The sequence below is a fragment of the Thalia democratica genome, chromosome 1, assembly GCF_965202585.1.
Source record: "Thalia democratica chromosome 1, ktThaDemo2.hap1.1, whole genome shotgun sequence".
Lineage (NCBI taxonomy): Eukaryota > Metazoa > Chordata > Thaliacea > Salpida > Salpidae > Thalia > Thalia democratica.
This window is the reverse complement of record NC_139165.1, coordinates 70,388,256-70,460,344: the sequence shown is the minus strand read 5'-3', so window position 1 is coordinate 70,460,344 and position 72,089 is coordinate 70,388,256. Positions and strand designations below refer to the sequence as shown.

The 72,089-nt window shown below is 26.1% G+C and overlaps 3 protein-coding genes across 4 annotated transcripts in view; 2 read left to right on the top strand and 1 right to left on the bottom strand.

The window, feature by feature from the left end:
- Window positions 1–25,739: 25,739 nt before the first annotated feature.
- Window positions 25,740–46,287, bottom strand: LOC145833488 (polypeptide N-acetylgalactosaminyltransferase 4-like). The gene is made up of 12 exons (XM_082940664.1): window positions 46,269–46,287; window positions 42,996–43,218; window positions 41,692–41,839; window positions 39,194–39,369; window positions 37,088–37,207; window positions 35,332–35,467; window positions 31,814–32,051; window positions 29,844–30,020; window positions 29,513–29,644; window positions 28,147–28,260; window positions 27,093–27,242; window positions 25,740–26,706 (listed from the first exon to the last, which is right to left on the bottom strand). Exons 2-12 carry the CDS (start codon window positions 43,216–43,218, stop codon window positions 26,581–26,583), a joined length of 1,740 nt encoding a protein of 579 aa, XP_082796790.1. The 5' UTR covers window positions 46,269–46,287; the 3' UTR covers window positions 25,740–26,580.
- A 3,109-nt stretch (window positions 46,288–49,396) lies between these two features.
- LOC145838598 (polypeptide N-acetylgalactosaminyltransferase 4-like) lies at window positions 49,397–64,650 on the top strand. The gene is made up of 12 exons (XM_082946220.1): window positions 49,397–49,414; window positions 49,633–49,855; window positions 50,676–50,823; window positions 51,639–51,814; window positions 53,805–53,924; window positions 54,774–54,909; window positions 56,370–56,589; window positions 58,189–58,365; window positions 58,569–58,697; window positions 63,105–63,212; window positions 64,063–64,212; window positions 64,525–64,650. Exons 1-12 carry the CDS (start codon window positions 49,397–49,399, stop codon window positions 64,648–64,650), a joined length of 1,731 nt encoding a protein of 576 aa, XP_082802346.1.
- Window positions 64,651–71,895: 7,245 nt separating this feature from the next.
- LOC145847467 (uncharacterized) overlaps window positions 71,896–72,089 on the top strand; it is a 3,787-nt gene continuing 3,593 nt past the window's right edge. For both annotated transcript variants that reach the window (XM_082953611.1, XM_082953619.1), the window contains exon 1: window positions 71,896–72,034. In XM_082953611.1, coding sequence (XP_082809737.1) covers window positions 71,921–72,034 — 114 coding nt within the window. In that variant the 5' untranslated portion in view covers window positions 71,896–71,920. The remainder of the gene's footprint in view (window positions 72,035–72,089) is intronic.

Genomic DNA, 72,089 nt, shown 5'->3' with positions numbered 1-72,089 from the left:
GCTCATCGCTTTTTTATGCTCTTTTGATTTAAAACTATTTCTAAACACTGTTTAAACATAAAATAATTTATTTTTATACATAAAAGTTAAACCTAATAAAATAACCACAAAGATTTTTTTTTTATCGTCTGAAAGCATAGAGCTTTATTAAAACAACTTGCTTAACTTTCTACTGCTTGGTCTTTTCTGAGATCAACACTTGACGATGATTTGTGCGGCTTCTGGAGCTTGCTTTTTGAAGACCTCTTCGAAATGGAAAGTCGTTTTTTGGCGTTTGAAACCTGCAGATGATGAGGGGACTGGACCGGCGCGAGAGAAGAGGAAGCCAGCCGGTACGTCCGAGGTTGCTCCAAGTTCAACTTCCCCGCCGCTTTCATTAACATCCGCCTGCCGATGACGTAACCACACGCAAACCCGAGCCCGTAGAGAAACGCGGCCAGGCAGAGCAAACCGACGATCAGAAACGTGTAAAGGCTTTCCGCCCTGCCGGGTTTTCCGATGCGCTTCATGACGTCATCGCGACCCCTTGTGATGACGCAGCACAGATCGCCGCCGCACGCGTCCTCGACAACAAAGTTCTTGTCGTCGTGGCACTTTTGCTCGCAGCGTTGGTAGCCGACGTTGTCTTGAAACTCGGAATACTCCTTCGCAAAGTCGCCGGTCATCCAGTAAGGAACGCAGCAGTGTTTTTCCCAGCAACAATTCAAGTTGGATTCTGTGGAATTCGAGCTTGTGCATTTTTCCCATTTGATTTCGTGCTTCTTGTTTCCTTGAAGTTTTTCGGAGCAGTTTGCAAGAGCAAAACATAAGTTAATTAACATTAAAATAGCAATCTTACGCATCAAACGCCAATCCATAATATTTACTTTTGGTACTTTTTAGTTGTCTTTCTTCAAATAGTTTTTTTACCAATTTATGAACTTTTGTTTTACTGGTATTTTTACTTTTGAAGAAAATAAGGATTTAATTTAATTGTTTTCCTACATTAAACTATTCAGAAATAAATTAAGTTTTTAGCAACATTAAAATAATATTTTCTATCCTGCTAAATATTTAACAAAAATCGCAAGCTTTACTGTTGCTAAGGAAAATATTTTGATATTAAATGATATGTGTTTTATATTGTATATAGATATCCAAATGTGTAACTAATATTATTGGTATTTCGAATGTGTTAAACTTGACGACATAAAAGAACGTTTTGGTTTTAAAGATATTACTTTGTAAACTTTGTTTTTCAGTTTTCTAGTTTAAAAAAAATAGCTTAAAATTAAATAAAATCTGCAGTTTTATATTTTATCAAATAAATTACTAAGGCGGTTTTCTTTAACCTTAAAAAAATAAAGAGTTAGATACAGAGTGAAACTTTTTTTAACTTAAAAATTTATAACTTTCACGATTTATAAATAAAACACCAATTTGTTTTCGTGCACTTCATCATAACAAACAGCTTTTACAATTCTTCGAAAACCTTTGTTTTAATCACCCACGTAATGTTTGTGCGAGCACGCACCCTTAGGCCCCGTCGTCATGTGTATGTGTGGTGCATTAATCACATTTGCGCCGCTAATCGTGTTTATACTCAGAAACACCAGCCTCCATATATTCTTTAATTTGTAACTTCTTGTTGCCAGTTGAAAAATACTTAATTTTCCGCTGCACAATATTGATATTGTTTGAGTCGGAAAGTTCAAGGCCGTAAAGTTAAAGTTGGACAATATTAAATGGTACAAGGCGATTATCAAGATGAAAGTGATTTGCCGACAAATTTAACTCGGTTGCTTAGCACCCAATTACTAGTTTCCTGCTGTTTGATCTGTAAAAGGCTTTTACACGACTTTTGTCATAATTAATCTGGAATTTGGGCCAGCTGGTATTTTTTTGTTTGAAAAACATAAGAAAAAAAGTAAACAAGGAAAATGTTAAAAATTGTTTTTGTAGTGTGAAACTTAGTTACGACATTACGTCATCTATTTATATAAAATTCAAGTAGAAATTCAAAAATAAGCAGAAGTTTGACAAGTAATAACACTAAACATGTTACTAAATAAACATAAGCAAATATTATATTTACTTAATGGTTTACAATTACACATCAAAGATAATCTATTTAAATATATTGGTCATGCACTTTACGTTTAAAAAAAAGCTATAAGGAAATTTTGAAAAGAGAAACAAAAGTCATACTAATTATCAACTAATATTTACTTGCAGTAGTATTTTATTAAAACTCTATTCGTCTCTTTAGACTAACATAAGAGTTTTAACGAAGTAAAAAATTGACTATATAAAAAAGAATTGTGACACCAGTGTCAAAGTAAAAAAGTAGTTTTTTAAGTAGCCAGTAAGGCGTCTAATCTTCGATATTTATTAATTTAAATAATGGAACGTTATAAAGAAACTCCTCACGCACACTTCCTCTTTTTTTATTGCAAAATCAAGTAAACTAGCTTTAAAGTATAAACTTTGTTTTATATATTTTTAGTTCTTTTTAACTTCTAAAGCTTTTATGCTTCACATTAAAATCAGTAGGCAAAAAGTATAGTTTGTTTGCTTTGTTTAAGCAATACTATACACTAATTTTAATAAGCAAACTAAGCTTTATAAAACTTATTAAAAGCTTTTTTTCAAGTGTTAACAGTTTAAAATCGTATTACAACTCATTAAAATAAACTAATAAATTAACTATATAAAGCACTTTTACTTATTTAACAATTATCTTGTTTTATTTCAAAACTATTTTCGTTTATGAACAAAACAATATAGTTAGTAAATAATTTTTTTATTTTATTCTTAAAGTACTAAATTTTAATATGTACTTGATAGTTAATGATAATTTTTAAGTGACACACAAGACATGATCTTTTTTGATAACTAAGTTGCTTTGATACTGTAGTAAAGTAGTTTTCAGTATTTTTGAATAAATATATACTGTAATAAATTTTTAAAGATTATCTACATGTGCAGTTTTTCATGCTCAAATCAGGACTCGGCAAGCTACGGCACTTTAAGCAAAAATATGGGACCCTTAATGATAATTTTAGCTTAAAAATACTTTTTTTAAACAAAATGTATTATTTTAGTTGCAAAAATTTGCAATTAGGCTTCTAACGTTATAGTATCTTTTTTCTAGTGCTTACTAGTGTTTAGTATACCACAGTTTTGTTTTAAAGTATTATTTTTTGAATTGATAACTAAAATTACTTTTAATAACTGCGGCCCGCGGAAGAAGCTTTTTCTTACGAAATTAGCTAAAATGATTAAAAAGGCTGCCGGTTCCTGTCTAAAACGAATAAAAACTATAAATCCAACAAAACCACAAAGCAAATATGCTTTCTTTAAAGAGTCTACTAAGTATTAATGGGTGAATATTTATAAAACAACAATTGGTTGTCACTTTTTATTTACTTAATAAAACTAATTAATTATTTTTACTATAATTAAATAATTCACATACCAAAAGTTTTCTCGAGTTTATATTTAAAAAAAGAAAATTTAATTAACATATTAATTTTCATTCTATGTTATAAGAAATAGCACGTAATTTTAATTTTTTTAGTAGTATCGGATAGTACCTTTATATACTACTTTTATTAGTAATTACTATATTAAAAATAATTACACCACACAAAACTTTGTCACTAATACTTATCTTTATATCTAGTTACGACTACATAAAGATATTCAAATATATTATAAGACTTTTCTTAAAAAAAATATAGCTAATTTAAGTCTCAATTAAAATATTTTCATATGTAGTGTTTTTGCATAACATTGATAAATATTTTTTACAAACTGATTAACAGTTTGATACTATTTTGTTGTTATAATTAGTATTTTAAGAACTAAATAATCTTAAATTTATATAAGATAAAAAACAAAACTTTTCTACTATCCAAACACTCATTCTAAATTATCAATAATATTTATTTTTTATACAATATGAATTTTTTTGTTCTTTAAGCAAGTATAGATCTTCATAAACTTTTCAAACAAAATAATGAACCCGCGCATAAAAAAACTCAACCAGTCGATATAAGTTTTGAATAATGTATTCCTTCTAAGAAAAAGTATTAATGAAGCAGTATTTTGGCGCTATCGCAAAAAGGCTGGCACTAAAAAGGCCTGTTGAACCACATAAAGTGCGCACCTTCGTTTTGTATGCATCTGCGTTAAGTACGGACTTTACGTGGATGCGTGCTTAACGCGGGTGCGTACTTAACGTGGGTGTGTACTTTGTATGGGTGCATACTTTACGCGATGCGAACCTCTTTAAGTGTGTATTTTGTGCACAAGTGACCCTAAGTTCGAAAAAAAATATTACAGTTGATAAGTCAGAATAACTCAATATTATCAGAGTGTGATAGGTCGTACACCCATAGACAGCACAACAAATTCATTTAATATCAAACACACTACATCTTAATATCAGAACAACTTGGACAAGAGAGACCAATAGACAGCTTCTGTACAAGGACAACAAAGAACATTACGAAATTAGCAAAGCTTGTGTACTACTGTTTATGGTTTACCTTTAACCTTGTTCAATTGAGCCTGTATATTATAGTTATAATAGTTTACTGAACGAAAAAAAAACATTCAAAATATTATATCTTAGGACCTGGTGCACGAAGAACCTTACGGTTATCGAAGCAACTAAACTAATAAGTAAATTTTCAACTTAAAAAAGTTGTACATCACTGTATATAGTTTTAGTTCCTACATTTATATAACTACTTTTTTACTAGCTCTAAAGCAAAAAAATTTTAGTTTTAATGAATACTTTTTTTTTTTAATTTTCTAACATTACAGTAAAACTTTCATAAAAAAAAAAATCATAAAAGATTTAGAACTTAAAACAATTGAAAGTTAAACTTATATTAATATTTGATTCTAACTACTCGAAAATATAAATTTAAGCGTTTGTTAACAAAGATCCGAGCAAAACAAGTTCATTGGAATATATAATAATAACAAATTAAGCAGTGTTTTTTCTTTATTACACTAACACATGTTTCTGTGTGTTAACGGGTTAACACACTTCAACGGAGCTATTAAAATCAAGAAATTTAACTTATATTTAATTTATTGATTTTAATAGCTCCGTTGAAGTGTGATTTTCTAGCTGTATAAATGGCATGGAAGGAAAGAGTTATATCTACGTAAATTTAAAAAGTACAAAATGAGTTTTTAGACCCTTGTTCTATACACCTTTGAGCTGTCTTGTATAATTAATTGTGTTAACTATAAAAAATTACTCAATCTACTAAGTAAAAATCTTATTTAAATTAGAACAGAATACAAGTGCGAATTAACTGTTCTATTTATTATCAGTTTTCATTTGCTGTTCTTAATTTGTACCATTAAATTATTTTAACTTAAGTGTAAGTACGTCTTTTCTAAACTCTTCTATAATTCTACAGCTGTAAAGTCTGAAATTTCAAGGTTCTTCCCAATGAACAGAAAACTGTAGGGACTCATTTGAGCACAGACATGCAAAAAATAGAACGCTACCTTAATGCTGGAACTAAGGCATGTTGTAATAATTCATTTGTTAAGATTTTTTAATTAGAAAAACTGAATATGAGTTGGTTATAGTTGATTATTTAAAACATTTTTCATCTTGATCTTAAAAAACTATTTTGTTTTTTCAAAGCCTTTTATAATAAACAGATGATTTATGTAATGAGAACTCTACTCTAGTATCGTTGCATAAGTTTGTGCTTACCATGAACTATAAACGAAAATATGGATAAGTGCACACCAGCTAGTTTTGATGACTTTGTCAGACTGGTGGCAAAAGGAATTTGTTTATGGTATTCTTTATATTTTTATGTATTTCTACTGTTTTTAAAAATATATTTTTATTTTATAAAATTAATTAAATTATAATCTTTATAATATTTTTATGCCTTATAAGGTTTTAATACTTTTTTTTTTAATCAGAGGTCTTTTTAAAAGCTAACAAAAGTAATACGCTTTAGTTTATGATTATTTTTCTTTTATTAAAAACTGAAATTAACTTGTTTTAACTAAAAAAACTTAGTTTAAAATTTAGTTATTGTATAAAAATTTTTGAGATAGAATAAAAGTAAGACAAATGTGTTATATATTTAAAATTTGTATAATAAATTTTGTCGTTTTGTGTATATTTGAGTTCATAAAATTAAAACTAAAACTTAAATTAAACTTCAAATTTTTAAGTTTTACTGTAATAAATTTTAAAATAATGATAAGAAAATTAGTTCATAGCAATTTTTTTGCTGGTTGTAAAATTGAAATGTTTTTTTAATTAAGAAGTAGAAGTTTTTTTCTATGAAAAATGACTTTTTAAATGATTAACTAAATTAAACTACTAAATATTGCAATCTTACTTTGAAAAATTTAACATTTACGTAATTTTTTTTTAATTAACTTTAAATATAGAACTACGGCAATAGTAATAATATAAAACTTCTTTAATATTTAATGTCAATTTTGTTTAAATTGATTAGTGTCAGTTTAAGTACATCTTTCAAATTCCTAGAAAGTTTAGCACTAAGACAACAAACTTTAAATGAACCTGATGAATAAATCACTAATGTATCACAAAATGATTAAACTTTCATACTAATAAACTTTATTGCTAAATTACCTTTAAAGTAAAATCGGTAAACAACTTAAAACTTTCTTATTGATTAAAATAAAAAATATTGCTTGTCAGTTGGACTTTTACTGTATAAATATAATTGTGTGAGAGCTTCAATCAATCACAAAGCGGTATTTGGTATCCTCAGCATATCAGAACGCATTAAAACATAAGGAAAAGAAAAAATTTCATTTAGTATTCTACTAAAATATAAAACAAGTAAGCTTGAAGACAATATCATCTTACTTCAAAAGTTATTTGGACAAAAGTCATCGTATAAACTAAAATAAAACAAACGTCTGTTTTATATTTTTGAATTAACAATTAATTTTAGGTATTTTTTAAGTGAGAAAAAAAAATCAAGCTCTTAGGTTTAAAACAGTTGTATCTATATATTTTCTTGTAGTTGTTATGCTTCATAAAATTTCATTCATATTAGTAATTACACTGATGATAAAAATACAAACTCATTCAAACTTTTATGCTAATAAACTTTATTACTGAATTATTCTTTCAATAAAATCTACAACTTTAAACTTTCTTATCAATTAAAATGTTTATTATATTTTTTTATTAAACAAGTTATGTGCTTTGTTTAGATATTTTTAGTAAATTAAACACAAAATTCAATTAGCTTAAATTTTAAAACGATCTTTCTTACATTTCTGGAAAGGATGGTAAATTGTATCTTACTTCAATATTTTTATAGCTATGTTTAATGTGCAACATTCAATTTGAACTTTGCACGTGTTACAAATTCAGAATTAACTTATTTAACAACTTATATAATGTTTTAATGGAAAAACTTTCAATTAACAAACATTTTAAGTACACAAAAAATAAATCGACGCTTAATGATATAAATTTAAGGACTATTTAAGTAATGGACTTATAATATTGTATTTAATTACACATAAGTTTTCCAACTCCACAATTAATATAAAATCATTAGAAGTAAAAATTACCTTATCTAAGAACATTACGGTTTTTTATTGTTTACAAGTTGTAACAGTTTTTCTAATAAAAGTTAACTATGAAAGTTATGTTTAGTCCCAATAAACTTTATATTTTAAAACGTAGATAATCATAATAATACTTATTTAAAACAACTCAACTTTGATTTTGTGGGTTTTTTTGTTACCCAGATAGAAAAACAACAAAATTAATTAGTCAGCAAAATCGTAACAAAAAATTTGTCAAAAAACAACACAAAATTTAGTTAACAACTTGGTTTATTTTGAACCAGGTTCTGGAGTATGACCTATTATTTTCTCACCATCTTCATATTTAGTTAAAAAAAGAACTGTAGTCGTTATGCTTCAAAGCATTTGAATTTCTTAAAATTTGATAATTTTCAGCACTCGATTTGGTTTTCTTCGATACTTCGGTAATAAGCATATTTGCTGGATCAGCATAAATTTTTTTAGGGTTGATGGTTTGATTGATTTTGCAAACGGTGTTTAGAAGGTAGCACTGTTCTGGAGGTATAACATTTTTATCTTCAGTAAAATTATTTGTATAGTTATCATCTAAGCACTCATTTGTACATTCCAGATTGTATGTTGAATAAATTTGAGGCTCTGTTGTAAATTTCATTCTAACAGATTTTTTGATCGGGTCACATCTTTGCTCACTCGGACTTGAGTTGTAGAATTTCAATCTGATTTTGCATTTGGCTAATTATTTCCACGATCAACAAGCAATTTATCACATTGTTACTGTTTAATAGTTTTTATAGCTGTTTCGCGTTCAAATTTTGAATCTCTTTTTGACGTTAAAGTTGCGCCAATTTTCTCAGCACTGTTAGTCTCAACATAGGGTTTCTTACTAATTTTGTTTGTTTTTGATTACCAATATCATACTAAGATTTTTTTTCTGCAGTTTTTATAACTCGTATTTCTTTTTTAACACCACTTGTATCAACATATGGTTTCAAAGATTCCTTCTTGGTTCATTATCTTTTTTAATCGTTTCGCTTTCTTCTTTGCTTGATTTCGCGAAAGTTTCAGGAAGTAAAACTTGTTTGTCTACTTTTTATTCAAAATTTTTGCAACTTTCTTGTCAAAGTTTTAAAGCTTAGCGCAACACGTATTTATTTTTACTAATTCTTCTCTTGTTTTAGTGCCAACTGCTTTGTCAGCAGTTTTGTCATACTGTTAAATTTTCGTGAACCAACTTCACCTCCATACTTTTTGATATACTATTTTTCAATACAATTATCATTAGAACACTAATCAACTTAACCCATCTTTTTGATCAATCTATTATTTTGTATCTTTTTTTTTCAATGATCTGAACACGATTAAGAATTTTGAACCAATCAGTTATGATATTAAGCAGTTATGATTTCGTTTTTAGAATTTAAATTCAATTTTTCATCATCTAAAAAAACAATATCTAGGAATTAGCAACTTTTCTTTAGTAAAAACAGTTTTCCCATGTCTAAGAACTTTTATTATTACCATATACGCACTCATTTTTACTTAAGATGTTATATTTTGAAATAAGAATTAAGGATCAGCAGCAAAATTCATTCTAACATATCTTTTGTTTAGAATCGAATCACACTTTTGCTCAATCTTGTTTTGTGTTTCAGGAGTTTTATCTAATTTTTTATTTGGCAAATCGTTTTCATGGTTAAAAACCGATAAATAATGATAATGACAGCTTAACAGATTTTCTACCTGTTTGACGTATAGAAGAGTTGTTTATTGCTGGAGGTTCAACTTTATCAACGGTGTCAATACTTATATTATCAACATAAGGATATTCATTAGTTTTTGGTTGTTTTTCGTTATTTAAATCATACTTGGATTTTGTTTTCAAGTTTTAAAAACTTGAAATTCTTTTTCAAAACCATGTGTAGCATGTTGTAATTAGATTCTTGTTGAGTCATTTTCATGAATAACAGTCAACAAGGAAACCTGTGCACTCACTAGGACTGATAATCTTACTTGATCATATATATAAACTAAAATCATAAGTAAGAGTTAAAAAAAGTTAGAACTACCATTGGTTAAACAAAAATTTAAAGTCGAAATTTAAATTAAGCAGTTTTGTGATAATTTATAACTATGTGCTTTAGTGGTTTTATGGTTTAAAAGAATATATTTAGCAAAAATTAGTTTGGTTTGGTTAATAAGTAATTAATTTGTATTTTGAAACTCAAGAAACTTAGTAAGTAAAAATTTGGAGACTTTGCTATATTAAATCCTTATAATTACTAGTAAACTGTTCTTTAAATAAAGATAAGATTACAATTTATTTGCTCTTGAGTTAAAAAAAACTAAATTCCTACACATATTGAACCATTGAAATATGTTTGTAGTATTGATACTTGTAATAAATACTTTTAAAATATAAGCTTTAGGGTTAAGTTTGATTAATTTTAATTTTGTAGATAATAGAAACTGATGTTTGTATTTTTTGTGGGATTTAATAAACTGCACAAAATTGTAACAAACTAACTTTGACTTTCTTGACTTTTAAATTGTTCAAGTTTTTTTCAAATAAATTTTCATCTTCCTTCTATGAAGCACCTTTCACCAGATTTCCTTCTTTTAAATAAAAGGCTTTAAAGTTTGTTGTCATACTTATATAAGGATTCTGTAAAAGGCTTTATTAAAAAATTATATTAAAATAAAATTATTGAAGTCAAAGCAAAACTGTAATCATAAGTTAAAACATAGTTCTTACCAAAAAATATCATTATGAGCACAACATAGCTAATAATAGTTTTATTAGAACTTTATGAGTAGCTGGTGTTGATGTAGACAGATTCAACTTAAGTTAGTAATCTAATTGTAAATAACTTTTTAAAAGTATTCAGTATTTATAAACTTCTCCTGACCAAGCAGGTCAATTTTTTTTAAAGCAACAGTAAAAGTACTGAAGCTTATGTAAAAAAACGGTACATAAGAACCCTAGTAGCTATTTACAACTGAAAGAACAAACTTGAAATCTAATGTGTTTTGTTAGGTAGATTTTTATTGTAATTTAAACACACATAAATATTAACTGAATATTTTCTTATAATCATAAATGTTGCTTTTTGAACTAAAATACGCTCTGGTTAAACAGTGTAGACAAAATCTTTTAAGACACTTCTGTTTTAAAAACAAACAACATAGTTTACTTACTTAATGAAACGTGTATTATAATATAAAAAAACGCTATTTTAAGACGAGAGAAATATAAAAACAAACATGTATGTAATTTGTTTTTTATTAATAATAGCTTCACCGCAAGTATTAATAACAATTAGTTATAGATATTTAATTAATTTTAATGATTTTTATAACCTTTTAGATAAACAAAGTATTTTATCATCTTAAAATAAAGGCTCAGCAGCCTTTTAATAGTTAAAAGAGGGATTTATTAAAAAAAAGACTTCTGTGGGTAGGAGTCAGCAAGAAAAGATACTTCGTGGCCCGCGTAATAGTTTTGAAATTCGTGATATTAGCTTTTGTAAGACGTATAAATGCAATGCTAAAAATAATTGATCATTAGTGCTATTAAGTCTAAATAATTTTGAAAGAACTTTGAAGCCAGTCTGTGGTTGTTTGCATTAGTAGGTTTTTAAATAAAAACTTCAGGGGTTATAAATTTATGCCTAATGAGCCAGATCTGGCTCGCAGGCCGTAGCTTACAGCCCCTTGCTTTAAATAATATTTTACTAAAAATATCATTTATAATGTTTTAATATAATGTTTAAATTTTTTATAATAAAAAGTTATTACAAACAAAAATCTATGCATAGAAGATTTAAGCTTGAAAGTTTTACTTCTTTCAAAATAGTCAACGCTTAAAGTATGATAAACCTTTTTTTTTTAAAGTTTAGGACATAAACTACTTTAACAGAAAATTTACATGCAGCTACCATAAAGAAAATTATGTTTGCCAAAGTTCTTCTTTTATCGTGCAATTTAATTTGTGAAAAATGCTACCAAACAAATTAGTTTTATGTAAAAAAGTTAAACAATTTCAAAAGGGTATAAAGTTTTAATTCATATATAATATTTATCAGCAAAATGTGCAATTAATTAATTTTTCTCTTTCATTAAATATTTTTTATATACACTTCTATTTTCTGTACTGTATAAACTGAAAGCTTTTACTTTTAAAAATATACATTGTACATACTTTTTTTAGAATTTAGTTATGCACAGTAAAAAAGTATATGAAAAACTTATTGTAAAAAATATGCTTTGTAACATTTTAAACTATGTGTGTTATATTTTAATTTTCAATTTTTTAATTGTGAAGGTACATTTTAAACACATACTTATTGACTCGATTGTGCGTAATTACAACAGAAAGTACGTTCATAAACGAGGAACTAAACGAGAAAGTTACAGCATTTATCGTTATTTTCAAATGAAGTTTACAATATAGATTTTAGAAGTTTTTATCTACTATACATTTTTTAAGTAAACTAATTCTATTTGTAAAATTTCATTGAAATAAAAAATATTTATTATACAACTGCTAAGTATTTCAATTTAATCAGTAGCTATTAAACCAGAGAATGGGTCAAAACAGCAGGAAGACAAAATTTCACGAAATTACTAAATTGCACGAGGACAAAAAATTGCACGGAGACACTTTTGCACGAATACAATTTTACACGAGGGGACAAAATTACACGAAGACAAATTTGCACGAGTTACAGTTTTGCACGAGAGTTAAAAAAAATATATATATAGAAACAGCAAAAACAACTAAAGTATAAATTAATAATAAAAACAAAAAAAAATTATTGACCGAGGGTAAGGGTTAGGGGTAACAAGTGATAGTAAAAGAAAATATATAACTAAAAAAAAAGAAAAAAAAAAGCTACCTACCGAAGGTAAAGGTTAGAGGTAACAGCGATAGTTAAAAAAAATATATAAATATCATTATAAAAAAAAGTTACCGACCGAGGGTATGGGTTAGGGGTAGTAGTGATAGTAAAAAAAGAAACTAAATATTAAAAAAAAAATTTAAGTTAATAAAAAAATAAAAATATATTCAACCCGGCAAAAAAGTTTCCATGCAAAAATGTTTCCTGCAAAATTGTCTGCTCGTGCAAAAGTGTCTTCGTGCAAAAGTGTCTTCGTGCAATTTCGTCCCCTCGTGCAAGTTTGACAGCTACCTATCAAAACATACACATACTTTAAATAAATAAAACCAAGAATCTTCTCGGAAGAATTGGAAGAGTGGTATTCATATTATTATTTTTTCCAGCTGAAAACACGTTTCGGACCTGACCGCACGTTGCTAGGCCCTTCCGCAGAAATTTGAAAAAAAAAGTTTTATGTTCACTGACCGTTAAATAAATAAAAACTTAAAGCTTTCAATTTCTACTATTATCCAAAATAGAGGTGTAATAGTCAAAACAGTAATAAAAAAGCTATTTAACGAGACTACTAGAACTAGGGTCTTAAAGATTTTATTTTCATAAATAAGACAGCTTAGTATAGCAGTAGATAATTTTTATAGTTGAGGGACCAAATCTATAACAAAAAGCCTTCGTGGCAGCGTATATCAAAATAATTACTTTATAAAAAAACCTTTAGTACAACAAATTAGAAGATTTTAGAATATTTTACATTTATATATAAACAAAAGATAAAAAACTTAAATGCTATGTTATAACACTGCATAGGAATTAATAACAAAATGAGTTATATTGCTTTCTTAACATTAACACCAAAGAGTATATGTATAAAGTAAAGCTGTTTGTAGTCTTATTGTTTATAGGAGTATATAGCACCTTGAAAACATCAGTTTAATACTTAAAGGTATTTTTTAAAATTTTGTCAAAAAATCTCTTTGGAACTTCATTTAAGCCCAATTACTATAAGTTTCAGTAATAACTATGAATTATTCATATTTGCAACTAACTGTTGCAAAAACTTTTGAACTCTTAATTAGAAAACACTTGGTAAATTACTACTTTGTAAATTTGTAAAACTAATACAGTCAACTTGCTTACTAGTTTATTAGTTTTTTCAATAAAACAACTCATGTTTCATGGTTTAATCTGTTGAATTAAAAAATCCAAATAAATAGTTATTGAGTTCTACTAAGTAGAGAAAGTTTGATACACTTTAAGAAATTTAAAACTGACAACTGCGTGAATTTTTTTGTGTGCAGAAATAACTTTTTAAGTTCTAAGCTATACTAGACAACTATTAAAAATAAAATTTTACAAATGAAAACATCGACAATGCTAAATAAACTACAACTCATGTCCACTTGAACATTTTTCAGGACAATAAAAAAACAAATTGTTTAAAGCTGTTGTGCAAACTTCAGGCTGTTTTAAGTTTTCTAAATATCATACTAGGTTTTATACCCCTTAAAGAATTAACACTTATCTTTTGGATATGAAATCTTTCTGTTTATATTTATACTTTTTCTTTTGTTTTCATACCATATTAACAATGTTATACAAAACTTTTAAAACTTACCTCACACTACAATATAACTTTAAACTTTTTTATGCTTCAATGAGTGGCAAATTTAATGAATTTTTTATTTTTTCTATAACTTTATCTAACAAAAAACTTATTTGAAGAACTTAACAAAACTTAAAATTTTGTATAATCTGTTTTAGTGTTTTAAATAGTTTTTAGTTGGAGAAAATTATGAGCCTTAGTTAGAAGTATATTTGGAAACAAAAATAATAATCTGAAAGCACTCAGTAAAATCAGTTGCAACTAAGAAAGCTAAGATTATCAGGTTAGAATTTAAAAAAAGTTTTACGCAAAGGAAGTATAGTTTCTAAATAAGTTGTTCTGACTAATATTAATAACTTAAAGTGCATGGAGGTAAGTTAAGAGAAGTGTAGTGTAGAACACTTCTGTAATTAATATTACAATATTGAGTTACTAATTTGATAAAATTTTATATCATTGTAAACCTGCTTTAAAACGAAATGTAAAGAATCTAAGGTAAAGATATAAAACGTTCATCGACATTACTAGTTATTCTTTATATTTTTACTAATTGAATTTCTTCCCTTGGTAGTAATAAACGCATGTGAGGGAAATAGTTTGTATCTGTGTATACTTTGAATAACTTAAAAAGTTTAAAAAATTAAGTAAACCTCAGGCCTCTTTGCTGTTTTTTTTTAAATTCATATAAGTGAGGGTTTTTACCAATTCTCAAGCTAGTTTTTACCTCTTAGAATATATTTTGTGTTCAATATTACGCGTTTTTCGCCACACTGATAAGTATTGCTTCAACCATTCTGTACAAAAATTTAAAAGAAACATGGTTGTATGTTTAGCTTTACAAGAAACGTTTTGTGTTAGGGTTTTATTTATATAAAATACTGTTTTGTATAAAATACAATTAATTGAAACATAAAAAGCTAGGATAGGAGTAACAGGTTAAGATTTAAAATTAATTTAGGATAAAAAAAACAGATTTTGCGTTTAATACAGATATAGCTGATGCTTTTGTTTTTTCGTGAGTACTTTCCGTTGTTTACTTTTTATTTCAATAAAGTAATTTAATAACTTTTAATGTTTAAAGTTTTTATTATAAAGTATCACGATATATAGAAAAAAAAATAAAACAGATTAATTTTTTACAATAAATAAAGCATAAAATTCACTTTTGTGAGTTATTTTAGTTTTCTGGATTTTAAAATTGAAAGTACAACTTTGTTACGTAAACATTTTGTATTAAACATCTAACCTCGTTAGATAAATTGAGCTTTGGATATTAATGTAATATTATAAAAAAGTCTTGAATTATTTAAATTAAGAAGATGTTATTTTAACCCTATAGTTTTTGCCTGATAAACTTTAATTAGTTTTTAGATATAAAACTAAATAAAAGCACTATTTTAATACTCTAATTTTATATTTATCATAACAGACTTCGCAACGTAATACATTATTTCAAACTTGTTTTGTTTATATGTTTTTGTCACTTAAACATTAATATAACTTTCTATAAAACTAATTATAACTTAACTTAGTATACTTTTAATACGATAAGTAATTATGAATATGTAGCAACCAGCAGACACAAATCATTCCTAATCTAAAAAATTGAAACTAAATTATTGATACTACTCATTAGCTTAGATGTTGTTACAGTTTGGTTTAGTCTATTTAAAATAAATATTCTTAAATAATCAGTATGTTTAAAAGCATGATAGCCTCATTTAATCTTGAGCTCATGTCTAGTTTAAACTTGAGATTTTTTTTTTTTCAAGATCAATTTAACTTTTTAAACTGTATAAATAGCCGCCTGAGTTAAATAAAAAACTGCCATACAATTACTCGAGCATAAAATTTTAAAACAAAACAAACAAACGTTTATTTAACATTCAGAATCCTTGTTTTATGAAGTTCTTGCAATTCTTCTGTATAGTTAAAAGTTAAAATTAAAACTTTATGAATTCACATCAACTTTAGATTTAATAAAAAACTTAAATATATATTTCTTTTAATGCAATTATCAATTTTTTCTAAATAAATTTATTTTCAAAGTAACTTATTTTAAGTACTGTTAAAATTTTTAATTTTAGTTTTACAATAAATTTACTCTTCATCTATACTTAAGCTTAGTGTCTGTAACTTGCTTGGGATAGTTTTATTTTTGCTTTAGATTTAGTTTATAGCACATTTAGATATATATTTAGATATTAGTTAGTTTCAGTGGATGAAAGGTGTTTAACTAACTTTATTTTTTATTTTTATTTATGTATTAAATACTACCAAATCTAAATGTAGATGAAATTTAAAATGAAATCTTTACACCTTAAACTTAAACACAAAGTGTTTATTATTTCATTATGCAAAAATTAATTCAAATAGCTATTAATATTTTTAATCTGTTCACTAAACATGAATGTATACTAAATGTACATAAAAAAAATTTAAACATATACTTCCTTTTAAGATAAAAAACTTAAAAGCTTAAATTTTACTTGTTTTTAATAGGTTAACTTTTTACTTAATAATTTTTTATATACAACTACAACCCGTGATTTACACCTTCTGTTAATAGTTATCCCTGGTGTTTTATTGTAAAATTTTAGTTTCAAGGATCAAAAAAAAACAACTTTATTACTACTTTTTTTATGTTAAGCTTAAAAGAAATAAAGAGAGCTGTTGTTTTTGATGGCTTCTTTTTTCTTCTTCTGATGTTTGCAGTAAGAAAGTTTTATATCTAAGTAAGTTTTGTATATTACCTATGTATTTTAAGTAGATGGTGATGATATAGTAATAGCATTTCATAAGCACTAAGTAAACTACCTAAAAAAGTTAACTCTTATCTGTAATAGTTTAATTGGACATAGATAATATTCAATTAAATTATGGTGCTAAATTACTTATATAATGTTTTCTATAAGACTATTTAAGTTTAATATATTATAAAGGTTGAATTATATGTATAGGTCAGTTTTAAGAATTTTTTAGTTTTATGAAGCTTGATAAAACTTGAATACACTTTTAAAACAGGTATACACAAGTTAAAAAGGGTTTGTTTTATTAAATGAATGGTAACTATTTTTTATCTCAATTCAAGTATATTCAGCTAAATTTGATTTTTTTTTTAAATTATGACTTATTTTCTAAACTTGTTGAAGTTGAAAATAACTAAGAAGAATTTTTAACTACTTTTCCAACATGTTTTGAATAAAATTAACAAATTTAGTTACAATTTTTTTTAGTTTAATGATTTAAGTTAAAAAACAAAAGTATGTATTATAGTTTAATTTACCCGTCAGTTACGTAGGGTCAAAAAAAAAACTTTATCAAGAAAAAGCTTCGGTTTAAAAAAGTAAAAGAAAAAGACCACTTACGCAAATAAAGTTGAAACTAAATTAAGACTAGTTCTTGTAACGGTTGTATCACTGTCTTTGAATCACAAAGAAATATATTTAAAAATATATATACAATACCTTCTCTAACCAAAGTTAAGATTTAATAGTGCTAACAGCTAAAATCCATAAAGGTCTATATCAGGGATTATCAAACTAAACAAGTTTTGCTATCGGTGGGCACTAACTAGTAACAGTGTTGCAACACACTCAGAATACTCAGGATAACTCAGGATGGTTTGAAGTTTTTAAAAATCTCTAGATGACTTAGAACAGCTCAGGTTAGCTCAGGATATTTTTATTTTATTTTTAAACTCAGGCTGACTCAGGATAGTTTTATTTATTTTTATGAAAATTAAGAATAGTTATAGTTTTTTTGATAATCTCAAGACATATTTTGTATATGTTTGTAACAAGATTTATTTGATTAAGGTTCAATATTTTGATATTTTACAACCAATTTTGTTGAAGAACTTGATTTTTATTAACTCAAAAAAAATTTAAGATTTGGAAAACCTCAGACACTCCGGAGTTCAGGACAGTTTTTGGTCACTCAGGACAGTATTTTTTGCTCAAAGAGTGGAAACCCTATAGTAAGGTGACCAAAAATCAAACAAGTAGTTAGCTAGTGAAGGGCAATACCTAATAAATTGAAACGGGTCAGAAAAACACCACGTCACTTTTGCACAGAGTGACACCTTAAGTTATTGTTTATTGAACGACAAAAAAATGTTTGGTCCTAGGACCTGGTTCACGAAAAACCTGTCCATTATCGAGCGTACAGTAACTTTTATTTTAGCATATAATTTAGCACAGAGTGTTTTAGTTATTTAACACCGTGTTACTTTTTAACACAGAGAGTCACTTTAGAATGGATGGTCACTTTAGCACAAAGCGACACTTAGGCACAAAGTGTCGTTTTAGTAGAGAAAATCCCTATAGTGCTACTTTACTTAAGTACAGTACAGAGCAAATTTTTACAGGGTTATATTTTATGCTTATACAACAATTATACTATAATGCATGGGCGTGTTTTGACTGGTTACTTGTTTCCTGTGTACCCCCTGAAAAAAAAAAAGCTTAAAAAATTTATTAAAAACGTTGTTTATATATTTGGTTTTGCTTATTTACTAAATTTTTAAATAATGAATGTTGAAATTATTACATAGATAGATAAAAACTAGAAAGTTTTATACTTAGCTGGCCATTTGTTGAAGCCAGCTGAAATAAAATTAAAATTTTAATGTGATATCACAAAAAAATAGTATACTTAAGTTTCACTTTTAATCCTGGATCACATCCAATTACTAATGTTCTTAAAACATTTATTATAAAATGCTATCAAGTGTAAATAAATAATTATTCTGCATTGTTTATAAACTAGTAAGTACATGTTTACTTAAAAAAATGATCAATGTGATTGCTATACTTAATTGCTCTTATTTTATTGTATAAAATAAATTTTTGTGGAGCAAATCATTTAATCTAAAACTACATAGCAATTGAAAATTTAGTTGAATATGCAAGGTCAACACATATAAAACTATTTTTTAAATTTTGATTCTTATGCTCACAAAAAACTGACATGGTCATTATAACAACTTGACCACGACATTAATTTAGTGAAACTTTGATATTTTTTAACTTAAAAACCACTGGGTTTAGATCTTGTAATGTTTAACTTAGAGAATTTACAAAACCAGCATTGGGCCCCTATACCATCAGGCGACATATACAATTGTAATTTGATGATGTTTAAATATTATTAAAGTTTTTTTTTGTATGTGTGTTGACCACAGGGCATAGATTTCAAAATATTTAATCAAGAAAGTTTAAAACCATCATTAGGACTTTTACACCACCAGGCTACACATTTAATATCATTTAAATATACTTTTAACATATTGTATAAATTGAACTAATATTTTCTTCAAGTGACATTTCAACTTATTTTAATTTAATTACAAAAAACAAGTAATTTTATAGAAAAAGATAATTAAATCAAAAGGAAATTTTGATTAAAACACCCAAGTATATCTTAAACTTTTAGATAATGATTTTTTTTAAAGGTTTATTACAGTTTTAATTATTTTGATTTGATATACAATCTGTAGCTTCATAACTTTTTTCATGGTTTTCTAGTTTTAGTTTTTTGTTTTAATAATTATTTAAAAATTAGTAATACTTTTGTACTATTAACATTTAGGTTTGAATTTTGACTTCCAAGTAGAAAAAAAAATGAACACATCGTTTTTCGGCTAAAAAGGTGCGTACCCAACCGGCAGTGCGTAGCTAAGAATTGAGTACCTAGGTGGCAGGTTACAATAACAAAAAATTGTGCAACCCTAGTAAAAAAAGAGTAGACACGCCCCTGCTATAGTGTTAAAAGTCTAAAATCTAACTATGCAAAGTGTTAAATTAAAAGTGGACAAGCTTTAAAACTGTTTAAGCATGAATTAAAACTTTGTGATCAAATTGTACTAAAAGTTATTAAAATGTAAACTTAATTTTTTTCTACAAAGATAAAAGTAGACTTATACAATTCAATAAATAATTTTCCTATAAAAATTTAAAAAAATATTTTGATTATTTAGTTTTTAAATAGAAAAGATAAAACTTACTGCCAATGTTCAATAAACAAAGTAAAATACAAACTATAAATTAAACCATTCTATATGTCCCTTAGTGCTAAAGTGTCACTCTGTCCTAAAGTGACGACACGTACAAAAGTGTCGCTGAGCGATTCTGAAACCTACCCCTAATAAATATTGCCAAACATTTTTAGATTTACGCAAAATGGGTCATTATGAAAATGTCTTTCGGAAACTGTAGTCTACATTAAACTATAAAATAAAGTTTATTTGCAATGATAATGTTTTTTTCAAACTGGTTTGTGTTAACAAACAAAAACATTACAACTTAAACCATTGAAAGTAATCAGTTTATATTATTGTGAAAGTTTATTTAAATGTTTGAGATCCATTCAATATAAATTATGTTAAAGTTACTTAGAGACTACACTTTGATTAAAATAACAACTTTTGTACTTAGTTGGTTAAATATATCTATTTCGATGCTTTTGTTTAAAAACTTTTTATGCTTTAAAACTGTAAACAAAATATTCAATGCTTAAACAAGTTTGCAGTTCTATAAATACGAACTACTAAGAAATATTAAATAACTACAAACTAGTTTCGTATTCTTTGCATGAACCTTCGATGATTTAAAGCAAACCATTAAATTTTTTCAGAGCCACGTGGTTCTACTTATTTTTTGTTTTAAGGAAAATGAAAAATAATAGTTTTCTTGTTAGTTATCTTTCACATAAACAAAATGTATAAAGTAATAAAGAAAACCGTAACTGCGGTAAATAAAGTCTTGCTCAGGAAAACTATACAAAGTGCTACTGGGTGGTTAGGAAAACAAAGAAATTATTCAGAGTAAGCTTTGTTGTACTTTTCAATTTACACTTTTTTACATAATAATTATTTAAAACTACAATTTTTGATCGTAACATAAGTTACAATAATTAATTTGCATTTACTTATTTACAAACTAAATAAAATTTAGTTAATTTATTACTTTGAAATTTTTTTTTCGGTACATACTGAAAGAGATTGCTACCAGCATCTGAAGTAAACGCTTAAGACACTAGCTTACTAAAAAGTTCTAGTTTTCAAAAATTTCACGCTTAAGTAAAAATGAACCAATGTACTCGCTGTCGCCAATCGAGCCATCATCAAATAAGTTCGAATTTCCGCGCCAGCTTCTGAAGGCGACCATCATCGGAGACTTCGGCTCGATGTTCCTCTTAAAAAACGTTGCCGCGCACCGGGTGGTCGAAAACCGGCCGCGATTCAACCACAGGGTGGATCACAAAGGCAATCTGGTGCTGCTGCATGGATCCACCGTGGAAAGCACGGCTGGAATTTCGCGGGAGGGCTTCCGAAACTCCGAGAAAGGGCGGTTCGGCAGAGGCCTCTACCTGACGGCGTGCTCCGACGTAGCCATCACGTACTGCCACCTCAGCACCGATGAAAACGTTAGAAGGCACTGCGTGTTCATCGGCTAAGTTCTCAACTCGGAAGCTATTGAATGGGAACCCATACTCAAGCCCTTTCTCGAAGATCAGCTGAAACAAACGCTCGAAGAGTATCCTTTCTCGTTTTTCGAAAACTGCAATATCGACGGGCCCGAAGACAACGAAGAAAATTTCAAAAAGGACGAGAAGGGCAGAATTTACAGGTTTGCTCCATTCAAAAAGCAAAGCTGGATTGACCAGTAAAGGGTCGATGCGCCCCTGTTCAAGCCCAGGTACTATTTGGAGTTTGAAAAGTTGTTGAACGAGGCGAATTGGAATAAGCAGCAAAAGTACATTGAAGAAGTCCGAAAGGAGGTCGAAGAAAACGAACGTGATTGCTCCTCGGAGCACGAATGTGAGCACTAAACTGCACAACGCGGTTTGGTTTCACTTTGCGCGTTGGTTTCGCAAGTTAAAATCAACAATAAAACATCGCTTACTGTAGCGAACATTGAATAAAGTTTGATTTTTGTTTTTTAAGTGTGTGCGGGTTGTTTTAGAACAATATATGCCGATTGTTCTGCCACAGCTTAACAGGCACGCATATTAAAAAATAAGTACAGTTTCTAAGAGATGTGGATTGTTTTAGTTTAAGTTGTGAAGATTGTTGTTGGTAACTTGAAAAAAAAATCCTAAAACTTTATAAACCTTTATGCAATTCAAAATTAAAAAATATGTATAACCTTTTTTTTTTAAGTCAGTTGAAATATATTTTAGTTTAAAATTATTCTCAAAGCTAAACAAAATTATCAGTTAAAAAGAAATATCTGTATTTCAGTAACCAAGTTTCCAGTATAAAAGTTTTTTAGATGGATAAGGAGTTTGAAAGTTAAATTAAAACCTACGATAGATTTCCGTTATTATATTTGGTTATTTATATTTTTCTTATATCATACAACTTTTGACTAAAGAAGTTATGTGAATAATTGCAAAAAATAGAGACCCTACACCTTCAAACACATACAATACTAAAAAATTAACTTTTGCCTTTTATCTAAATGCTTTGCTACAAGTACAATGAAAAAAGCTAATTATAGCGTTTTAATTACCGTGAAAAATTAAGAATATTAATTAATATGGGTCAAAAAAAAATTAAGCACCAAAGATTATAATAAATCTAAATCCTAACTGTAATCATACAGTTGATTAGAGAAAAACAGAAAATATTTGGTGACTACACGACATTGCTAATATTTAAGTGGTAAAAAATAACATATTTGATGTTTTATAGTTTTCTTAATCGTATTGTTGATAAATGATATACCAGAAATTAAATTTTCGAAATCAAAATTGATTTGACAAGTTTTGTAGAGTTTTATGGTATTCTTAATTAGGTTTATGTACCTGTAGCATAAATTTTGCAACCTTACAAATTTTGACTTAGTTTTTCGAACTTTATTACCTAAAATACTGTATTTTAAACAATTAATAAAATGACGTTTTAGCAAATTTGTGAACTGATTGTTTTTATATTTTTTCTATATAAAGTGTTAAATCAGAAATTAGATGTTGCGATCATTATTGTTACCCAGACTAGGAGCCTCACTGGTTTCCTTCGCAATTTCCTCGGTTTCAGTCTCAACAATCTCATCGGATTCCAGGTTAGCAGTAGTCTCGGAACAACTTATCTCGGTTCTGGACCGAGTTCTGGGTACCTTCAGGACTAATGCCTTTTTTAAGGGTTTTAAGGACATAATTATATAATTATTTGACTAAATATAATGAAACTAAATAATGTTGGTTTATTATGTACAAATACGCAATGACAGCTCACAATAAGTTTAGACACTTAATGTTAACAAATAGAAGGAAACGCGCTCCGGATTCCCCCTTTGGCGTGTCACTGGTCTCCGTTCGCTCAGCTTCTGGCACTCGACGTTGGTCCGTCTCGTTTGCAGAATCTGGCTAGACGTAGCGTGGTCTGTTTCCTTTCCTTTCCGTAAGCAGAGCGGCGATAAAATACGATAATAAATAAGCACGATGATATCAATATGTATAATTATTACAATACAAATACAATAGTGAATAAATGCGGTGATATAAATATATTTAAATATTACAATGCAAATACAATAGTGAGTATATATGATAATATGAATATATAAACAATACGATAGAGTCAAACAGTATGAAAACAACTTGTTCGTTGAAGTGTAGCTAAGGTTGGCGCCCAGTCTGTGTGGGTTTACTTGCTGAGATGAATGTATACTTTAACTTGATTGAACGCTGTGACTCGATCGTTGAGTCCAACTTAGAGTGTTTGATGAAAGAGTACTACCAGTACTGAAATTCTCGATGCCACAGAATGCGTGGGCTTCTTCGATTAGATGGTTGTTGAAATCTTCTTGCTTGAAGATTGACGATGTTATTTCTTTTGCGGAGCAGAGTGTCGCTTCTTGCTTGTTTCGTGGTGGATTGCCTGCTTCATGCTCTGATCGGGCGTATTTATAGATTTTGAATTCTTTTTCTAGAATTTTCCATAAATCACGCGATCTCTCATTTGATTCTCTCATTTTCCTGGACTTTGGACTGTAGATCACTTGATCTCTCATTTTCCCTTAGCCACACCCATGAACAGCAATTTCCAGTTTAATCAAGAAATCAAAGACAACAATCATTTTAACTAGCACTTATTTTGTTTGTGAAAAATAGTTTTTTTTTTGAAAACAGTTTTACTATATTTATTCAATGTTTTCTTTTTTAAGGAAAAAAATATAATATCAAGTGAAAAACATTAATTCCTTTAAACTATAAAAATTTGGACACAAGGCAAAATAAGATTTTGCACAAGTGTCCTACATCATGACTAAATATTTTAAAGTGTTTGCGGTAAAACTAATTAGTGCTTGGTTGTGTATGCCCGTCTTATACTTAAAATGATAATATTAGTGGTTCTAAGTAACACTTTCAATTACTTATCATAAACAAATTCTCGGTTAAAAAATTTAAATACCCTAAATTAAAATCAACATAATTTGAAATACTTTTAAATACATACAAGAATATTAGATACAAGAATATACTTGTTTCAATTTTATATATTATTTAACTTGAATATTTTTAAAATTTATTAAAGTAACAAAAGGAAATATATTTTAATATATAAATAGATATATTTATTTGTTTGTTATTTTTGAAAAAAAACTCAATTTTTAGAAAAAATAAAAAAGCTAGTCTGAAATATAATTTCAAACGTACATATACATACTTTTCTTACCTAATAAATAATTATAGAAACGGACTTGAATGATTGAATTTTTTTTGTTTGTTTAACTTAAAAGACAATAAGATTAATTAAAATTAAATCATTACTATAACCAGCTTACATTTAACAAAATAATAATATTGCTGATTGATTTTCAACAACGATTATATATGTTTTCATATAAAAATAACTCTTAGAACTCATAAAAACTTTTTGTTATGAACAAAGTCGTCATTTTTCAATATTTGAATTAAACTAATAAAATATATTTTCTAAAATTAATATAATATATACGATCAAGATCTTAAATGACTGATTTTCAACAACTTAAGCATTTTTATTCATATAAAAATAACTCTAGAATACATAAAAACGTTTTGTTATGAACTAAAACATAGTTCTTAAAAAAAACTTATATAAAACTAATAAAATATATTTTAAAAATTAGTAAAAAACGTAGCAATGTATATGATCAAGATCTTAAATAGACTAATTTTTTTAGACTCTTAGGTAAATCAACGTTAATTTATGCTGTGTATTTCAAGTCGTGTATTAAAACAAATATTGTTTTTTTTTTATAGCTAAGGTAATCGCTATAAAAAACTTAGTTTATTAAATAACTAAAAAAAGAATTAAGTGTAATAGAAATAATGAGCTTTAAACTATAAAATTTTGCAATTTAAATTTCAATAGTGTTGTGTAAGTCGAAAATTTAACTATACCAAAAATGTGTATTAAACATTTTTAAGTCACGGTGTTTTATTTTTAAAATATTTCAGAGTACGAATGTTGAAGAATATGATAAAAATGATGCATAACAAAATTAAATGTTGATATGAGAAAATAAAAAAAACGTCTAGTAATAAAGCAGTTACTAGAAGTTAAAACTAAGAACTTATAAAATGATAACTATTTGATAATGTTTATAGCTTTAAAGTTTATATGAAAAGAAAAACTTAAATTTTAATGTCAACTGCAAAGCGTTAAAAAAATTTAAATGCTTAAAAATATAAAACAGTTAACAAATATACGTAAGTATATATTATTTATCTTAACTAAAAAAGATTGCTTAATTCACTGAAATGTAAAGAGCTTATTTAAATAGAGGCTATATTAAATAGAAATTTATATGTAAGTATAAAAATAAAATTTACAAAAAAATTAGAATTCGTAAACGTATGAGAATGAATATTTTATGTTGACTAAAAAACGAAATTGAGAAAATAACAAATTATACATAAAAAGGTAGGAATGGATTAATAAAGCAAACTATTACAACGAGTTGTGCAAAACAAAACCATCTAATTTTAAAAAGTGTTTAAATATCATACTTAACTTTTATTTATAGTTAGTTTTTATTTTTACTTACTTCTTTACTTCTGGATGAAAATAAAATATTAAAATTCTTAACAATATGAAAAGTTAACTGTTAAAGTTATTGTAAAGTTAACAAAAAAAATGCTGTTTTAAAGATAACAACCACTACAGACTACACCTAATATTGGCAAAGTATGAGGCTTCTCGAGAAAAATATTAGATAAAAAATCAAATTAAATTGAAGAATAAGAGAATAAGTACTTTCAGCCTTCATAAAAGAAATTAAATTATAAAATATTAGTAATAGACGTAAATATTAAAATATATACAACGCTATATAAATATAAATAATAAAATAACAGTAATGTCTTCATTTACTAAGTGTACTATATTAAATAAATTCAGTGAATTTTTTCTTATCAAGATAAGTATTTAGACTCTAAAACTTATTACAATCCAAGAAATATGCTATGAATACAAAATACTACTAGCTTGCGTCACTCAGTATTATTACGTCACTATCACGTGTACCACTTCCACTGTTGTCTTTTGTCGCTAGGGTCGCAGGTTGCCATGACGAGGGTAAGTTCGGGGTTGGCGTCACCCATCAGGCACTTTCCCGTCGCCGCGTTTTTCATCTGGTTGTACTGTAAATACAATGAAACTTTTTTGTTACTGCTAAATTCTCTTCAAAATGAACATCATGACCAAATACATTGTTTACTTCAAATAAAAAAAGAAAGTGTCGAATATAACAAACAGGTAATGAAACTGGTTTAAAAAACCATATGAAAAAACTGTCTCAATTCTTTTACAAAAAACAAAAAACAAGAGATACAAAGATCTTTCGTTTATTATATAAACATTTTCAATGCTTAATCAAATAGAAATTCTACATTTTCAAACTTTTCAGTTTTTAAACCAGTTTCATTACCTGTAAATTACAATTTTCAAAACTGTCAAATCTCAACTAAAAAAGTCAGACTGCCTCCAAATAATTCCTTTATGGATATAGCAAACAATATATGTCAACCTGATTGTGTATCCACTGGTGCATGTTAGAAGGTGATTCGTCATCGCTTACGCAATCAACCATGCTGAGTATGTCGTCATATGACGTAATCACGCACATTTCTTTTTCCGAATTGAATCTCAGTTCGTTCCGGGACGAGTATTCAAAAAACTGAAAATAGTTTCAAGTAAAACAACTGGTAAACTGAGTAACATTGGTCAAACTAATGTATTTAAAGCTGAAAATAACTTGAATATTACAACTGATTAGGATAAAAATACAATTTGATTATTAAAAAAGATTGATGAGGTTTAAACTAGTCAGTCAGGAATTTAAAAAAATGCTTACTATAAAAGTATGGCTTTAAATTTCTGCATAGATTAATAATAGTACTATTTCTTAAATATATTTTCTATATTAGTTTAGAATTTGACTTCATATTATTAATTTTATGTTCTTGACTGCTCCTTTGATTCAAAAATTATTTTTATTCTGAGTATATAAACTGTTGTTATTATTTGAATATGAAGGTGGCAGTTGAAAAAACCACAGTTGCAGATTTTTTTCTAAGTGAATACTAAGTTAGGAAAATAAAACATATCAAAAAGGTAAACTTAATGAAAACACTTCAACATCGTTTAATAAAAACATAATTTTACATACAACTTAAATTCATCAATCAACCTATTTACGCTCATGCGTCTCACAAGTACATAGAAATATAATTAATTATGTTAAAGTTAAATCCAAGTAAGCTACTTATTATAAGCTACTTAATGTAACCGCCACCACTAAAATTAAACCAAAATGCCATTCCCTATTTTCTAACTACAAATTAAAGGTCTACAAATTAAATGAATGAACGAATTGCTCTCATGATGACCACCCCTCAACCTCGTAGGGCCGCCACTGTCCGGCGCAAGAGTGCAGCATCAGCCTCTTATTCTCCTTTCTCTTCGCGTACGACGGCCACATGAGGCAGTGCAGGAAGGCCTCGTTCTTCAGCTGCTCGTTGTGACGTCACAGTACATGCAAAATAAAAATATGTAATCAAAATGTGCACAAAAGCTGGTACCTGGTTGCCGCCCTGTCCGTGGCACGGGTAGACGCTCAACTGGCCGCTCAACGGGTCGGTTTGGGGCAGGGCGTAGTCGAGGCAGTACTTGCCGTCGTTGCCAAGGCACTCGAGCTGCAATCGGTTGTTGTTTGTAGGAGCGCAGAAGTTGAAAAAAAAGTTTGTTAAGTCATTTTTTACAACTTATTACAGTACATAATTGCATTTAATACTTTATTAAATAAAAAGAAATATTAAAAAACATTAGAAAAATTATTAAAGAAATAACAAGCAAAAATATTATAGAAACTTTAATACTTGAAAAACTAGAACAAAACTTATAATTTCGACATTGCATTAAAAGTTGTGTTAATTTAATCAAATTATATTTATTTTAAACGAAATTGTTTTTGAAAAAAAAAACTAGAACCTAGTACTCTTAGTTTCTATTAACTAAGAAGTTATTTTATGTAATACTAATTTTAATGCATATAAATTATGATTAAACAGCTTTTAAAGTTATATTTTAAAAAATTATAAAACACAAAAACAAAAATTAATCTTTATATCTTACTTTTATAAATGGTTTAAAATCTTACTTTTACTAATGGAATAAAAAGAGTTATAGTTATAATAAAAAATTTTAGTCGCTATGCTAGTATTTGCTATTGTTATTTTTAAACTTTATAAATTTTTGTGCTTTAATTTTTTGTATACCTCTACATATCCATAAAAAGAGCTTCCTTTCACATTAGTTTACGATTGCTTTCTTTTATTAAAAAAACTATTATCATCTACTAAATCGAGGAGAAGTTAAATCTACTAAAATTAATATAACATTTTAAATTAAACGAAAACCATTGACTTTGAAAAAAAACTACTGAAAACTTTATTGAAAATACTTCATCTTATTGACCTAGTTAATATTAAGTATTTTATTGCTGAAGTATTAGAGCGGTTCAAACTTCTAGCTGTAAAGTATCACTTTCAAATATAGAAAAGTTAGCTTAACAAAAAAAAATTTTATGGTAAAACAAATAAAAAAACTAAAAATAAATTTATTTAGTTGTTTTATAACACAACAGAACAAATATTAGACCACTAAATAAATACTCTAGTATTATAGAATACAAAACAAACAAAATAGACTATACTTCTTATAAATGGAAGTAAACCTATAGCAAGTACCACTATATCAAATACTTACCTTACAACTTTCAAAATAATTTTGGACATCCTTTAAGCTTAAAGATATCTTATTAACTTAAACTTATTAATGAAAATAGTCAAAATTAAACGACCACAAAGCAGGAGTTGATGTTTCAAAAACAAATATGTGTAAAATGTACTAAACAAAATAAAGTTTACCAAACATGAATGTACTTACAGCACCATAACGACCGGGAATGTCTTCAGGGATGTGCAGAGACGGGTACACATTTTTAAGGTACCACTCAAAACTTTTGCACTGAAGTTTCTTGCGAAGAGCAATCCTATCTGAAATATCACCAATGTCTTCCTGTTTAAAAAAAAATTAAACCAAAGATATTTTTTGAACCAAATTTTAAGCTGAAAAAAAAACAGAGACTTTCAAGTTATAGTAAACGATTAACAGATTTTTGCTGCTTAATATTTTTGAAAAAAAGTACACTGAACTTTATTTTAAAAATATTTATCAAAAAAAACAAAAATATTAAAATAACACATTTCCAACAAACCTCTTTAGCTTTGGGGTTCCTGATGTGGAAGTGCCTCTGGTATCCGTCCATCCAAACCTCAGCCAGCCTCATCGTGTTCTTCAGGAAGGAGGGTCTCGGGTAGGGGGATTCCCTCGGAAACACGTGACCAACGTGCGAGCAGGGAATCGTTTCGAGCCTTCCGCCGCACATCCACGCCTGTGATTGGTTTGTTTGATGAAAACCGTTCTTTAGTTAAAAAGGCTGCATTTCTTTCAAGTAATTATCTTAAAATTATTTGAAATTTTTCAATCTTCTTTGTTGCACATTTTAGCAAAATATGGCCAATAAAATGTCTCAGAACTTTAATATATTAACTTTAGTCTTTTGTGTAGCTTTTTATTTACTTATACTATTATTTCATATTATCTGATTTAAACTTATAAAAAATATATACTTTTTTGTTATAAGATGTAACGTTAAAAGGCGTTATCGTGGAGATCCTGATAAGCTAAGCTTACCGGAATATATACCACAGATGTTTTTGTGTTAAAACTTTATTCTCATTTATTTGAGAGCAGTCAAACGCCGTTAGTCGGAATAAAGTTTTAACACAAAAACATCTGTGGTACTTACTTTGTTATATACTTAAGAATTTAAAAACTTTTCAAAGCCTAATAATCTTTATTTTTTAATTTTTTTGTGCAAGTTGTAGTATATTAAGCAAATTGTTATAGTAAAAAAAGATAGCAAACCAACTTTACTGCTGAAAACATTTTATAAGCAGATACTATATAAAAATTGATAAGTATCTGTATAATAAAAAAAAAACTCTTGTTACTAAAGCTACAAAAAATAATTACTGGACTCATTTGTTTTTAATTTGAGTTAACAAGTATTTTCAAAATACAATATTAAATCGTAACACCACAATTATGTTATCCAATGATACTAAACACAAGCTTTCCAACATGTAAAACAACTAAATTGATTTTTTTTTTTTTTAAATAACTGGATAGTTTATTAAATAATGGCAGTTTAATTTTAAAAACAAAGCTTAATACTCCAGTAAAATCGATCAATAAATGTTTGATTTGTTTATAATCAGAACAGTATACCAATTAATTAGTTCTATGAAAATAAAGCCTGTTAATTAAGTGTGAACTATGAAAAAGTTTTCTTTTGTAATTTGCTAATGGTTACTAATTAGAAAAATAATTCAATCAATTAACTTTTCGAAAATCAAAGATACAGTAACAACGCTCAAGATAACTAAGTTAAACATTACAATTTTTAGGTATTTATGACCATCCTAACTTATTTTTATTAATGTATATTAATTACTTTACTCTACAATATGTTTGTATTTTAAAAACTAAGTTAATTAAACATATATTTAAGGTTTGTGTGTATAATGTACTCATGAACTTTTGATACTTTTACTTAATTAGGCTAAAGTAATATGTAAAATTTTAATCTATGAAGCAGATATATCTATTCTTAAATAAGATATCAGTAAATTTTTAAATTTTACAACTTAACAGTTTTAAAATCTCGTTTTACAGTGAAACTTTGTAAACTAATAAACATTTAGTAGAAAAATTTTACATTGATTGTTTTGTTTATTACTAAACTATATATAATTGTAGTAATATTGCTTACTCTTAAACTAACATACTAAAATAACTTACATAACATACTATTGAGTTCTTTTTTATATAAAGTTAGCTGTGACAACTTATCTTTGAAGATTAATAATTTCTTGTGGTGTACCAAATGTTTACCAAAACTTTCTATTTAAATTTAAATGTACCCATTAATTAATTTTTCACTAAACTTTCTTTATAAAATTTAAAAAAAAATTAAATGCACATAAAGTCTGAGACTTATTTTAGAGCCTTCTAACCAAGTAGAACTAAATCATCAGTTTAGGCAAAAAAGTATTTAAGAAAGTTTAAAATATTTTTCAACATGTTCCATTGCAATTACTAAACATTATTACAATTACAAACCCTGAAACTCAGCTCCAGGTTCTCCCCTCCCCAGATGTCCATTCCCTTGTCGTATGTTCCGATATCGACGAAGTACTGCACGTGGACGGCAAACAACCCGCCCGCCATCGTCGGGGATGCGATTGGCGCCATCTCGTGGCTCCTCCTTCTTTTCTCGTGCTCGGGAACGACGTGCCATTGGAAGGTGAGCCGCCAATCGAATCCTCCTATTTGAGGCTGGTCCCCGCCGTAGTAGTATCTGATGTTGTTATTTAAAAAGAATTAATCATGTTTTTTACTTTATTCGAATTTTTACTGGACACAAATTCAAGTTTCTTTTAGAAAACTTTTATATTCAAACAAGTAAAGGATAAAATTTTTTGTTGTTTTTATGAAAAACCGTGAACTTCCAAACAGTTTGCAAATTTGTCTTTTTATTTGAAATAAATATATTTAGCCTCTGCAACCAATTAGTATTACAAAAGCTCCTTACAAAAAATAAAAATAAAAACTATTTGTTTATATTTATATATATAATAATGTTTCTAGTTGGTTTTAAATTACCTATGTAAAAATTAAAAAAGTTGAAAACCTCAAAAAAATATTTTTTTTTATTATAATACCTCTACACAACTTATGTAATTATGAAAACTATATATACATATATACATTTATTTGATTATATAAAAAAACAATAGTTCATACGACCGTTTCGTATATGAGATATATAACCTCAAATACTCATCAGGGTTTATATTAAAATCCACCCGCGTTCAAAATCCACCCATTTATTTTCACATTTTCGTTATTTACTAATTTATTTTATATATTTTTTAATTTTTTTTTTATTCTTAATTATTTATTTTTCACTATCACTGTTACCCATAACCCTTACCCTCGTTCGGTAAGAAGTTCTCGAATTTTACTAAGTGGATATATGAATGTTAAAATGTAAAATAACAAGGTGGTCATATGCTAAGTATAAACCTGCAGTAAAATTTGTTATTTTACATTTTAACTTTCATGTATAACTCAGCTTACTTATTAAATATTTAAAATATCTGTATGGGATATTTAATTTAAACACCCGACTGCTACATTATCAATCAATTGTTTTTATATTTTTTATAATTATTAAACACAATATATATGTAATTTAATTCATTGTGATTTTATGTATGTCGCTGCAACTTAATTATCGGTCAGCACTTTGTAAGCTCAATAACAAGTTTTTTTTTTTTGTGTTTTGATTTCTTAAATTTTAATTTTTTTAATTTTTTATTTTTACATTTCAACTAAATCTGCTTCCTAATTGTATATAACTTTGATTTAATCTTTACAAGCATTTAATATATAATATACATGTTACACCGAGTTTCTGTGACTTTTATTGTCTTCGCCGTTTTTAAGTTTTATTAAATTTTATTGATTCACTAACTAATGGTTGATGTTTTATTTTTGTTCAAAATAGATTACATAAAAACAAAATTAATTTTCTTTACAATACAAATTAAATAGTTTAAATTAACCTCATTTACATTATAACGTAATTATTAGATGTAATGAATGTATTTGGTTCATTCATTAACAACAGTAAATTTGAATCAGTTTTCTTTCCATTAACGTGAGTGCTTTGTTTATATTATGATTCGTTGTTTTGTTGTGTATTTTAGTTTACTTTACTTGTTTTAGACTTGATAATTACAAATATTATATAGTTTTATAACAGTCGGATTTAATATTAAGTATTTTACCTATTATTAACTATTATCTGTAGAAACTATTTCATTTTAATGAAAAACATGTATACACCCACTTTATTCTATGCTTCTATTCTTTCACTACAGTAATTATTTTTTTACAGAACCCAGTTGAAGTGTGTTGATTCGTTAACACAGAGAAACATATGTTGGTAAAATAAAGGAAGATTACTGTACAATTTGTTTTTATTTATATTCCAGTGAAGTTATTTCACTAGGATCTTTTGTTAGCAAACGATTAAATCTATATTTTTGAACAGTTATAAATATGTATATAAACTTATAGTCAATCGAGTGTAAACAGAACAATAAACTAATAATTACTCTCACACATTACATGAATCATACAACTTTTACTTTCATGCTGTATGAGTAAAAAAATAAAAAATACTGCAAATTGATTAATAAAACCATAGTGTGTACACCTGTTGCTTTTATTACAAATACTTTTGCTTATTTTTAGACAAATAACTACTTATTGTTCTAAATTAAAACATGTTAGTTCAGTTTTGTACACAAATGATTAAACTTCAGATTATACATCTGTCTTTAATTTTCAATTAGTTCAAGAAGTTATTTGACAAACAACTTCTTTAAAAACAGCTTAAAATATTTTTAGCTAAAATCAAAATTTTTATTTTGCCAAGGAAGTTAGTATTTACAAGCGTTCTTTCTCCAGCTGGAAATCTTAAATCTTATTTTCTACCAATTATTGATTTTTTAATCTAACACGTAATGTACTTACTTACTTTTTATATTTAATATTTTATACTTTTTATTTATATTTAAAAACTTTTATATTTAGAAAAAATGTTAAATTAAAGATAAATCTTTATTTAAATTGGTACAAATACAACGTTTGTTATTTCAATAAAAAAATACGAATCAGTTTTTCTTCTATGTAAACTGTTTTTTAAACACACATGTTTTACTATAAAGATTAAAAAAAATACTTCGTGTTTAAAAAATTATAAATTTGTTAATTTTTCTATACTTATTATTAATTGTAGATTTGTCTGTATTTTATAATCTCATTACGTCTGCAAAACTAACTGATGTAAATAAAAAGTGTGCGAATGTTCAACTTATAAATTAAAATTATATGATTCTGCAAAAATATTTCTTTCATACAGTTTTTAAAGCTCAAAACACTTTTCTTTATACTCGATTTTGAACAAAAGTAAAATACTTAATTCATTGTAATTAAAATCTTAATCTTTAACAAGTAAAATTTCATGAATAATTTATTATACGCTCTCTACGGTGTTTTTTGTAAAAATTAAATGTGTTTTTAATTAAAAGTACATAGCAGTTTTGCAGACCAATAAGTCTTAAAAAATTAAATAACTAGTTTCTAACACTGCAAAAGATTAAAATTAAAATAACATTTTGCCAAACAAATTTATAATTTTTTTAACACAAAATATTTTTTTCATCTTTATAATAAAACGTGTGTGTTTAAAAAACAGTTTACATAAAAAAAAATTTGTTTCGTATTTTTATTTAAATAACACACGTTGTATTTGCACCACTTTTAAAGTTTTTACTTTTAATTTATAATTTTTCCTAGAAATAAAACCTTTATGTTTCGTATAATTTAATATTTTTACTGTAAACTTTTTAATTTATTAAAAAAACGTAAATTTCTAAAGGTTTTAAAAAACGGGTTAGTTTATACTAAAAATAAAACTAACAAAAACTAAATAATTACACACTTTTTGCAGTAAATTTTAGAAAATATAAACTATATATATTGTATAAGGCAAAGCAAGGTCTCACTTGAAATCGTTCCAGTCAATATTGTCAATGACGGGAATGGCGACAACTTTGTTGTTCTCCTGAATTCTTTCGAGCAGCGGTTCTAGCCAACCGGGCATCGCTTCACAGTGGCAATCAAGAAACACAACCACTTCACCTGCGTATTAAAATACTAGTGAGTTCATATGTTTAATAGTTAGGTGAAGAATCATACTTTCAAGTCTATCGTTTTGAAATAAGAAAATACTTAAACTTGAAAACTTATATGACTGAAATATGTTAAGTAAAACTAAGGGGACTATTTAATGGGTAGGTGTCAAATTTGCATGAGCGGACAAAATTGCACAAAGACAATTTTGAACGAACAATCACTTTTGCACGAGCAGACAGTTTTGCACGGAGATATTTTTGCACGGGTTGAATTTTTAATTTATTTTTATTTGTTTATTATTTTAATTTATTTTTATTTTTTTATTAATTTTAATTTTTTCAAATTTTTAAAAACTTAGTTTTTTTATTTATTTTACTATCAGTGTTACCCCTAACCCGTACCCTCGGTCAGTAACTTTTTTTTCTTTTTGTTTTTTTCTTTATTTATCTCTTTGGTTTTTTTTTCTGCTTCTTTTTATGTATTTTTTTTTCTCTCGTGCAAAAATGACCCTCCGTGCAAAATTGTAACTCGTGCAAAATTTTCCCTCGGTGAAAATTTGTTTTCGTGCAAAAGTATCTTCGTGAAAAAATAATTTTGTCTTCGTGCAACTTATTCCTCTCGTGCAATTTAGTCTTCGCGCAATTTTGACCCGTTCCCCTATTTAATATATGCGTTATATAGAAAATTGTCTACAACAAAAAAAATCTTATAAAAGCTTATAAAAACAATCGTCAACCTTAAAGTTTTTTTTAACATAAACTATTTTACAAGTTCAAGTAAGAGGTAGAGTTTAGAAACTAAATAAACACTATTTTTATTGTGTACATGTTTTTTTTTAATTATACTAAGATTAAAAAACTAATTTTAAAAATATTATAACTCATACCAGTGGTAGAGATTTTAACTTGCTAGTAAACCTACATCTTAATTTTTTAGTCAATTCAGGTATATGAACATAGGAAATTGCTGTTTTATAACAAACAAAACACATTTCATTTGAATACTTATTTAAAAGCTTTACGTTTATACCTTTTTAGTTTTTACAGTTGTTTCATATTATTTTGTAACCTTATACATGTGAAGACATTTATAATTTTAGGAAAAAAGATAAGGGGTTTAAATTTAATTTTAGAAGGAAGTTCAGCAAATTTGTAATTAAAATTATTGTAAGTTTAATTTTGTAATTATATACAAAGCAAATTTAATTTTTGAAAGCTGCTTATCATTTGTTACTACTTGTTTTAAAATAATACAGATAAATTATTGCATTTATGATTGTAATTAAAAAATATTAATTCTCTAATATTCTAAACTATTTTAGTTCATAACTGTTTTGAAACGTTACAATTAAGTTTCAAACTTAACTATTTACATAAGTCATAAATTATTTTGAGATAATTTTTAATCATATTATTATTTTTATAAGTCATTCGAAAAATAAAACTTAAAATGCTTTTTAACAAAATCGATTGTAAATACTTTAAATTAAACCGTTAAAGTTGGCAAAAAAATTTGTTTAAATTTGCTCACTAACTCATTTAAATTCAAATTAAACTTTGTTCCGCCTTGCAGAAATAAATTAAAATTTACATAATTTCAACAGAAATTTAATTGAACAAAAAATACCTCTGGCTTTAGACGCCCCGAGCAGCCTGGCGCGGACCAGACCCTCCCTCTTCACCGTCCTGATCAGCCTAACTCTGGGGATTTCCCTTAAATCGTCCTCTAAAGGTGCCTTTAAATGTGCTGCAAAATAAAAAATAATAATTTTTCATGATTAAATAATGAACATAATCAAAAATTAAAATAATCTCGGTGATATTATAAGTTTAATGGACAGTAGTTGTTTTGATGGCGATAGAACGAAAGCGGCCACTTTAAAACACTTAAAAAATAAACACTTTCATAAGTGACAAACAATGCTGAAAGTTTTTGTTCAGCGCTTGTGATTTATATTATGTACTAGTATAAATAAACAATAAAGTAAGCTAAAAATTAAGTATACAACTTAATTTAGTGAAATTTCACTAAAAATTACTTGTAACAAAAATAAAAACAAAAATATCTTTTGAATGCTAATAATTCTAAAACTTTGAAAAGTTTTCTTTTAGCTGTTTCCTTGTTTTTAAAAAATCTACATCATTAACATCAAACAAAAAGTATAAACCTTATTATTAATTATTAATGCTTAAAAAATATCAGTTGCGTCTTTTAAGAATTATGACTAAATTAGTTAAGCCAGTCTAAATGGATCTTTACGATTAATTAAGAGCAAGCACTCCATTAAGCTATAGTACTAGACATTCTATAGTAAATATAAAAATATACATAAGTAGATAGTAAAAAAACTATTAAATTAAAAAAAAATTATCCAAGTTGAAGTAAAATAAAAAAACTAAAAGTATAATTTTGCATTTGATAAAATCCATAAAATAATAATATTATCGACCATACGTATTAAAATTTAGAGATTTCTATACACTAAATTAAAACTTTTCTTTACTAAATTAATTGATATTCACTAAAATTGTAACAAAAACTTACAAAGAAAAATAGTTTTGTGTTTGTACATCATAGGTTTTTATACACTTTAATTTTTTACAGTTGACTGATTTAAAAACACCAATCTAAACTGCTATGCTAGATATTCCTTTTAATTAAAACTATTCTGTCATCTTTCAAACAATTATATTTTACAACGTTTCTGAAGTTTAAAATATTTTTTTCAAATAAAACCAACTCTAAAGGGTGTAAGTAAAATTTAATAATAATAAATGTACTTAAGAAGTTTAATTAAGTATTGACATGGTAGCATTAACATGTTGCTCAATATTTTGTAATTTACAAAAAATATTAAAAATCACACTCAGTCCCAAAACAGAAAATTAAAAAAAAAAAAAAAAAACAACCAAGTACGAATAATTGAATTTTGTGGATTAACAACACTATAAAATTTAGTACAGATTAAAATGCTGTATTTCTATTACATTATTAAGTTGCTCTTATAATTAATCTAGGATTAAATAACAAGTTATAAAATGCTATAATCTAAAATACCTATAGTGGTCATGATGAATTAAAATAGGATTTTAAAGTACAAAAGTTAGATACAAATTAGGTTTTAAAATGTTATAAAATGTACATAAAACTACTGTACAAATAGTCAACTAAAATTAACTATCATAAAACGGTATACTAGAGAAATTTTCTACATGAAACCTCAAGCTCAAGTTTATTAACAATTTAAGTATACATAAGCCATGTGTCTCCGAAATAAAGATGAAAAATGAATGACAGCTTGTTAATAATTTAAGCTCTTTCCTATTTATCACTTTACAAAGTTGCAATATTAAAACGTTTAAAAGGGAGCTTAAAGTTTAAAATGTTCGTTTTGATAAAATATTTATTAAGACTGACAGTGATTTTGTTTATTTCAAAACTTATTTTTAAATCATGATTCAAACAAATATCGTTACAATAACAATTTATTAACGTCTTTTACAAAAATATTTATCTACATTTTACTACAAAATACACTAACAATTTGCAGTAATCTAAAGTTTTCTCAAAACAATCTTTTTTAAATATAAAATTTCTTTTAAAAATTTAACATTTGAGGCAAATAAAAACTGTTAATCAATAAAATAATAAAAAACAATCATAAGTAGCTAAAAACTACTTTTAACACATTTCTAACTCTATAAAAGAGCATAAAAAGAAAAAAAAACAAACGTTTATCGCTCATGTCGTCGATGAGAATTATTTCTTTGAGGAGGGAGGCAGGTGAGGTGTGGAGTACAGAATATATTGTGCGGAGGAGGGTGCTCCTGCCCTCATTGTAGAAAGTGATGACCACCGACGCAGTTGGCAAGTTCAGGTAGTCGAAAGGCTTGCGGTCCTTTGTACATCTGGAGTATTTAAAAAGCTTTTATTAACTTTGCTTGAATGTGGTTTTATTAAAACATGGTCAAACAAAATCAAATAACTCAAAAAAGCAGTAAAAAATAATAAAGTGAATACTTAATCTCTAGAGTTTAGTTTTAATTGTATATGCAGAAATTGTATATAACTAAAACAAAATAAATACTGCTCAAGCTAGCATAAAATGTTTAATCTAATAGACTTAGTAAGAAAACAAGAACTTTAACACTAATGATTTTTTTAGATCATCTAATTATAATTTTTTTTTAAGTTCAAAATGTTATTACTATAAAATGTAATTAAAGGTTGTGGAAGCGCTTGATACTTAACTATAAATATATAAATCTATTGTTTTTACTTTCATAAGTAATTAACATTTTTTTTAAATAGAACGATTAAAAAAAAATATTATATCTAAAATTCTTATCTTTATTAATTTAGTATAATTTATAATAACTATACTTAAAGAAAAGTTGAATAGTTGAATCTATCTGTCAAAAAGATAAACAATAATTAGCTTTAAAAATAAAACTACGTTTTGAGCTAACTCAAGTAATTTAATTGCTTGCAATCAAAAAACTCAAAAAGTAACTACTTAATGAGTCATAAAAAATAACTAAGTTTTGTTGAAGATCAAATATAAGTACTTAATAATTAGAAGGTAAAAACAATCAATCAATCAACATAATAAATATATTTAATAAGGTAATTAGGTAATACAAAAAAAATTGCTAATGGATTTTTGTAATATTTTCCAGGTTTTCTGAATTTCTTCCAGGTTTTAAAAAGAACAAGTTTTTTATCCATATTTAGTTTAAATTAAATTTAAGGTGAAAAACTATCTTAAATAGTAGAACAACATTGAAAAGATACTTAAAATGTTTTTTTTTTCTAATTGAAGTTTTTGTTAACAAAAAAAAAACTATATGACAGACTTTTTGTATGCAACCGAAACTTCAGAATCTTAACATGTAAAAATTGTGTAAAATTTCAAGTTTTTTTAGGTTATTTAGAAACCTTTGTTTAAAGTTCCAGATTTTTTTTTTTAATTTTTCAAATTCCAGGTTTTTTCAGTTTTTATTTTTGCATAAAAAATGTCAAATTCCATGTTTTTAGGCAACCTTGTAAAAAAAATTATATGTAACATACTATACAAATTAGTATTTGCTAAACTAAGAGAATTATTGCCTATTTTAAACTTTTATTTATTGCCTACTAAACCATTGATTAAATATCAGAAGTTGGTTTTGTATGTGATCTTTTCAAAAAAAAAATGTTATTACCTTTGTAAGACTCTATTATAAACTTTTACTTAAGTTTAAGTATTGAAAAAGTGCATATCTTAAAAAATAAGTAAAAAATATTTAAAAAAAATAAATTTAGAAAACTGTTAGTATACTGTAATCAATTGTTATTAAATACCATAATTAAATAATATTACTGAACGTACATATAAAAAATTGTTTGTTCAATATTTATCAAGAATAGCTTCCTTTTATAAAAAATGTTTTTTTTTAATGGCATCACTTAAAGCTAATGTTGTACATAAATTGATACTTAATTCTACATTATTATAAATCAATTAATTTTAATTTCAAAAAATTGCATTATGTTGATAGAATAAATCACTATCATAAAATGATCATTCTATAACATTTAATAAACAAATGTTCTATCAACTTACTTGGTTGTTTTTAAGTTTTGTTTGGTATAAAAAATCTTGAAATTTAAAAACAATAAAAGGAAGGTGGAAATATTAGTTTTACTTACAAAAACTTTTTTGGTAGACCAATATCAATGTTATCAAGTTACAATAAAACAGAGATAAAAAACACCTGATGGCATATTATGTATATGGCAAAAAACTATTCATGCGTAAATGAAATGTTGTTAATCGATTGCTTGCTGATTAGTTAAAGTTTAACCATTAAATTTAAATATTATAAAACTAAACTAACTTAAATTTTCCACATACTTTTAAAAATATTTAATTATAAATTAAAAGATGGTAAACACAAAACATATTAACTGACAAATGCAAAAAACACAAGACATAATGAAAATTTTGACATGTAAAACGCAAGACATTAAAAAACACAAAATACAATTATAAAGCAGAATGAACAAACCTATTTCAGAAAAATATAACTATAGAACTAGTTGAGATAAAAAAATGTTTAAGTTAGAATATAAAAGTAAAATAGTAATTTGTTAGAAAACATAATATTTAAAAACGTTAATCATTTGAAATAATAGAAGTCAATTCATAAAAAGCAACAACATTAAGTATAGTAATCATTAAAACTTACAAACTATTTCGCTTATCAGCAATATTTCTATGAAGAGATATTTTTTCACTAATGTACTGATTCACTCTGTACTCTTCCAACAAACTCTTCATTTTCTCCTCTTCAGCCGGATCATTTCCAGTCAGTTGATGTATATCAACTCCTTCCCCTAAAAGTATATTTCTATGACAATTAAAATGAAAAACATAACAAAAAAAACACACTAACATAACAGTTTTAAAAGTAATCACATGGTTGACACTCTTTGAAGCTAAATAAACTTTAATTACTAATATTTATACTCTTGCCAGACCTTTTGTCTTAAAATCTTTTAAATATCTAATAAAAAAACAACTAAAGTCATGACTGAAAATATACTCTTTAAAACTCTATGTTTTTTGAAACTTTGTAAAAACATAAAAACTTAAAAAATACAAAGCACTGTAATTTAAAAAAAAAAGTATATTAAAACTGGAAGTAACCATAATATTTTTTAAATTTGGACAATATAATTCCGTTTTTAAAAACTTTTATAAAATACTATAGTAATTTTTATAGGAAATATAGAAGTATATACATTAGAAAAACTAAAAAAAAAACATAAAAAAAATTTAACTAGAATGTAATCAGCTACACTAGCTTGGATACACAATTTTTTTTTATTAAAACAGTCTACAGTTATCATTACAAAACTTAATTTAAGAATTCAATATAATTTATATGCTTTATTAAAGCACTGCTAGTGACAAGAAGTAAAGCTTTTGCTAGTTAACCAAATTAAAAAAATATGTAATCTAAAATATAAGTTTGTATACCTGAAGTACTACTAAAAACAGAATCAACTCAGACTCATAAAATTTCAACTAAAAATAAGCTAAAGCTTTTCAATAAACACTTGAATAAGTTTTTCCAATAAGTTTTAACTTTTCAATAAGTTTTAACTAGTCTTACTTTCTCAAAAAAAACATAAAGCTAGATTCAGAGTATTAAAAACTAAAACAGGGTTTCCCAATTTTGTTTCCCTTTTAAAGAAATAAAAAGCTATGGCCCCCTCAAACATGACTTCTCTAAAAATTACCCTTAAATAAACCTTGTTTTGCTCTTAATCATCAACTCCAGAACATCAGGTATAAGTTTCAAAAAACTACCCTTAAATACATCTGACAATTTTTTTTGCTCTTCACTATCAGATCCAGAATATCTAAAATTATTTTCAAACTATGGCCCCTTTTTACTTGTATCCCCTTAAATTTCTGTAATGGCCCATTTTGGGAAACCATGAACCAGATTATAATTGAAAACTATAAAATTTTCTTAAAAATTACCTCCGTCTCCAGGAAGTCCTCTGACATCAGGTCTTTTCAACACTGGTTTGCTGTAATCACCATTGAATCTGGGATTGCGTGCAATCAAGTTGTTTGATGTGCGAACGAAATCAGCATTCAAGTATCTGTCTAACAACTCATATGATTTGAAGAACAACACTGATGCAGCAACAAGAATAAAAACTAGTGAGAACAATTTTCTAAAATATCTTGAAGTCAGCATCTGTCAAAAAAATTTAACAGATATTGCAATAATTGTGTAAGCTAGGTTGGTCTTATAAACAGAATAAAAAGTTTATACTTTACACTTTGTAGAAATATTTAAAACTTAGAAAAATATTCATTAAAACTTTATAAAAAAAATTTTTAATTAAAAAACTATAAATATGTTTTGCTCTCACAGAACAAAATAGTCTATATTTAAATTGATGTTTTTACAACTTTTTGAAACAAATTCATTATAAGTTTAATTTTCATAAAAAAAGGTAGCTAAGTTCTAGAAAAGATGGTTGTATGAACAGGGTTGCCAGTTGTTTTTTCAACTTTTTTTCCAGGTTTTCCAAAGTTCTTCCAGGTTTTTAAAAGTATACATTTTCGGGTCTATTTTTAGTTTTAAGTTTATTTATATTTAAGAAACTGTGTTAAATAGTATAAAAATATTGAAAAGATACTGTTAAGTTACTTTAAATGTGTTTTAATAAAAAAAAAATTTGATGGTGACAAAAAATCTTAATTATATGATAGATCTTTTGTGTCAAATCAAAATTTTACATCTGAAAATGTTAAAATTATTAAAAATTTCAGGTTTTTCCAGGTTATTTTAGCCTAAATTGTCAAATTCCAGGTTTTTCCAGGTAAAAAGGGACTCTTGTAAGAAGTTTTAAACATAAATTTTAGAATAGTTAGATTATAATTAAGGAAAAAAACATAAATAAAAATAAAAAGTTAAACAAAATTGTAATGAATATATATTAAAGTGTACTCAGCAAGCAATTAAATCAAAAAAAAGCTATATTTTTTTACTATTTAAAACACTTTAAAAATTTCATTAACTAAACACAAATATTTAAATTATAAAAAACTAATAACAGAAGTACTTAATAAATGTAATATGTAAATTTAATTTTCTACAAAAAATGCTTGTAACTTATTAACATTTTTATGAATTAAATACAGGTATAAATTAAATACAGATCAAAATGTAATTAAAGACTGATATTTATAAGCATTTTTATTTAATACTAGATATTAAACTTTAAAACTTTCTTTTTTAAAAATTAAGTCTTTAATTGGCTTAAGAACTTCAAATAAAGTTTAATAATGAGTTTAGTATAATCTTTAAAAAAACTATAGCTTTAGTGCTACAAAAAAAAAACTGTTCTGTTTTCATTTCACAAGTATTTAACTATTTTCTTTTAAATCAACAAATATTTTATTAATATTCATAAATATTAGATTTACAAAATATAAAAGCAAAATTGTAATATCTGATCCTAACAAAAACAAAATGTTAAGCCACAAACTCAAAAAATACAAGAATATAACATATATTTAAACTTAAGGGCATAGGGGGGCTAACACCCCTTTTTTTTTTCAAGATTTGATCTTATTCTATATAGTTTTAACTAAGCTACAAAATGCTTTTTACAGATTTAAAAAGTTCAAAATAATTTTTGAGATATAGCCGGTCAAAGTCGGAAGCAACAATAGGTTCCTTATAGGAGGCGCAAACTAAAACGGCAATAATAGACTATTTCACTAAAAATCTATCTTCTCCTACGTTTTTTGAGATAACGACCTCAAATTTTCAGGAAAAGTTCCTTGATATATTTAGAAAATTCTGTCAAAGTAAAATTTTAAAAAATGTTTTATAAAAAATAAACAAAAAAAGTTTTTTTTTTGTTTTTTTGTTATAAAGTTGTTATTTTTTAATTTTTTTAAATTTTATTCGGACAGAATTTTCTAAATATTGCAATTAACATTTCCTGAAAATCTGAGGTAGTTATCTCAAAAAACGTAGGAAGAGATAGATTTCTAGTGATTTCTAGCTATTTGCCGTTTTAGTTTGTGCTCCCATCAAGAATCTATTGTTGCCTCCGACTTTGACCGGCTATATCTCAAAAATTATTTTGAATTTTTAAAATCTCTAAAAAGCATCTTATAGCTTATTAAAAACTATATAAAATAGGATAAAATTTCAAAAAAAGGTATTAACCTCCCTATACCCTTAATGATCAATATTTTCCTTATTCAAAAATAAACTATGTTATAACTTTGGAGAAAGTTTTAAACAATCTAGGACAGTGAGTGACTGATGATAAAAATGTTATCTTTAGTTCATTATAAAAGCTACAGTAAGCAAGTGATAAAAAATACATTAAAATGAATTATTTATTTATAACTAGCAGATATGCTGTTTTATTAAAGTATATAACTATTTTACATAAAAATATATAAATATAATAACTCTATTTCAACTCTTTATTTAACTAATATATATATTTCTTTTTCAGTACCAAAAACCTGTATTTATAAGTCAAAATAACAACATTCTAGTAAAATTTAAATCAGTCCAGCATAAAAACTACTCACTTTTTACAGTAGTACACATTAATAAAAATACTAATATACAAACACTTATCTAAGTATTAAAAATACCTTGTTGTTGTAATGAAAAAGTAATTTAACCTGGTCTAAAAAATGCTCAAAAATAAAACTTTCTTACTTAAAGTTAAAAAATAATAAAGCTTTTAAAATTATACTACTTGAAATTTCTTCTTTTGAGGTGTTATGGTATATAATAATTTTTGCTTTGAAACTAGGCAATTTTTTTTTTTTGAATACTTTAATATAACAATAAAAAATGTCTAGTACATAATTTATAAAGTAATTTGTATAGATTAAAATAATAAATAGAAATAATTAGCCATATAAAGAATCAGCTCTACTAAAATTATTATTATAACATAAGATTATCACATAGTTAGTTTTTTAAATTCAGTTAGATACAAAAGCTTTAAGTTGCAATCAAGAATGGCAGACTTTTTTATTTCTTTTGAACTAACTTTGAAATTGATTACAGTAAAAGAACTTGTTTGTGTACTTAAAGAGGTTATAAGTATAAATCTCATTCAGTATTTTTTATGTTATTGTACAACTCATCCTAGTCACAGTTAATACTTTTGAAACAATTATACTTTTGTAATAAACTCCTTTTTATTTAAACTTATTTAAATAAAGTAGATTTAGTTACAATTAAAATATCTAAAAGACCTTACTATCTTCTGACTGATTTTACTACAATAAACATTTGCATTACTACAGAAAGTACTAAGTACTTGGCAAAATATTTATAAAGCATGGTTTTTTACTTCACCATGCGTTTAAACATTATTAACAATAAAGCTTAAATTATTTCAAGCTATTTTTGATGAGTTTATTGAAAACAATTATACTTGTGGAAGCAACTATTTGAAAATAATATTATGGTAGAAAACAACAGTTTGTAATTTGTATGTTTTTCTAGAAATACAAAAATTTTAACTGTCTACTGCAAATTTAGGGCGCTTCTGATTAGCTAAAATTTAATTTCTGCCTATTTTAAGTTTTCATTTATAAACCTTTTTTGTAATGTTTCGTTATATGTTTGGGTAGAGTGAATTATGAAAGCACTTTACATTAAAATTTCGGCTGAAATAGGTAAGGGATAAGGGCTCAAATGTTATTAGTTTACTGCTGTATTATTGCCTTTAACTATTGAGTTAAAAACAATGAAGACACAGTAATTGATCTACAGGGAAGGTTGAAATTTAGTATTTTTTTATTTAAAGATAAACAGTTACAGATTTTCACATCTGAATACTAACATACTAACGGGTGCACATACTAACACGTGCACCTTATATAACCTAGAAAGATTTCATATAACCGTTGCAGACAAAAAAAGAGCTTAAACCAAAAGGCTCTTCGTTCACTAGGTCCTACGACAAAATATTTTGAGCGTCATTTTTTCGTTCAATAAACCATGACAAACAAGAGAAACAAACTACATTGGTAAAAAAACATCAGTCTCAAACTCTACCCCTTGCAACGATAAACGTTTTCCTAAAACTATTAACCCAGTACCCGCATAAATTGAATGAATATTTATAGATTTAAACTTACATAGTTAAAAATTTTGTTCAAAATGTTACATAATTTGTGCATGCATCATAATATTCCCTTTTTCGGTTTTTAATTATTATAATATTTTTTTTAAGTTAGATACCTAGTAAACTATACTTTGTTTTGATATCAAATAATTTATGTATGCATTATAATATACCAATTTTGAGTTTTAAAATATTATAGTCTTTTATTAAGTTAGATTATTAGTAGATTACACTCTCTATGGTTATTACTTAACTAAATAATTTTTTTGTTAATAGATTTTTATTTTATTTAAATTCAATATTCTAAATCTAACCCTCATTCTATATTTTGCTTAACAAATATTTTTCATAAAAAACCACCTTACTTTATACCATAATATAACCGTGGTAACAACAACAATAATGTTTTCAAAATTTTTTTATAGTGTTTACCTCTTTTTTATTTTAAACAATAATACATTACAAATTAACCATAGGAACAACGTGTTTAATATTAATTTCCAATTCTTTAATTTCTAACTATATTAGTTTATGTTTTTTAAATCCATTAGATTTCAATACCTCACTATCTACCATTCTTCAATTGTTTGTGTTTATTGTTTATAGATTATAGTTTAACAGTTTTATATTAAAGTTTTTTTAACATTGATATTTTTCTAAATGTTTTTTTTTTTTAATTTTCTCAACAAAAAACTTAATTCTGACAAATTTTAAACTATATGTCATTTTACCTTTTTTTTTATATTGTAATTTGTTTTAAACCAAACAATTAAAAGTTCTCGACTTAATTAGCTTTAAGAAGATTTTTAGTTTTATAGTTTATTACCAACAAAACAATGTTTCACTCCTATATTGGGATATAGGAGAGCATCAGTTGTTATACACAAATCCGAAAAAAGTTTTTGAACAAAACAAATGGAACTTATGTAAAAGTATTAAGTAAAAAAAAAGAAAACCAAAGTTTTGAGCATATGGTTTAACAAAAAAAAAACTTAATAATTCTAAAAGTAAGTAACAATGTAATGCTTATGTTACATTTTTAAGAATTTTATAGGCACTATAGACTAAAAAATAATAATTAATTAAAATAGTAATAAACAGGACTCACATTGAAGTTACTTTCAAAAAATAGAAATATAACAATAAACATAAGGTTTGAAATTGATAAAGGTTTTATTTAGATTAGACTGTTGGAGATTAGAGTACAATTTTTTTTTCAGATTTTTGGGTTTGTTTTTAGAGGGTTTAGGGAAAGAAGCCTTGTGTTCATTATATCTAGATTTGAATGTTCTTTAGGTTAAACCAATGTAAATTTTGTGGTTATTTTCGGACGTGAAAATCTGCTTTGCAATAAAACATTGTTATTATTTTTCTTTAAATTAATAATTTTTTTTTTTCAATCTCCCCTGTGGATCCATTAATGTTTTATCATAAGTCACTCACTGTCCCAGATTATTTAAAACTTTCTCCGAAGTTATAACATAGTTTATTTTTGAATAGGAAAAATATTAAATATTAAGTCTAAATATTTGTTTTATTCTTTGTAATTTTTAAAGTTTATGGCTTAACATTTTATTTTTTTTAGTAAGAGATACTATAGTTTTGCTTTTATATTTTGTAAAACTAATATTTATGATAATGAATAAAATAGTCGGTGATTTGAAAGAAAATAGTTAAATACTTGTGAAATAAAAACAGAATATCTATTTACAGCACTAAAGCTATAATTTTTTAAAGGTTATATTAAACTTAATAATAAACCTTATTCAAAGTTTTTAAGCCAATTAAAGACTTAATTTTTTAATAGCTGAAAGTTTTAAAGTTTAATATCTAGTATTAAATAAAAATGCCTTTAAATAACACACTTTAAATACATTTTGATCTGTACCTGTATTTGACTTAAAAAATGTTTATAAGTTATAGCATTTTTTGTAAAAATATATATGATATATATGGTAGAAAGTATATATTCAGTTATTGATTACTTCTGTTACTAGTTTTTATAACTTAAATATTAGTTAATGAAATTTAAAGTGTTTTTAGTACTTAAAAAAAAAAGAAATTGAAATTTATTTAATTGCTTGCTTTGTACGCTGTAACATATATTCATTATTATTTCGTTTAATTTTTTATTTTTTATTTTAATTTTTCTTTAATTGTAATGTAACTATTCTAAAATTTATATTTAAAACTTCTTACAATCATCTTTTCTAGAACTTAGTTAGTTTTTTTATGAAAATTAAACTTATAATGGATTTGTTTCAAAAGGTTTTAAGCATTAATTAGATATAGACAATTTTGTTCTGTGAGAGCAAAACATATTTATAGTTTTTTAACTGTAAATAAAACTCTTACAAAATTTTAATAGAAAAATTTTCTAAGTTTTGAATATTTTTACAAAGTGTAAAGTATAAACTTTTTATTCTGTTTATAAGACCAACCTAGCTTACACAATTATTGCAATATCTGATAAATTTTTTTGACAGATGCTGACTTCAAGATATTTTAGAAAAGTGTTCTCACTAGTTTTTATTCTTGTTGCTGCATCAGTGTTGTTCTTCAAATTATATGAGTTGTTAGACAGATACTTGAATGCTGATTTCGTTCGCACATCAAACAACTTGATTGCACGCAATCCCAGATTCAATGGTGATTACAGCAAACCAGTGTTGAAAAGACCTGATGTCAGAGGACTTCCTGGAGACGGAGGTAATTTTTAAGAAACTTTTATAGTTTTCAATTATAATCTGGTTCATGGTTTCCCAAAATGGGCCATTACAGAAATTTAAGGGGGTATAAGTAGAAAGGGGCCATAGTTTGAAAATTACACTCTAAATATTCTGTTTAGTGAAGAGCAAAAAAAAAGAAAACTAGTTTTAGGTTTATTTAAGGGTAGTTTTTTGAGAAGTCTTGTTGGAGGGGGCCATAGCTTTTTATTTCTTTAAAAAGCGCTTATGAAAAAAAAATTAGGAAACTCTGATCTAGTTGCTAATAATTATTTTTAGTTGAAATTTTAATAAGTTTAAATTGATTCTGTTTCTAGTAACTGTTAGTTTTTAGTTAAGTTGTGTTATACCAACTTATATTCTTAATTATATATTTTTAATTTCATTTAGCTAAAGCTTTCCTTCTTGTCACTAGCAGTGCCTTAATAAAGCATATAAAATTATATTGAATTCTAAAATTAAGAACTATCATGATAACTATAGACTGTTTTAATTGTAAAAAAGTTTGTATATATGATTACATTCTAGTTAATGATATTTTCTTTTAGTTTTCGTAATGTATATACTTTTATGTTTCCTATATAAGTTATTATAGTTTATTTACAGTTATGACTTAGTTGTTTTTTTTATTAAATATTTAAAAGACTTTGAGATAAAAGTTATGGCAAATATACAAAAATTGATAATCAAGGTTTTTTTTGCTTCAAACAGTGTCAACTGTGTGAATACTTATAAAACTGTTATGTTAATGTTTTTTAAAAAAAAATTTCCATTTGTAAATTGTCATAGAAATATACTTTTAGGGGAAGGAGTTGATATACATCAACTGACTGGAAATAATCCAGCTGAAGAGGAGAAAATGAAGAGCTTGTTGGAAGAGTACAGCGTGAATCAGTACATTAGTGAAAAAATATCTCTTCATAGAAATATTGCTGATAAGCGAAATAGTTTGTAAGTTTAAATAATTACTTCATTATTTTCATTCAACAAAACTTTGTTATTTTTCTGACTCATTAAGTAGTTATTTTTTGAGTTTTTTGATTGCAAGCAATTCAATAACTTGAGTTAGCTCAAAACGTAATTTAATTTTTAAGACAATTATTGTTTATTTTGTTAGACAGATTAGATTCAACTATCCAAATTTTCAGTATAAAGTATAGTTTTTATAAGTCATACTAAATTAAAGGAAATAAGCATTTGAGATATTATAAAAAAAAATTATATTTTATAAATTTTAATTTGTAATATGAATGAAAGTAAAACAATATAATCATATATTTAAAGTTAAGTATCAAACGCTTCCACAGCTTTGATTTACAGCAGCGGTTCTTAACCTATTTTTATGTTTTACCCCTTTTTGGAAGGTTATCTACAAATTAACCCCAATATACAAAAAGTTATTTGATTTTGAGGAATTTAATTTTTTTTTTAACTTTAAGCTTATTAAATGAAGAAAAACGTAAAATTGAAAGAGTTTATTTAACTTAAAAAAATCACAGTTAAATACTAACTTATAAATTAAAACAAAATTACTAAACATTAATTTATACCTATAATAAAGAAATTTCACCCCCTAAAACAAGGAAATTTAACCCCAGGGTATAATGATTATACCCATATACAATTAAAACTAAACCCTAAAGATTAAGAATTCACTTTATATATTTTTTACTGCTTTGTTGAGTTATTTGATTTGGTTTGACCATATTTTAATAAAAACCACATTCAAGCAAGTCAATTTTTTAAAAGCTTTTTGAATTTTCCAGGTGTACAAAGGACCGCAAGCCTTTCGACTACCTGAACTTGCCAACTGCGTCGGTGGTCATCACTTTCTACAATGAGGGCAGGAGCACCCTCCTCCGCACAATATATTCTGTACTCCACACCTCACCTGCCTTCCTCCTCAAAGAAATAATTCTCATCGACGACATGAGCGATAAACGTTTGTTTTTTGTTGTTGTGCACTTTTATAAAGTTAGAAATATATTAAAAGTAGTTTTTAGCTATTTATAATAATCTTTTATTATTTTATTGATTATTAGTCTTTATTTGCCTCTAAAGTTAAATAGTATTTTCAAGAAAGTTTATATTTAGAAAAGATTTTTTTGAAAAAACTTTAGATTACTGCAAATTGTTAGTGTATTTTACGGTAAAATGTATATTAATATTATTTTAAAAGACATTAATAAAATGGTATTGAAACGATATTTGTTTGACACATGATTTAAGCATAAGTTTTTATATATACAATACAATAACACTGTCAGTCTTAAAAATATTTAATCAAAACGAAGATTTTAAAGTTTAAGCAACCTTTTAAACGTTATCATATTGCAACTTTGTAAAGTGATAAATAGGAAAAAGCTTAAATTATTAACAAGCTGTCATTCAATTTTCATCTTTATTTCCGAGACACATGGCTTATGTATACTTAAATTGTTAATAAACTTGAGCTTGAGGCTTCATGTAGAAAAGTTTCTCTAGTATACGGTTTTCTGATAGTTCATCTTAGTTGACTGTTTGTACAGTAGTCTTACGTACATTTTATAACATTTTAAAACCTAATTTGTCTTAACTAACTTTTGTACTTTAAAATCCTATTTTAATACATCATAACAACATATATGTACATTTTATAACATTATAAAACCTAATTTGTATTAACTAACTTTTGTACTTTAAAATAATATTTTAATACATCATGGTTACTATAAGTATTTTAGATCATAGTATTTTATAACTTGTTTTTTAATCTTAAATTAATTATAAGAGCAACTCCATCATGTAACAGAAATACAGCATTTTAATCTCTACTTAATTTTATAGTGTTGTTTATCCACAAAATTCAATTATTTATACTTAATTGTTTTTTTTTTAATTTTTTAATTTTCTGTTGTGGGACTAGGATGTGATTTTTTATATTTTATGTAAATTTCTTAAGTACATTTGTTAATATTAAATTAAAATTACACCATTTAAAGTTGGTTTTATAAAAAAAAAATTTAAACTTCAGAAACGTTGAAAAATATAGTGTTCGAAAAATTACAGTATAGTTTTAATAAAAAGGATTATATAGCATTGCAGTTTAGATTGGTGTTTTTAAATCAGTCAACTGTAAAAAACTAGAGTATATAAAAACCAGTACTATTTTTCTTTGTAAGTTTTAGTGAACTTAAATTAATTAGTAAAAAAAGTTTTTATTTAGTGTATATCTTATTTTAATACGTACTGTGGATATTTTGATTATGTTATGGATTTTATCAAATACAAAATTAAACTTTTTATTTTTTATTCTACATCTAACTTAGATAAGTTATATAAAATTTATTAGTTTTCATACTATCTAGGGATGTAATTTTTTATATAATTACTATAGAATGTCTAGTATTATAGCTTAATGGAGTGCTTGCTCTTAATTAATCGTAAAGATCCATTTATACTGGCTTAACTAATTTAGTCATAAATCTTTAACGACGCAACTGATAATTTTAAGCACTAATAATTATTAATAAGGTTTATACTTTTTTTTTATGTTAATGATGTAGATTTTATAAAAACAAGGAAACAGCTAAAAGAAAATTTTTCAAAGTTTTGAAATTATTAGCATTCAAAAGATATTTTTGTTTTTATTTTTGTTACAAGTAATTTTTAGTGAAATTTCACTAAACTAAGTTTTATACTTAATTTTTAGCTTACTTTTTTTTTTTTATACTAGTACATAAAATAAATCATAAGCGCTGAACAAAAACTTTCAGCATTGTTTGTTACTTATGAAAGTGTTTATTTTTTAAGTGTTTTAAAGTGGCCGCTTTCGTTCTATGGTCATCAAAACAACTACTGTCCATTAAACTTTTATCATCACCGAGTTTATTTTAATTTTTTGATTCTGTTCATTAATTATTCATAAAAATTAATTAATTTTTGTTTTGCAGCACATTTAAAGGCACCTTTAGAGGACGATTTAAGGGAAATCCCCAGAGTTAGGCTGATCAGGACGGTGCAGAGGGAGGGTCTGGTCCGCGCCAGGCTGCTCGGGGCGTCTAAAGCCAGAGGTATTTTTTGTTCAATTAAATTTTTGTTGAAATTATGTAAATTTTAATTTATTTCTGCAAGGCGGAACAAAGTTTAATTTGAATTTAAATGAGTTAGTGAGCAAATTTAAACAAATTTGTTTGCCAACTTTAACGATTTAATTTAAAGTATTTACAATCGATTTTTTTTAAAAGTATTTTAAGTTTTATTTTTTGAATGACTTATGAAAATAATAGTATTATTAAAAATTATCTCAAAATAGTTTATGACTTATGTAAATAGTTAAATTTGAAACCTTGTTTTATGGGAGGCGCAAACTAAAACAGTAAATAACTAGAAATCACTAAAAATCTATCTCCTTCTACGTTTTTTGAGATAACTACCTCAAACTTTGAGGAAATGTTCCTTGGTATATTTAGAAAATTCTGTTGAAAAAAAATTTCAAAAAATCAAAAAATGAAAATTTTATAACTAAAAAACAAAATAAAACTGTTTTTTTTGTTTATTTTTTATATAAAATTTTTATTTTTTAAATAAAATAAATTCTTTCCGACAGAATTTTCTAAATATATCAAGGAACATTTCGTGAAAGTTTGAAGTAGTTATCTCAAAAAACGTAAAGGGAAATAATCTATGTTTGCCGTTTTAGTTTGCGCCTCCCATAAGGAACCTATTGTTGCTTCCGACTTTGGCCGGCTATATCTCAAAAATTATTTATTTTATTCATTTAGAAAATTACTTATGACATACAATTCACATAAGTTTTCAAGTTTAACTATTTTCTTTTTTAAGACAATAGTTTTAACTTAAAAGTATGACTCTTCACCTAACTATTAAACATATGAACTTACTAATATTTTGATACGCAGGTGAAGTGGTTGTGTTTCTTGATTGCCACTGTGAAGCGACGCCCGGTTGGCTAGAACCGCTGCTTGAAAGAATTCAGGAGAACAACAAAGTTATCGCCATTCCCGTCATTGACATTATTGACTGGAACGATTTTAAGTGAGACTTTGCTTTGCATTATACAATATATATATATATAGTTTATATTTTCTAAAAATTACTGCAAAAATATGTAATTATTTAGTTTTTGTTTATTTTATTTTTATTATAAACTAACCCGTTTTCTAACAACCTTAGAAATTGACGTTTTATTAAATAATACAAAACGTAAAGGTTTTATTTTTAGAAAAAATATTAAATTAAAAGTAAAAATTTCAATTAAAGTCGTACAAATACAACTTGTGTTTTTGAAATAAAAATACGAAACAATTTTTTTTCTATGTAAACTGTTTTTTAAACACACATGTTTTATTATAAAGATAGAAAATAAGTTTGTGTTCAGAAATTATAAATTTGTTTGGGAAAATGTTATTTTTATCTTAATCCTTTGCAGAGTAAAGAACTCGTTATTTAAATTTTTTTAGGCTTGTTTTGTTCTATAAAACTGTTATGCACTTTTAATTAAAAACACATTTAATATTTACAAAAAACACCGTAGAAAGAGTATAATAAATTTTTAATGAAATTTTACAAAACAAGCTAATAATCAAAAGCAAAGTGTTACTTTTCGCTGACAAAACAAGAAGTTTATACCAGACAAGCCCAAAACTTGATAACAAGCTAGTAATCGACAACTTAACTAAAACATACAAAATTTCTAATGAAGACTTAATCAACAAAATAAATTTAGAATCTGAAAAAATTATACGTGAAAGAAAGTACAAAAACAAAAAATATCTAAATTTTCAACTGCAGATGCCTTCATAACTATAAAAGATTACAAGAAAAATTTTCCTTTTAATATTGAATGTAGAATTCTCAACCCCGGACAAAACGAGCTCGGTAGAATTGTTAAAACCATTTTAGAAAAAGCAGTAAATGAAATAAGAACCAAATCTTCTCTAATACAATGGAAAAATTCACACGATGTTATAACATGGTTCAATAAAATCAAAAATAAAAATACTAAATGCTTTCGTCATACTGTTTTTTGTTTTTTTGCATAACTTTTGTATCTTTGTTTAGTACAGTGCTTTTCATTTTGAATTCTGGCTGATGATTAAAGCTTTATGAAAAATTAAAGCTTTATGAAACATATGTACCAGAGTTTTTAAAATCGCCTTTTCAATAAATTATTTAAAAGCCCTTCAAGTGGGCTCAGTAGAAAGTGTTTAAGTTTAAACATTAACCTTATTCTATATATATATATATATATATATATATAAACAAATAGTTTTGTTTTTTGATTATTATACTGTAGGGTGCTTTTGTAATACTAATTGATTGCAGAGGCTGAATATATTTATTTCAAGAAATTTGCAAACTTTTTGAATTTGGTTCACAGTTTTTGTTCTAAACTTTTTTGACTCTGAAAGTTTCACTAAAATTTATGTCCAGTAAAAATTCGAATAACGTAAACAACGTAATAAAATAAATTCATTTAAAATAACAACAAACAGATACTATTACTACAAGGGGAACAAGCCTCAAATAGGAGGATTCGATTGGCGGCTCACCTTCCAATGGCACAGAAGGAGGAGCCACGAGATGGCGCCAATCGCATCCCCGACGATGGCGGGCGGGTTGTTTGCCGTCCACGTGCAGTACTTCGTCGACATCGGAACATACGACAAGGGAATGGACATCTGGGGAGGGGAGAACCTGGAGCTGAGTTTCAGGGTTTGTAATTGTAATAATGTTTAGTAATTGCAATGGAACATGTTGAAAAATATTTTAAACTTTCTTAAATACTTTTTTGCCTAAACTGATGATTTAGTTCTACTTGGTTAGAAGGCTCTAAAATAAGTCTCAGACTTTATGTGCATTTAATTTTTTTTTAAATTTTATAAAGAAAGTTTAGTGAAAAATTAATTAATGGGTACATTTAAATTTAAATAGAAAGTTTTGGTAAACATTTGGTACACCACAAGAAATTATTAATCTTCAAAGATAAGTTGTCACAGCTAACTTTATATAAAAAAGAACTCAGTAGTATCTGATGTTAATTATTTTAGTATGTTAGTTTAAAAGAGTAAGCACTTTTACTACAATTGCATATAGTTAAGTAATAAACAAAACAATAAATGTATAATGTTTCTACTAAATGTTTATTAGTTTACAAAGTTCGTAAAACGAGTTTTTAAAACTATTAAGTTGTAAAATATAAAAATTTCGCTGAAATCTTATTAAAGAACAGATGTATCTGCTTTATAGATTAAAATTAAAGCCTAATTAAGTAAAAGTATCAAAAGTTCACATGTACATTGTACATACAAACCTTGTATATATGTTTAATTAACTTAGTTTTTAAAATACAAATATATTGTAGAGTATGGTAATTAAAATACCTGATACCATAAAAAAAAGTTAGGATGGTCAGAAATACCTAATAATGTAATGTTTAAAAGTTAGTTATTTTGAGTGGTGTTATTGTATCTTTGATTTTCAAAAGGTTAATTAATTAAATTATTTTTCTAATTAGTAACCATTAACAAAATATAAAAGATAACTTTTTCATAATTTATACTTAATTTTCAAGCTTTAATTTAAAAAAAATTAATTAATTGATATACTGTTCTGATAGAAAACAAATAAAACATTTATTGATCGATTTTACTAGGCAATAAACCTTCGATTTAAAAATTAAACTGGCATTATTAAATATCTAGATATTTAAAATTGGAAAAAAAATTATAATTTGGACAGCTTGTGTTTAGTATTATTGGATAACATAACTGTGGTGTTATGGTTTAATGTTGTATTTTGAAAATACTTGTTAACTCATTTTTAAATCAAATTATTCCAGTAAGTATTTTTTTGTAACTTTGTTAATAAAAGTTTTATTTTTTTATTATATAGATACTTATCAGTTTTTATTTAGTATCTGCTTATAAAATGTTTTCAACAGTAAAATTGATTAGCTATTTTTTCTTTACTATAACAACTTGCTTAATATACTACAACTTGCACAAAAAATGAAAAAAAAAAGATTATTAAGCTTTGAAAAGTTTTTAAATTCTTAAGTATGTACCAAAATAAGTATATGATTTTTTTATAAGTTTAAATGACATAATATTTAGTAATAATATAAGTAAATAAAAAGCTACACAAAAGACTAAAGTTAATATATAAAAGTTTTGAGACATTTTATCGGCCATATTTTGCTAAAATGTGCAACAAAGAAGAGTGAAAAATTTCAAACATTTTGAAGATAATTACTTGAAATAAATGCAGCCTTTTTAACTGAAGAACGGTTTTCATTAAACAAACCAATCACAGGCGTGGATGTGCGGCGGAAGGCTCGAAACGATTCCCTGCTCGCACGTCGGTCACGTGTTTCCAAGGGAATCCCCCTACCCGAGACCATTCACCAGAAAGAACTTGAGGAGGATGGCTGAGGTTTGGATGGACGGATACAAGAGGCACTTCCTCATCAGGAACCCCAAAGCTAGAGAGGTTTGTTGGAAGTGTGTTATTTTAATATTTTTGTTTTTTTTTGATAAATATTTTTAAAATAAAGTTCAGCGTACTTTTTTTTTCAAAATTATCAAGTACTAACAATCTGTTAATCGATAACTATTACTTGAAAGTCTCTGTTTTTTTTTCAGCTTAAAATTTGGTTCAAAAGAATATCTTTGGTTTAATTTTTTTTTAAACAGCAAGACATCGGTGATATTTCAGATAGGATTGCTCTTCGCAAGAAACTTCAGTGCAAAAGTTTCGAGTGGTACCTGAAAAATGTGTACCCGTCTTTGTACATCCCTGAAGACATTCCCGGTCGTTATGGTGCTGTAAGTACATTCATGTTTGGTAAACTTTATTTTGTTTAATACATTTTACACATATTTGTTTTTGAAACATCAACTCCTGATTTGTAATCATTAATTTTTTGACTATTTTCAATAATAAGTTTTAGTTAATTAAATATCTTTAAGCTTAAAGGACGTTCAAAATTATTTTGAAATTTGTAAAGTAAATATTTGGTATAGTGATATTTGCTATAGGTTTAATTCCTTTTATAAAAAATATAGTTTATTTTGTTTGTTTTTTATTCTATAACACTAAAGAATTTATTAAGTAGTCTAATATTTGTTCTGTTGTGTTAAAACAACTAAAAAAATTCTTTTTTAGTTGTATTACCATTAATTTTTTTTTTGTTAATCTAGTTTCTCTATATTTGAAAATGATACTTTACAGCTAGAAGTTTGAACCGCTCTAATCCTTCAGTCATAAAATACTTAATATTAACTAGTTCAGTAAGATGAAGTATTTACAATGAAGTTTTCAGTAGTTTTTTTGTTGGTTAATAGTTTTCGTTTAATTTTAAATTTTATATTTATTTTAGTAGATTTAACTTCTTCCTTTATAATTGAGTAGGTTTTACTTAAATTATAATTAAAACCAAATTTTTTATATGATAATAGTTTTTTAATAAAAGAAAGCAATCGTAAACTAATGTAAAAGGAAGCTCTTTTTATGGACATGTAGAGGTATACTAAAAATTAAAGCACAAAAATTTATAAAATTTAAAAATAACAATAGCAAATACCAGCATAGCGACTAAAAAATTATATAATAACCAATGGCGTCGCGTGGTCTTTTTGTTAGGGGGCGCTGCAGATTGAGATTGTGAAATTAAAAATCCCTTTGTTTGAAACATTTAGATTAAAATCATAAAGGTAATATAAAGAAATAGCAAAATTTTCGAAAAATAAAAGTTTAACATATTTTTTAACTAAATAATAATTAAAATAAATAAATAAAAACACATATGTATACCCTTTTTTAAAAACTATAGCTACATTTATTTTTATTTAATTCTATGTAAGTTTCTGTATTGGCACAATTATAAACTCACTAACTTAGTTTTATGACTTGTCTAACTTTAAAAAAAGTAAGTAACTTAAAGAAACGAGGTTGCCCCTGCTCAATTTTTTCCTGCTCGAGTTGCTCCTGCTCAAGTTTTTCCTGTTCGAGTTTGTCCTGCTCGAGTTGTTCCTGCTCGAGTTGTTCCTGCTCGAGTTTCCTCTGCTCGATCTTTCCCTGCTTGAATTGCTCCTGCTCGAGTTGCCCCTGCTTAAGTTTATTCCTTTTCGAGTTGTTCCTCCTAGAGTTTTTTCTGCTCGAGTTCAACTTGTCTTATTGTTCTCGCGTTGTAGTAAATTTTCAACAGCGATCATGATTTAATTCACATGGTGCTGAAAGTTCATGCAGCTCCTGAATTCAGCTTTTCAACATTTTTTGTATTGAAAACTTGTATACGTTTAAAATGCTGCTGACACAGGTTGAGCTTTCATCTCCAATTTTACGAACATTTTGAATATCAAGTTTAAAGTTATTTGTCTTAACTAAAAAAGGTTGCTCAATTTACTGAAATGTAAAGAGCTTATTTAAATAAAGACTGCAGAAAGAAACAAACATGCCCCCTGGAAGGAGGAGAATGTAGGGCAGAAAATGTAATTTACTAGGCAACAATAAAAACAGATAGTTCATCAAAAATATACATTGGAGTAAGTGCCAATCTGCTAAAAAAAACGTATAGCAACACACAATACAACAATAAACAGCAAACCAAACGACAAAAACTACCTTCAGTACAAACAAGCAACCGAACTTTCAAAATTAACCTACAAATTAAAAAATGAAAACAAGAAATACAAATTAAGTTGGAAATACTACAAAGGAAAAATAATCTAAACCAGGAGCAATAACATGCAGGTTGTGCTTAAAAGAAGCTTTATTAATACTTAAATCTGGTACAAATTGCATCAACAAAAGAACGGAATTAATGAGCTCATGCAGACACAGAAAGAAATTTTTATTAATAAACTGGAAAGCAGACAAAACTTAAATCAGATTGTAATACTAGTACAAAATAGGTTTTTGACTTTTTCATTGAGTTTTGTTGATATTTGGTTTAAGTTTAAAAAATTTTTAGATAGTTCTCAAATCATCTTAGATAAATTTTTAGAATTTTTTAGCTAATTCTTAAATCCGTTTAAATTTCAACTGTTACATAAGCTTAAATAAAATAAGATTTTTGAAATTTTTCAATGACTTTGAGTTTTTGTTGATATTTGGCTTAAAATTACAATTTTAGATAGTTTTTAATTCCAGCTAGATAAATTTCAAAGTATAAATATATTTAAACTTTTTTCAAAAAAGCTCTTAATTTAGTTATTTTTTGTTTTTTTTTTATTTTTTTGGCTCACTATATAAATTATAACTGTTCAAAATATAGGTTTAATCGTTTGCTAACAAAAGATATTAGGTAGAATATAAATAAAATAAAATTGTAGATTAATCTTTCTTTATTGTAGCAACATATGTTTCTGTGTGTTCTATTCTTTCATTACAGTGATCATTTTTTTACAGAACCCAGTTGAAGTGTGTTGATTCGTTAACACACAGAAACATATGTTGGTACAATAAAGGAAGATTACTGTACAATTTGTTTTTATTTATATAAATTATATACAGTTCGTTTTAAAATTAGTACTAATTTTACCCAATTATACACTGATAAGCTTAAATTTTCGAGTATGTAACATTTTAGTTTTTTGTTTAGATTTTCATCCGTAAATACGTTTATAAATAAAATTATAGATAATCAACATTGATTTTGTGCAGTTTACTATTTTATTTTACTTGAAGAGGACGATTTTTTTTGTCACCGAAACCTGGTTGTAATAATTGATTTAATTTAATGATGAAATAATTAATTTACACATCTTTAATTATTTGAACATCAAATTAAAAACTTAGAAAAAACTAAATTAGCAGGGAAATTAACGACGTTCATGTACACATTTGGTTGTATTTTGTGTACAACTTCATGATAACATAACTTTCTTATATTTCTACCTAATATAAAAATTTTTATATCTTTTTAAAGCTCAATTCTTCAGCTTTATAATACAGTTACTTTGACGTAGTTTGAGGTTGTACAGCTGAATCAGGGGCCCATTTAAAGCAGCGTGTTTAAAGTCTTTAACTCTAAAATAAGTTTAAAAAGTTGTATAATTTTTAATTTTTTTAGGTGGAGCTACAGCTCCAGCGTTCCATCCTACGCGACGCCCCTGATAATAACTATAATTCTTTTTATTCCATTAGGAAAAGTAAGGTTTAAAAACCATTAATGAAAATAAGGTATAAAAATTAATTTTTGTTTTTATGTTTTTTTTTAACTTTAAAAGCTGTTTAATCATAAATGATATTTATTAAAATTTTACTACGTACAATAATTTCTTAGTTAGTAGAAACTAAGAGTATTAGTTTTTAGTTTTAAACAATTTTGTATAAAATCTTTGACTTTGAAACTTAACTAAAAAAATTTAAACTTTGCCACAAACTCATTCTTAATATTATGATTTAACTTGTTTTGTTTTTAGGTAAAAATTTGCTTTAACTATAAGTTTTTATAAAAAGCATTTGGGCGGGATTTCAATTTTTAATAGCTATTACAAGCACAAGATTGTTTAAATTTTCAATAGTTACGTCACTATTATAATATGCTACTTTAAAATGCACCTCAACTTTTAGCTCATTTTATTAACTACATTTTTGCTTAAGCAATGTTTACTTTGAAAATTAACTAGAAGAAAAAAGAAAGCTACATACAGCTTTTATTATTATTCTTGTTATATTGATTTTAAAACTCAACTAAACTTTAAACTTTACCTTAAACTCAATTTTAATGTTAAAGTTAAATTTATTTAGTTTTTCAAGTAAAAAATGTTGAGTAAAAGTTTGCTGCTCTAACTTAATTTAATTGTTTAAATGCTATTTTCCATGACTGTCACATATCTTTTTAGATTTATTTAAGCACTGACGAGGTCTTTGACCGAAACTTAGTTTGTAAAATAAATTTTTGAAAGAATAAATACAATTTTGTTTAAAATGAATATAATTTGATTAAATTAACACAACTTTTAATGCAATGTCGAAGTTATAAGTTTTGTTCTAATTTTTCAAGTATTAAAGTTTCTATAATATTTTTGCTTGTTATTTCTTTAATAACTTTTTTATTTTCTATTAAATGCACATTCAAATGTTTTTTAAAATTTGTTTGTATTTAATAAAGTATTAAACGCAATTATGTACTTAAGTTCTTAATGCAAATTCTTATAAACAATTACTTAACAAACAAACATTTTTTTAACTTTTGTGCCAACAACAACTGATTGTAGCTCGAGTGCCTTGGCAACGACGGCAAGTACTGCCTCAACTACGCGCTGCCCAAAACCGACCCGTTGAGCGGCCAGTTGAGCGTCCACCCGTGCCACGGAAAGGGCGGCAACCAGGTACGTTTTTTGTGCACATTTTGATTATATATTTTTTATTTTGCATGTACTGTGACGTCACTACGAGCAGCTGAAGAACGAGGCCTTCCTGCACTGCCTCATGTGGCCGTCGTACGCGAAGAGAAAGGAGAATAAGAGGCTGATGCTACACTCTTGCGCCGGACAGTGGCGGCCCTACGAGGTTGAGGGGTGGTCATCATGAGAGCAATTCGTTCATTCATTTAATTTGAAGACGTTTAATTTGTAGTAAGAAAATAGGGAATGGCATTTTGGTTTAATTTTAGTGGTGGCGGTCACATTAAGTAGCTTATTATTATAATTATTACATAATTATATTTTTTTACAGTATTGAGACACAAAGCTAGCATAGCTAGGTTAATTGATGCATTTAAGTTTATGTAAAATTAAGTTTTTATTAAACAATAATTAATTATTGTTTTTTGTTTAAGTTAACCTATTTTGATATCTTTTATTTTCCTAATTTAGTATCTACTAAGATTTTTTTTTCTGCAACTGTTTTTTTTTCATACCTAAATAATAACATTAGCTTATGTACTCAAAAAAAAATCAATGGAGCAGCCAAAAACATTTAATTAATAATTTAAAGTCTAATTTTAAACTGATATGGATAATATAGTTTAGAAACAGTAGTATTAGTGTTATACGCAGAAATTTAAAATGATAATTTTATGGTTTGCATTTTTTTAAATATCCTGAATGACTAGTTTAGGCCTCATATGCTGTCTTCATCATAGTCAATTGTAATGGTCAAATAGTTTTCAGTTTTAACTATCTAAAGCTGTTTGATCAACTCAGTTCTCCAGTTGTTTTACTTAGAAGTTTTCGTCAGTTCTTTGAATACTCGTCCCGCAACGAACTGAGATCCAACTGGAGGAAAGAGGTGTGCCTTATGACGTCAAATGACGACAAACTCAGCATGGTCTATTGCGTAAGTGATGACGAATCACCTTCTAACATGCACCAGTGGATACACAATCAGGTTGGCATATATTGTTTGTTCAATTCAATATTTTTTTTCGAAGTAAATAAATAATGTTTTCAGATTAACATTTTCCAGGTAAAATGAAAATTTTGTGAAATTTTCAGATAGATAGTTTGTTATACTCTGTTCAAATTAATATTTATATTTGTTTAAAAATGACAATTTTTTTAAATAGATAACTTTAACAGTGTATGTGTTTGTTTAAAGTTTTTATATAAGTCTGTATGCTAAAAGAACATTTTAAGATATTTATAATGTTCATTTTAAATAGAAAACAACAGTATTAAACGTTTTATGAAATATTTTCAGTACAACCAGATGAAAAACGCGGCGACGAGAAAATGCCTGATGGTTGACGCCAACCCCAAACTTACCCTCGTCATGGCAACCTGCGACCCTAAGAACAAAAGACAGCAGTGGAAGTGGTACACGTGATTGTCACGTAATAATACTGAATGACGCAAGCAAGTAGTATTTTGTATTCATAACATATTTCTTGGATTGTAATAAGTTAAAAAGTCTAAATACTTTTTTCAATACAAAAATTCCCTGTATTTAAAAGTATAGTACACCTAGTAAATGAAGACATTACTATTATTTTATTACTATTAGTCAAAAATACTTTTATCCTTATTTTTTACTTTTTGTATTTATATATTCATGTGTATATTTTAATATTTACGTATCTTACTAATATTTTTAATTTAATTTCCTTTATGAAGGCTGAAAGTACTTATTCTCTAATTCTTCATTTTAATTTGATTTTTTATCTAATATTTTTTCGAGAATATAACCAATATTAGGTGTAGTCTGTAGTGGTTGTTATCTTTAAAACAGCATTTTTTTTGTTAACCAAACTTTACAATAATTTTAACACTTAACTTTTCATATTGTTAAGAATTTTATTGTTTTATTTTCATCCAGAAGTAAAGAAGTAAGTAATAAATAAAAACTAACTATAAATAAAAGTTTAATATGATATTTAAACACCTTTTAAAATTAGATGGTTTTGTTTTGCACAACTCGATGTAATAGTTTGCTTTATTAATCCATTCCTACCTTTTTATGTATAATTTGATATTTTCTCAGTTTCCATTTTTATTAAACATAAAATATTTATTCTCATACGTTTACGAATTCAAATTTTTCTGTAACTTTTATCTTTGTACTTATGTATAAAAAACTGTTGTATATACTTAAGCATTTGCATTTTTTTAACGTTTTTCATCAGACATTAAAATTTTTATTTTCATATAAACTTTAAGTTTTAAACATTGCCAAATATTATTGCTTTTCTAAAAGTTATCATTTGAAAAGTTCTGAGTTTTAAATTTAATAGTATGTGCTTTATTACTAGACGTTTTTTTTCTCATATCAACATTTAATTTTACTATGCATCATTTTTATCATATGCTTCAACATTCGTACTCTGAAATATTTTAAAAATAAAACACTGTGACTAAATGTTTAATACACATTTGTCGTATACTTAAATGTTCGACTTACACAACACTTATTGAAATTAAGTTGCAAATTTTTAAAGTTTATAAATTATTTCTATTACACTTATTTTTTTTTAGGGATTTTATAAACCAAGTTTTTTATAGCGGTCACCTTAGCTATTAAAATTTAAAAAATACAGCATTTGTTTTAATAAACGAATTGAAAAACACAGCATAAGTTAACGTTGATTTACCTAAGAGTTTAAAAATTTAGTCTATTTAAGATCTTGATCATATACATTGCTACGTTTTTTACTAATTTTTAAAATATATTTTATTAGTTTTATATAAGTTTTTTTTTAAGTGACTATGTACTTAGTTCATAACAAAAAGTTTTTATGTATTCTAAAGTTATTTTTATGTGAATAAAAATGCTAAAGTTGTTGAAAATCAATCAGCAATATTATCATTTTGTTAACTGTAAGCTAGTTGTAATAATGATTTAACTTTAATTAATCTTATTTTATTTTAAGTTAAACAAAAAAAATAAATCATTCAAGTCCGTTTCTATAATTATCTGTTACTATTAGGTAAGAAAAGTGGGTAGGTGTCAGAAAAGCACAGCGTCACTTTAGCACGGGTCGACACTTTAGCACGGGGTGACTTTTTAGCACGGGGTGAAACTTTATTACGGAGTGACACGTTAGCACGGGGTGACACTTTAGCACGGAGTGACACTTTAGCACAGCATCACTTTAGCACAGAGTGACATTTTAGTACGGCGTCATTTTAACACAGTGATACTGTAGCACGGAGTGACACTTTCGCACGGCGTCACTTTAGCACAGAGTGACTTTTTAGCGCAGCTTCACTTTAGTACATTCGGTACTTTTATGCAAGTAAATTAAATATTAATTAAGAATATATTTGTTAAAATGTTTAAAACTTAACTTTACTTATTCAGCATCCTGTTGATTAAGAATTTTAGGCACTTTAAACTGTGAAATTAAAGGGAAGTATATCTACCAAAGTTATTTTTATTTAAATTATAGTTAAGCAAGGAGTAAATTTAAGACAAAGCTTGGTAGCCTTTTAAAATTAGTTAAGATTTATAATTAAAGAAATCATTCGTAGGTAGTAATAAGTGTTAACATCTTTAGTAGGCTATATTTTTTGAGAAGTACTAAACTGGTAATTGTACAATTAAATACTTAAACTAAAGTACTTAAAATTATACTATTTTAATACGCATAATAAAGTATTATTGCTTGGTTGACAACGTTGGATTAAATACTTTATTAATGTAAAACACAAGTTAGTTTAAACTTTATTTGAAGAACGAACAAAAAAGTAATTTACAAAACTTTATTAGTCCATACTCAAATTATACTGTATTCCGCGTAGGAATTCCAGTATGTTATCATTTTCATTAAAATTTGAAACACCCGTTCGTCCGCTTGCCGGAACCTTATTCTTTTAGGATCTGGTTGTATCCCTGCCAAAAGGTGTTCGACACCCGAATCTCGAGAATTTTGGGTGATTTTTAATACATCAACAAAACTCCAAAGATTAGGGTGGCTACCGTTGAGTACAATTTTAACAACGCTCGGTGAGCTGCTTCCGCGATATTATTTGTCCTATAACTTCTTGCAAGGAATACAACTATTTATATTTACTAACTAAAATGAATTTAAGCTAATTAAAATGGTATAAAAAACCTTGAGCTTATTTATGTGGCTAGGTTTATACAAATAGTTTTATGTTGAAAACATAAAACTAAAAGTTTTGAAAATGTCTTTGTTAAAATGTTTTGGTATTTAAGTTAATAAAATTGTTAACCTGTTTTAATATTAATATAAAAAGATAAGATAGGTTTTAGTTAAAACTTTAACTTTTAAGATATTTAAAACTTTTATTCTACATGTTGCATAGTTTGTTTTTATAATTTTGATGTATGTACGCAAAAAAAGGAGTCTTAGTCCATACTAAAGTTACGCCATGCTAAAAAGTCACTCCGTGCTAAAGTGTCACCCTGTGCTAAAGTGACGCCGTGCTAATATGTAAGTCCGTGATAAAGTGTCACTACGTGTTAAAGTGACGCCGTGCTAAAGTGTCACTCCGTGCTAAAGTGTCACTCCGAGCTAAAGTGACGCCGTGCTAATATGTAAGTCCGTGATAAAGTGTCACTACGTGTTAAAGTGACGCCGTGCTGAAGTGTCACTCTGTGCTAAAGTGTCACTCTGTGCTAAAGTGACGCCGTGCTAAAGTGTCACTCCGTACTAAAGTGTCACTCTGTGCTAAAATGTCACCCATGCTTTTCTGACCCGTTCCCAAGAAAAGTATCTATGTGTACGCTTGAAATTATATTTCAGACTAGCTTTTTGGTTTTTTCGAAAAGTAGAATTTTTTTTCAAAGTTTAAAAAAAAAACAACTATTTACATATCAAAATATATTTAGTTTTGTTATTTTAATTAATTTCATAAATATTCAATTTAAGTGTTATGTAAATTTTAAACAAGTGTATTTTTGTTTTGGTTTGTCACCGAAAAAAGATAAAACATGTTTTAAATTATGTTGATTTATATTATATATAGGGTATTTAACATTAGTAAGTGAGAATTTCATTATAAAAAATTAAATAATTAAAAATGTTACTTGAAACCTTCTTTATGCGCATGAACTCATTTAACACCCTGTTTATTTGTTAATTTTATAAAATAATATCAATACCCTGTTACAAAAATAGGTAATTTTGAAAATAACCTTTAAACTAAAAAGGTAATATTTAACAAAATAGGAACTTTTAGTACAAGTAAAACAATTAAAAAATTTTTTTTATAACTACTAAAACCAGAAATGAATTAATTTAGACCCGTTCTCATCAGTAAAACACTGTTAATGTGGTAATTAATATCAAATTAAGTTATAATCGAAATCAAATGTTTTGAATTTAAGATTTTATTAAACAGGTAAGTTCTGTTTGTAAAAATTAAGTTAATAATTTGTAATTAAGAAATTAATTATTAATAATCTTAAGTTTTAAACTTTCACTGAACCAAATTAACGATACTATAAACAACGTGAAAATAAGAATAACAAACCTTATAAACTAGGTAGAAAAACAACTATTATGAAAACAACTTGTTTCAACAATTTAACAAAAAGTCTACTCTGGTAAACTTTTTTTGTTCACTTAAACTGGGACTTAACAATTTTAAAATAACGCTTCCAGAATATGTAGTTGCAAAGACCTTTTAGCTTGCATTAAAATAAAAAACAATATTCAAAGTTGCTGGTACACTCATGGCTATCGATAAAGTGTTGGCTAATCAAATAAAAGTAATTTTTCTTTAGTTTCACCATGCAATCACAACTTTAATGACAAGTTAACTTGTAGATTATATTACTACTTTTCAATGGAAGAAACAAACCTTAGCAAATCTCTAAGAAACATACAAAGTTTAAGGTAAACTGGACACTTCAAAGGGTTAACCATTTATAACGTTGTTAAATTTCTAGCTCTCGTTGTAACTTTTAATATCAATTTTACTTGATTACAATGAAAAATATTTTAACGTTTTTAACTCGTCTTCAAGATGGCAGGGAAAACAAATTTGGTAAAACGCTTTACATGTGAAAATTAAAACTAACTTTAGCAGACAACAAACTTAAATAAACGAATAAAATCGTTTAAGTAAGACAATAAAATAAAGCTTATATATGCCTTTAATTATGTGCTTAACTTAAGAAAGTATAAAACTTTTTTGCTAGCATTGTATTAATGAAAAACGAACATATACAAGTTACTTAACACATCTTTTTGGATAGACAATGAATAACGCAATTAGAACAACTGTATCTTTTTAGACAAAATAAATATATAATTACTAATTGATACTAAATATTGACGTTTTTTAAGTTATAGTGAAGTACTTGATTGTTTTTAGATCCACTTTTCTAGCAGATATATAAGTTACAACAAAAACTAATTTAATCAACTTAACCACCGCAAACTTTTCTTAGGTTGTTAAAGACTATTTTTGTCACTTTAGGTTTTATTCTAATAAAATTTTCAAAGAGAAAGTAACAACTTCTAAGACTTGAAAAGAGACTTCTAAGGTAAAAGAAAATTATCGTACTTTTTAAAGTATAACCTAATAAGGTATTAAATTCAAGAGATCAATTCAAGCTGAGCACATTAGAAAATTAAAACTACTGTGCACAAATACTTTTCTAACTTACGGAGTTTCACTTCAAATGAGAGCGATTTACGGAGTGTGCAAAAGATTAATGTATAAGTAAAAAACACATACATGCAAAATTATGCATTTATGTGCTAGATATTTTTACGATAAACATATATTTGAACGTAAAAAAGGGTAAAAACTAGGTTAAACTACTTAAATTCAAGATTTTATCAAGAAGCATCGTAAAATTTTAAGATAGAAACTTGCTTAACTTATATAAAACACACAATAAGGTAAATAATTACTTAATTTTGCAAGCAATAGGTATTTGCACTTTAGTCTTTTAAAAACTCCGTAGAGCTGTTTATATCTTATGAGCAGCAAAACACCATTAGTATTGCATACAAATACAGTTGTTTTCTACTGTTAGTAAATTCTACTAAAGCACATAACTCTAGAAAAAAAAATTATCTTACATAATGTAGAAATAAGTCTATTCTGTATAATGTTTCTACTTATTTAAGAGAAATTAACAGCTTTATAAACTTTAGCCATAGTTGCTTTTGACTTGTTGTTTGTTGTTATTATTTCTTTTTACTTTTGCCATGATAAGCTTGTGTGATAACGTTAAAAATTATGAAAAGTTTTAGTATTGGTTTAGATTCTCTGAAAAATTTTAATAGCATTTGTAAACTATATTTATGTATTTCTTCACCTTATAATCATATAAATAATTTTTGCATTTCGTGTTTTAAAATAAGTCAATAAATTACGGCTTGCAGGCCAAATATGGAAGCAGAAGTATTTGGTAACCGATGTATTTTTTTGATTGAAAACAAAATTTACAAAACAAAAAAAGTTAAATTTATTTTGACAAATACTTTCAAAATTGTTCTTATTTTAACAGTGAATCAACAGCAGGGCCTATTTTAAAATAATTTCACACAAGTTATGCTTCTAATTTTTAATGTAATTTTGAAAATAAGGTGGTCGGCAAAAGACGTTTTCTAGTAAAAGACTGCCGAACCCTGTAATAAAACATGATTAGGTAAATAGCAAATATTTTAAAAGACTTTATATTTTTAATTAACTGCATTACATATATGACGTAACAACAAAAACTATAGTTCTACTAAAAATCGAGAACAATAATTTTTTCGTAAAGATAGAAATGTTACTTTAAATGATTAAGGTAATTTGGTCATTTGGTAACTTAATTCATACTAGTAAAAGTTAAGAAAATTATAGTTTAAAAAAGCTGTAATATTTTAGTTGTTTTAGTCCAGGCTTAAGTTAAGTAAATTTAATTCTAATTATATATCTCAAAATTTAAAACAGCTCCCATAGTCATTGATCCATTTCCATACACTTACCAGCTCTATTTTGATCATTTTTTGAAACCATATAGTTTACAAAAATCAAGTTCAATTTCAGCGTTTAAAGCCAACATTTATTTAATTATTTAAGTTATAATGTAAACAAATATGAAAAAATTCACAAACATAATAGAGTGCTTAATTAATTCACACAGTCCAATTTTATTTAATACACCATAATACACTTCTTAATTTTTTATGTTTAACATGTCGTTTATACTTAGTTGAAAGTTAATTGTTGTAAATAATTTATATAAAATGTCTGAGTTGACTATATTGTCAATTCTATATAAAGTGAAGCAATATTTGTATGTATTCGATTTTCATTATCCGCACATGGGCAATCAAAGCTAAGTAAACACTTGCAGAGCACAAAATATGTTGCTTCAACAACGCATTGTTTGTTCGGAGAAATCGACAAATAGTTATCACGTGTGTGTAGCGATTTTCAGTCAGTATCTATTAAGTGATGTTTTGCTTGGAAGTATAGTGAACTAAGTAGTTGTTAACAAAGTCTGAAATACTTTAAAGTTTTAGTATCATTATTTAATTTTAGTTTTAATCTATTGATGTTTTTCTTTGTAAGTAATGACAAGTTTTTCTTAAATATAGTGCTTATTAGTTTTATTGCTTTTGATTGTCTTATATAAAACTAAAACCAAAGTTATTTTAGTGTATTTTATGTCTTGTTAAACAATTATGGAAGATAAAGAAAACAGCGAATATTTTTACAAGCTCTTTGCATACCGCCAACCTTACGATTGTAGTCCAGCCTGCGAAGAATTCGATGATTGGAAAAAGTCTGTTGCAAAGGTTGTAGTTTCAAATTAGTTATATTTTACTTGTATAATGTTGTTAACAAAATTAA

Coding starts and splice junctions, on each gene's coding strand:
- LOC145838598 (XM_082946220.1), top strand. Junction 51,815..53,804: donor CGACGACATGAGCGATAAAC/GTTTGTTTTTTG, acceptor TTTGTTTTGCAG/CACATTTAAAGGCACCTTTA. Junction 54,910..56,369: donor ATTGACTGGAACGATTTTAA/GTGAGACTTTGC, acceptor AACAACAAACAG/ATACTATTACTACAAGGGGA.
- LOC145833488 (XM_082940664.1), bottom strand. CDS start 43,218: ATGCTGACTTCAAGATATTTTAGAAAATTGTTCTCACTAGTTTTTATT. Junction 29,645..29,843: donor GGAACCCCAAAGCTAAAGAG/GTTTGTTGGAAA, acceptor TTTTTTAAACAG/GAAGACATTGGTGATATTTC. Junction 26,707..27,092: donor ACCAGTGGATACACAATCAG/GTTGACATATAT, acceptor TTGTATTTACAG/TACAACCAGATGAAAAACGC.